The sequence below is a fragment of the Pinus tabuliformis genome, chromosome 9 (genome assembly GCF_031772625.1).
Source record: "Pinus tabuliformis cultivar Carrire ecotype Pingquan chromosome 9, CPIR1, whole genome shotgun sequence".
NCBI lineage: Eukaryota > Viridiplantae > Streptophyta > Pinopsida > Pinales > Pinaceae > Pinus > Pinus tabuliformis.
The window spans coordinates 1,530,303,869-1,530,375,957 of NC_142307.1; the positions used below are offsets into that span (position 1 = coordinate 1,530,303,869).

The 72,089-nt window shown below is 34.8% G+C and overlaps 2 pseudogenes; both read left to right on the forward strand.

Annotated features, from left to right (window-relative positions):
• Nucleotides 1-986: 986 nt before the first annotated feature.
• Nucleotides 987-26,888, forward strand: LOC149154433 (C4-beta,C20-epoxidase-like; annotated as a pseudogene).
• Nucleotides 26,889-35,763: 8,875 nt separating this feature from the next.
• LOC149154434 (C4-beta,C20-epoxidase pseudogene) lies at nt 35,764-37,888 on the forward strand (annotated as a pseudogene).
• Nucleotides 37,889-72,089: the final 34,201 nt, after the last annotated feature.

A 72,089-nucleotide genomic window follows, 5' to 3' on the forward strand; every position in this document is an offset into this window, starting at 1 on the left:
GTAGGGGTTGGGGTAGCTCCTCCCATGGGAGGCTTGGTTCTAGTATTTCTGCTGATAGACATCTCTATAGTGGCCTGATTGCCTTGGATTTTTAGTCTCTCTGCTTCTTCTTCTTTGGCCCCTTGATGAGATTTCCTCCCCGCTCTTTTCAAGGGCCTCTCAGATGTTTCATCTTTCGATGATCCCGATGTCTCAGGCATCTTATTTCTTGTCATATCTACATAGGAAGGGGAACTAGAGGCACCTTTTGGGGTTTGGACTGGTTCCTCTTGCTTTTTGCTTTCTTCCATGTTGTTTTCCTGTTTTTCATTCTCTTTATCTACTAGATCTTGGTGTTCTTCTAGTGTACTGAGACTATCAAAGGGGATGGTTGATATGTCTACTATTGGAGGGACTAAACTTCCTTCTGCTTGTGGTTCTGGAGGTTCAACCCTCCCAGTGGAGGCGGCTTTCCCTTTATTCTTGTTGCTTTACTTGGTTGGTTTTGATTTCTGGACCTGAGTCCATTGGTTTCCCTTCTCTTTCTCAACTACATCCTTTGATTTCCTTTTACAATGCTTGGCAAAGTGATTGTAGCCATGGCAGTGTCTACATTTAAATGGTAGTTTCTTGTAATCTAGCACTTGTATGTGTGACCAATCAGCCACCGTGAGTTTAATGGCTTCAGGGAGACCTCCCTCCAAGTCTACTTCTACACAAATTCTACCACAGGAATACTGGTCTCTTCTTTCTGCTCGGTCGATGTATTTGGCTAGCTTGTTACCTATGATTTCCAAGGATTTAGGGTTCCAGAAGTGAAGAGGAAGGTGGGGCAGTCTCACCCAGACCGGAACGGTTGAGGGCACATCCTAGATTGAGTTGAAGTCTGGAGTCCATTTGTTCAGATATAGTCCCTGAGACCCCATGAAATATGGCTTGTTTTTGAATATTAGGTTTTTGTCTTCTGCTGCTTTGAATACAAATGCAAAGAAACCTTTGCCGACGAAATGGCTTTTTATTCCTTCTTTGACGAGGGGATGCCAGTTCCTTTGACCCAAGCTTCTATCGCTTTTAGCGAGGGTCATAAACCTGTGAACTGACCGATAAGTCCTCTTTTTGCTAGGTTTAAAGCAGCTTTGCAAGGCTCTTCAATAGGCAGAGCAATTGTGGGGATAGTTGGCATTTTTTCACAAACTTCTATTGGTTTTCAGACACTGGCCTTTTGTTGCAAGCTGCAACCAGATCCCTGAAAGCTGCTAGCTCTGGTGGAAAGGGAGTTTCCTTTCCGCGACCGCCTCCCGGGGCCATGGCTCTGACGCTTCCCACAGTCTCAAGGTTGAGTGTGTCTCTTTGCGCGCTCCCCTAGCTTCCCCCTATCGGAAGGAGGCTGCCCCAGGCTCCCGCTAACTGGTTCCTCTCGAGAGGTCTGCTTCATGCTCCTACTTTGCTCCTGTGGTATTTAGCTCTTAACCAAGGTACAACTTTTACCATGGTTTATTAATGTTACAATTTCAATACATTTTCTATGTCCACTATAAATGCATTTCACAATTGTTATGAAGACATTAGAAAAAAAGAAACAGCGTTGATGCTTAACCGAGGGATTACTACTTCCAATGCAATAAGACCAAAATATGAAGAAATGCTTTCCCATACATTAAATATAGAGGCAATAACATTGACATTGTGTAGTTACACTCTGACGCAGGAGGTTGTACTAGAAGAAAAGTGAGAGGAGTTGTCTACCGAGGCGGAGGAATTGCCTGGACAACCAAAAGTGGCCGGAATCCGGGCAAAAAAATTTAAAAAAATCTTGTAGAGGCAGTGTTTGAATCGTGTTTTTTATGGTATAAATGGATTCAACACCATCAAAAACATCTATGACACCTAAGATTTTGAAGTTTAACAACTATAACTTGGATTTACAAAAATCCTTGCTAGATTTTCTCTAAATATGACTGGAATTTCCATAACTTTTCGAGCAATTCCTCTGGCTAGTTAGACTATGGCAAAGTGAGTAAGAAATTGACTTTGATTTTGCTGTAGAATATTAATATATATTTGAAATGTGTAGTTGAATTACTATGACTTTTTTATTTTCATATATATATATATATATATATATATATATATATACTTTCAATTTTGGTAGATATTTTGGTGAGAAATTTTCTGTAAATTTTCTAATTTATATTCGAGTAATATTAAAAAAAAAAGATTCAAAACATTAAATTTATTCATATATTTAAAAACGTATTTTAAATAATCCAAAATTTACTATTTAATAAAAATAAAATTTAAATTTAAAATAAAAAGAAAACATCAAATAAATTATACTTATTTGAAATAAAACTATAAAAAATAGTATTTACATTTATCCCAAAAAAAATTGAGTTGTCAAAAGACATGTATCCAAAGTAAGTAGTGCATAGCAGCTAAAGATAACAAAAAAATAATGATTGTTACAAGAGTGTGAAAAGAAAATATGAAAGCTCTACTTTCATTTCCTCCTCATTTGTTCAATGTGGAAACCACCTAGAGAAATGGAGAAGCTTGGTTCATGAACCTAAATTTGGTAGGTGATATGGTGTAAAGTTTTTTTTTACCATTTCAAAATTATACTGACATAAAATATGAACCACCATACAAATCAATCATTAAATTTCATTATATCATGGGCAGAAAAGTAGAAAATGAATCTAGGGGAGAGAATTCTAATTATTCTTTTAAACTACTTAAAATAAATTTAATTAACATAATAATAAATAATAAATGTTATTTACCATAAATATCTTCAATGCATAAAAAAAATATTCCCTTAATTTATATATTTAAATATTTTTTTATTAAATTATAAATTTATATAATTAATATTTTCAAAAAAATATAATTAAATAATTTAAAGTAAATAAAATATTTTATATGAAAAGTTTGAATACATGAAAATGATTCATTTTATACAAAATTGTAATATAGATAGATAGATATGATGATGATGATGATGATGATGATGATGATAGTGGTTAATATCCACTAAGACCAAATTGGTCTATCCGACCTATAATTTTCTTAGTTTTAATTGTCTGGCTCCTCGTCTTTCTTGGCAAGATTGGCGTTGTAGCTTTCTTTTTTTCTCTATGTTGTTCCAACTTCCTTTATCTTGCATGTCCTTCATCTCTTCTGGTTCATAGGACATTGGTGTCTTAGCTTCACGATCTATTGTGTTCGTCCTTTTGAAGATAGTCGGAGAAGAAGTTTGGTCTAGGAGATCTACTTTGCTATTAAATGAAGATTTATTTTTTTACTGTATTCGAATCCTCATAACTGTTGATGCTTGAGGGGTTGTCGAGTTCACTTTTTTGTTGTTGTGCGAGGCTTTCTCCCTGCTTGTCTTGAGAGTTGTTTCTTTCTTGCCTGATTTCTTATGATTCAAAGTTTTCTCTAAAGCATTCTTCTTTGATGGCAGTGTAGTGTTCTTTTTGTGCTCCTTCCCACCATGTAGATATGTGGTTGTTTTTTCTAGCAGAATTCTTCTAGGAGGCTTTTGGGCAATTTTTGGCTAGATGGCCTGTCTCAAGGCAGGATCGACATCGGAAGAGAACACTTTCATAATCGAGTTTTTGGTTCCACACATAGTCTTTACTTGTTAGGTTTATTTCAGCTGGTAATCCGATGCTAAAATCCATTTCCACATAGATCGTGCATAGGTGGTTCTCGCATATTCATCTATTTCTGGGCACTTGCAATAAAATTTCCCAATTGCATTTCCAATGGTTTTTACTGAGGAGATATTATAGAGATGCAAGGGTAGGCTTGGCAATCTCACCCAAACTGGTGCTGAGGTTATGACTGTTGTTGAGGGATCGAATGATGGGTTCCATGGCTTCATGAATAGGTCTAAGTTTTCCCAAAACCAAGGGCCGAAATCTAGAATATATTGTCTGCTTTCAGGATTTTCAAAATCTACTATAAAGAAACCCCTAGCACAGGGGTAGATATTAATTTCATCAAAAATGATAGGCTTCCATACCTCCGAGATCCAATTGTGGAGAGCTGTCAACCGCGGCCAAAAACCATTGAACGAGCAGATTAGGGCACTTTCAGAAAACTTCAAAGCCTCATTGAGTGAGGCCTGGACCACCTGGACAGTGGGAGCTGGGACTTCACTGACGATATGGGCAGAAGCTTGCCCTCCTGAAGTGGACAGAACTGAGCCAGCAACTATTTTCGTGAAGATGGAAACCATATTTTACTTGCCCGTAGAACCCAACCACAGAGAAATAAGGCAGAAGATTAGATCTTGATCTAGCCGCAGAAGATTGAACAGAAGATTAGATCTAGACCCCAGCCGCAGATATTAAATTTAAAGTAGACAATATTTAATTTGAAAAGTTTGAATACTATACAAAATTGTAATATATATATATATATATATATATATATATATATATATATATATATATATATATATATATAGATATATATATTAAAGTAGACAAAATATTTTACATGAAAAGTTTGAATACATGAAAATGATTCATCTTATACAAAATTGTAAGATATACATATATATAAAATAAATTTTAAAGTAGAAAAAATATTTTATATAAAAAATTTGAATACTATACAAAATTGTATTATATATCTATATATATATTTTAAAGTAGACAAAATATTTTATATGAAAAGTTTGAATACATGAAAATGATTCATGTTATACAAATATATATATATATATATATATACTTTTATATTTTAAAGTAGACAGAATATTTTATATGAAAAGTTTGAATACATAAAAATGATTCATGTTATAAACTTTGAGAAGAAATCATAATTCCAATAAGCTAGGTTGGTAGTGATGTTATGCTCACATATATTTAGATTTGTCGACAAATTTCATGTTTTATTTTTTATCAACGAAACAATAAATGATTTATTTTTCTAATGGCAAAGATAATTGTTACAATTTAATATAACTAATGTGTAAAAATTACTAAGGAGATGACAAGTATGCAATTTAAATATAACGAACTGATTTTTAAATCAAATATATGGTAATACTTCTATTGCAAATATTTTTAAAAGACTTTATGATTTATGTTTACATGTAATTATTAAGGTTATAAATATTTGCAATAAGTGATGATTACATTTAAATACAAAGCGTAAATATTCATGGGTAATATAAATAAAATATTTTTTTATTTAGAAATATTATGAGAATCAACATGTGAGTAGGCATGTTATTTTGTTTTCAAATAATTGTTTAAGTGGTTGGAGTTTTAGGTAGTGGACAAGTAAATGTAGCAGTTGTTATAGTTATAATTTTTCATGATTTTCCAAAATTTTAGGAGGAATAGTATGAAAAAGGAAGAAGCTGACACTAAAAAGTAAGATGTTGCTAGAGTCTGCAAGGGGAAGAAGGAATAATATCATTAGATAATGATAAGTTATTAGCAGTAACGAAGCCTAACGCTCAAGGGGGATTGTTGTTGTTGAAATTCGTTTGTTAGGAGGAATGTCGTGGTTCCTACAGTGTTTCACAGTGTTCATATTATCTAGATAAGTAAAAAAGTTTTACTGAAGTAGTATTGTTATCAGTGAAATTTAGTATGATATTGTTTGCATCAAGAATGAATGATGAATAGGATATATAGAGAACATAGGAAGGAAATACATACAGTATGTGATATTAAACATTTAACAATTCTCATAAATGTATGTAGCTTTTGACCTTAAATCAAATATGAAAACATGTACTTTCTTCATAACAAACATAGTAAAAAAGTGAGTATCGGTTATTATGGGGAATAGAGCATAGTCAAGAATAAATATAGTCTTTATGAATGGTAGAAATATTATAAGTGATTTGTTTTCCTACAAACTATCATATATTCTTACAGAAAGATCTAAGTTGGTTTAGTGCTTTTGTAAGCTAGTATGGAGGTATAAACTCCATCCAATTTTTAAGTACAAGCAATGCCCATTTGATATGGAAACCACTCTCAGAAGTTAGTTATAGAATTTGTTTACATACATATTCTAAAACTACCCTCTATACAAATTTGCAGAGAAAGACTTTATCTCTGGCCAAGAGCTTAAAGGATGAATTATCAAAGGAAACAGAGACACTAAGGGGTACAAGGAGTATCTATTATCAAACGTAAATTATTGAGTCGACTAAAAGAAAACAATCATGTATACACTGGTTGAAAAGCACGTTGAAATATCTATAGAATCATAAATATTTACAAATACTACATGCATATTTATAGAAGAAATGTACTCAAAAGTTTGTTTAATATATATTTAAACAAAGCAAAATTTTGGGTTTGGAAACCTGAATCACATATTAATAAGTATAGAGTACTTTAGTGTTTGAATACTCCAAAATGAGTTTCTTAGGCATACTCTAGATTCAAACTAAGTAAATTATTTTGGGACAAATAATTAAACTATGAAAATCAAACCCTTAAGCTAACAATATAACTCAAGACTGAGTATACATATAAAAACCCTATACAATAAAATCTCTAAAGAGGTGGTGTGTCCAACTTTAGATTGGTGTTATCCTCTGTATTATATAAATACATGTAAAAGAGAAAGTGGCGTTAAGAGGAAATATTACCTAAGTAGATAAAGTCAATGTATTACGTTGACAAAACCTAAATTAGGTTCTGGGAACAAACATGTCACAAACAAAATGAGAAGATCTTATCAGTACCCTTTTTATATCCTAAAAACCTTAAAATAGACCTCTAAACCAAAACAATGTCGAAAAGTTAGTCGAGGGGGAGAATATGGCTATCCAGGTGATAGAGGTTCGAAACTTTGGGGGATTTACACCCTTATTTTTGTTTCGAAGCACCCAATTCTGGAAACAAATGTTATTCTTGTAGAGAATTTGAGCTAAATATATAAGAAGAAATCTTCTAAAACCCCCTTGAAAAAATTCTTAATTAGCAACATAACTTTGAGAAACCATGGAAGGATCGGTAAAAACAAGAAAAACTCATATCTCCCTCAAAAACTCTGCCTCAGAAATGCCTAAAAAAAAACAGTTGATCTACCTCAAAAGGTAACTTGAATCTACTTTAATAATTCTACAAGGATGACATCATAGTCTGATTTAAACTTCTACAAGAATGAATTCAAGATCTGCTCCAAACTTCTACAAGAATAACTTCAATATCTGCTCCAAACTTCTACAAGAATAACTTCAAGATCGGCTCCAAACTTCTATAAGAATAACTTCAAGATACACTCCAAACTTATACAAAAATAAATTCAATATATGCTCTAAAGTTATAAAATAATGATGCCAAAAATAACTTCGAAAACTATGCGAAAATCCTTTTAAAATGTGTCAAAATTCCATCCACATATAGCCTTCGAAATTTGGCCTCTCCTCACTTCCGGTTCATGAGATATGAACCCCATAAACACTTATTTTCTTTGCTTGTTTCAACAAATCAAATTTTTCCTTCAGTGAAATTCTAAAATGCCTCCTCCTCACACCTATATATAGTTCGTTCGTGATTTAGACTAGGCTGATGTGTCCATTTGCTAGATTGGCTTGTGCAACTGGAAAAATGTATGGTGACTGTTCAAAAAATATTTTCTCCTCAACCATGAGGAGTTAGAGGGAGTTCCATATATTGTTGGAAATTTCGTGGAATAAGCTTTCCAACCATGTATGATATACTTTCATTTTAGCTAGGTAAATGGAGTAAAAATGCATTCAAAGATAGAGTATAGAAATGGAGCATCAAAAATCCAAAAATCATTTCTCTTCAACTGTGAGGAGTTAGAGGGAGTGCCATATACCATTGGAAAATTTTTAATGAGGGCTACATGATGATATCATCTTTCCTTCAATGTTATTTGGCATTGACCACCTTTTCCTTGATTTTATTTTGACAGATAGTTTTTCATTTGAGGGCTTAAACCCTTTTCCCCTTTAGGGCTTCTTGGACTATTATCACATGCTTTGATCATCCCAAAGTTAGGGAATGCTCTCTAATATTACTGCTTTGACATCAATGATAACATTACTCAACAAAGCACCATTCACCCTTTGAAATCAATGATAAATTTCATCCAACAGTACGTTCAACTTTCCCTCTTCACCATTTGATTACCTTAATTAATCTGAGTTGTCCATCTATGACTTCATCACAGGGATAGTTTAGGATCATGGCTGCATGAATAGCACGTATACAAGGGTCCCATACATAATGAACTCCAAGCGTTACATGTGGTATAGAAAGGGGGACGAGAAATGGCCTAGAAATATTTTTTTTAAATGTATCTCAAGTATAGAAAGGGTCATGAGCTATGGCAAAGTGGTTAACAGATGATACTAAATAAGGACTTGACAAATAAGCAAGGCACATGCATGATATTTTGGATAGACAAGAATCATTTAATTTGGTGGAACCCAAGGTTGAGAATTCGAATCCAACTCTTTCTATGTGTGTGTGTGTGTGTGTCTGTGTCTATAAATGTCACTCTTTATAGTTAGGTATAGAGGTATGATAGTAAGAATGATCCTAAGTACATGATTTTTGATCAAGAGGCACATAAAAGATATTCATAGAGATATATTTTATGTAACCTTAAGAAAGTTTTGTTATATCAACATGTCTCAATGTTTATAACCAAGTGACAGTAAGAAGCCACAAAAGATAAAGATTTTCTAAAGTAGTAAATACATTTGTGTAATAAGAGAATAGAATTTATTAAAAATTAACACTTGTTCTACATTATGCCAATGTGATCAAGTCAATATTGGATTAGGTAATGTGTGTGTGTGTGTGTGTAAATTGGAGGAACATTACAAGTGGCATCACAATTATACATTATAGCATTAAGGCCTATGAACCAGATCCAAGATAGAATTTAATAGAGTAAATGTTTTTTCTTACATAATAAGGAGGAAAGTAAAGAACAATAATGACATAACCATTATCAAGGCCTCCTGATCGAGAAAAAATTTAGACACAACCATATGGGGATCCATCATCACATAGAGTAGAATTGTTAGAGATTGGGGGATGTATGAAAGCAGAACCAACAAGAATTAGAGTAGATAATGAAACATTGTTGAAGCCTAGTACCAGTTAGGAGAGACTCATAAAAATTATAACCAAAAAACCAAATCATTGTTGAAAATGCAGCAAGAAAATCTCAGTTTTACTTTGGCTTGGTCAAACTAGAGAAAATTCGAATCTCTATTTTAGTAGAAATATTGGAGGTAGTTAATTGAGGTGGCATGGCACTTGTCACTTAATTAACTCATTTAATTCAAGTTAGGGAAGCTTGTTTTTAGTTCAGTATGATTGATTGCTAATTTGTAGAAATATTTTTCAGTTAAATCAAGTTATGATCGGTTAAACTAGTTGTAATTATTAGAGGAACTAGTGAAAGTCAAGTTGTAGAAGTGCAATTTCAACCACACTCAATGAGCAACCAATTAATTAATCAATCAGACCAAAATATTGATGCATATAGAGAATTCGAGCTACCCCATTGAGATGGATATTCCAAGACAGTGTACTATCAGTTGTAGACTATTCCCATGTGTACAGGTGTTGCATGCAGTCAAAGGAAGAGCCTAGAGGAATTGTGCAATCCAATTGTAGGAATTTTCATAATAATAGGGGCTAATTTCCTCAAGGAACAATGCAAGGAAATAGGAGCTTAGAGGGTTTGAAAATTGGCTAAGTGTTGACCAAAGTCAGTCTGTTAGGCAGAGAGATAGACTATACACTTGCAGGTTGTGCTAAGGCTTGAGCAAGCATGATCTGAATTTGATTTTTAGTTAATGCTATGCTAGTATCATTACCAAATATTAAATTTTCTTTTTTGGTTTTCTTATCCATAGAGAGTTTATACATGAGCATGTGATTATCAATTTATCTAACTTGATGAAATTTAGTTTTTTGCATGAACTTAAAAGCATGAATTTAAATGGCTGAATAGCAACATATAAAAACACAACAAGCACAAATAACAAATATCAATACATAATTTTTTGTTGAAGGAGTTCATCCCTCCTGGGCTACATCTCCTTGGTCCAACTTCATATAGTGGACCTTTGTATTAGCTTCAATAGTGATTAAATTATTGTTACATGAATCCAATGTTCTTGGTACCTATTCCAATGAAGTTAAAATGTTCAAATCTATTAGAAATGACTATTGTTTTACTCAATTTGGTTACCAACTGCTCTGGGAATGGCCTCCAACACCTCGTGGTCCTAAGCTTCAAAAATATTCAAGTGAACAAAAACAAATGTAGATGATCTATTCTACCTTTGAAAACTACTTCGATGAGTTTAAAACATTCAAATATATCATAAATGACCTCCAACACCTGGTGGCCCTAGGCTTCAAAATATTCAAGTGAACAAAAACACTTGTTGATGACCTCTGCTACATCTGAAACCTACTTAAATGAATTCCCAAAATTCCAATTAGCCAAAAATGACTATTCATTTTCGAAATTTGGTTGAGAATTGAGTAAGTTATGGCTCAAACAGTTTTTCCTAGAAAACCTCCTCTAAATCGCGAGAACTACCAATTAAGTCCACCAAGTTTCGCGGCGGTTCTGGATTTAGTGGCCCTGCTATAAATTCCGCCAACTTAATTACAAATTAATTAAATGATAAACTAATTAGTGGCATACTAATCCCACTTATAAGTTCGCACCTAGCTCCTGGTTCAGGTGCTTGGTCACATGGGGTGGGGGCTGGCCTCGGGGGGCTTTCTTTTTACCAAACTTGCAGAAGCTCTAACTTTTGCATACAATGTCAGTTTTTCAAACTGTTTGCAGTGTTGCAAAGATGGAGATGAAATCTATCCATTCATTCAGGTCTGAAGCAATTATGATCACTTTAATTTTTTAGCTAAAACATTGATCCCTGATCATTCCTCCCCACTAGAAGCCTTTTGGACCCGAAAAACTCTCTTGATCACTGATTATGTTGATGAGGGGACTGTTCCCTCATCCTTCCAGTCTTTATCCATTGAAATTTTCCTAATTTCATCATTTGGAGCTTTTCATAAAAAGTAAAATTTTTCCTTGATCCCTACGACCATCTATTGTTGTCTTTGACACTGTCATGCTACAATATTTCGGATTTGCAGAACAACAACCTAATTTTGCAGAAAACATATTCTTCCTACCTTGGTCAAAAATCAAAGGGAACTTGGAATCTTTCTCACCTTGCACTTTTTCTCTATGGCAATTTTTTGTTGTTTTTACCTTGTACTTGAGTCGACTCTTGCCCAAGTTTCTTCGCCATTGTAATGTGCCTTTTGGAAACCAACAATGAACATTTGTGAAACCCATGACTTCTTTGCCAAACTTCTTTGTCCTCTTCTCTTTGACCTTTACAACTTCTTGCACTAGCACCTTGTTTCTGACACTGCTCAACACCAATGTTGGTTCCTGCAAATGTTTTTCACCTTCTTTCAAAGGAAACCTGCTATCATTCTGAAACAACTCATTACAAATATAAGCATATTTATGAAAAGTTTGTTTCAGAACATCTCTTTGTTTGATCATCAACAATGTCAAGTTATGACTTGCATTCACTAGCCTCTTCATTTGCCCTGCATTAACTAAAGAAATATTTAGTTTCTTGCGATGAGCTCTCACAATATACTTCACCCCATATTTAAGCAAATGATATTTGTGCTCATAGTGATGAAACACCACTTTCATGTCATAGAAATATGGACTTCCCAAGATAATTCCAGAAATATCAATTGGAACCACATCTAACTCGACTTCATCAACAAAGTTTGCAGTAATAACAAATCTAAAAATGCATTTCCTTGAAACCTGTAAATTGGCATCCTTAACTATCCAAGCCAAAGGGTATGGTTTATGATGTGGTACGGTTTCAAGTTTAAGCTCTTTAACTAAGTCTTCTGAAATTAGGTTTGCTTGTGATCCACTATCAAAGAGTGCATCAATTTTGGTATGATTTGAGATTACTCTAACAGTGAAAAACTCTTCCCTTTTTTCTTCTTTTGGAGTGTTGTTGTGACTATTTGAGGGACTAGTACTTTCAACATGTTGACCTTTCAGATCCATGGCTTTAATTTTTGTCTCGTATCCTTGATCTTACCCTAAGTCTTCTTCAGCTATAGCAACAGTTTTTCCCTTCTCTTTGGCTTTCAATCTATCTGGTTTTAATTTTGGATGAAGTTGCCAACAATGGTCTTCATCATGGCCAGTCTTTGAACAGTTTTTGCATGTGAGTTTTTCCTTCTCTTTTTTGATACTTGCATTCTTCTTTCCCTTCCATTTTCCTCCCTTCTCTTTTCCCTTACCCTCACTTTCATCTTTCTCCTCTATGTTTTGTTTTCCCCTTGCCTCAAGATGCATAGCTTGCACACATACTTCATCTAAGTTGCTTGGGTTAAACATAAGGATTGTATGCTGCAAATAGGAATGTAAACCTCCAATATATTTCAAGAGTGTGTCTTGTGAATTCAAGTTTATTCCCAACAATAAATCCTTTTACCTAAATTCTTGTGTATAATCTTGGACTGTTTGGCCTTTAAGCTGCCTAAAATTCTGCCAACTTATAATGGCTTTTTTCATATAAGCTAAAGGATAAAATTATCTTTTAATTGCATAAACAAATTCAACCCAAGAAATGGATATCTTACCATGGATTCGCATTTCCTCTTGAGTTTCTTCTTCCCACCAAATTAGTGCAGCTCTTTCTAGCCTCAGTGAAGCCAATTGGATATTTATGTCATCTTCTTGAAGGTTCTAAATTATACAGTATACCTCCAACTGTCGAATCCAATTGTCCAACTTTTCTACATTCACTTCATTGTACGTGGGAAGTTCGAATTTTTTGTCCAATTTCAGTAATGGAGTTTTTCCTTTTGGGGTTTTGGAATGAGTATGGGTAGTGATGGTTGTGGAAGATGATGTTGTGTGAGATGGTGAAGATCATGAGGAAGATGATAAGGATGGTGGAGATGGAGGTGGCTTTCCACTATTCCCTTTGAAATCCTTATTTTCATCTTTTTTTTCCTCTGAGCTTCCTTCTCCATGTGGAGGTTTAGAACTCTCTCCAACCATTCTAGTGTTCCTCTCTTCATAGAGGACTTGAACCATCTTAGTCAAAGTGTAGAAATATTTCTTGAATTCTTCCTCTTCTGAAGAGGGACCTTCATGCTCTCTTTCTCCAGACATAATGGCTATGGATTCAAGCTCAAAAATTTATATTGATTGTACCTCTTCAATCACTTCAGCCTCTTGTGCAATCTGTGACTCTTTTATCTCAACTGATGGAGATGGAACTTGAGGTGATTCAGGTGTTTCCTTGAGTGGTCTTTTGGGTGAGGATTGTGCTTTCTCATCCTTTTTCCTTCTTGTCCTAATCTCAGGACTAGCTATCCATATTTTCCATTCTCCTCTCTACAACTTCAACCTTGTAGTCATAACGACAATTGCAACTATCAAACCCTTCAAGAAAATCAAGAAAGCAACCTTGTGCTATGATACCAACTTGATTTGAATTTAATTTCTAGTGAATGCTATGCTAGTATCATTTCCAAATATAAAATTTTCTTTGCTTTGGTTTGCTTATCCATAGAGATTTTATCCATGAGCATGTGATTGTCAATTCATCTAACTTGGTGAAATTTAGTGTTTTGCATGAACTTAAAAGCATGAATTTAAATGGCTAAACAGAAGCATATAAAAACATAGCAAGCACAAATAATAGATCTCAATACACAAATTTTTGTTGAAGGAGTTCACCCCTACTGGGCTACATCTCCTTGGTCCAGTGTCATAGTGTGGACCTTTGTATTAGCTTCAATAGTGCTAAAATGGTGGCTACATGAATCCAATGCTCTTGGTACCTATTCCAATGAGTTTAAAGCATTCAAAACTATCAAAATTACTATTTGTTTACTCAATTTAGTTACCAACTGCTCTGGGAATGGCCTTAAACACCTGGTGGCCCTAGGCTTCAAACATCTTCAAGTGAAAAAGAAACACCTATATATGACCTCTTCTGCCTATGAAACATGATCCAATGAGTTTAACACATTCAAATCTATCAAAAATGACTATTTTTTTACTCAATTTGGTTACTAGTTGCTTTGGGAATGACCTTCAACACCTGGTGGCCCTAGGCTTCAAAAATATTCAAGTGAACAAAAACACTTGTAGATGACTTCCTCTGCCTCTGAAACCTGCTCCAATGAACTTCCAACTTGCCAATTAGCCAAAAATACTATTTATTTTCGAAATTTGGTTGATAATTGGTAAGTTATGGCTCAAATAGTTTTTCCCAGAAAACCTCCTCTAAATCTGGAGAACTGCCAGTTAAGTCCACGAAGTTTGGTGGCGATTCCAAATTTAGTGGCTCCACCATAAATTCCGCCAACTTAATTATGACTTAATTAATGGCAAAGTGATTAGTGGCACACTAATCCCGCTTAATAGTTGGCCCCTAGCTCCTGGTTCAGGCGCTTGGTCACATGGGGCGGGGGCTGGCCCCGGGGGGCTTTCTTTTTACCAAACTTGCAGAAGCTCTAACTTTTCCATACAATGTCGATTTTTTGAACCGTTTGCAGTGTTGGAAAGTTGGAGATGAACTGTATCCATTCATTCATGTCTGAAGTAATTATGATCACTTTAATGTTTTAGCTAAAACATTGATCCCTGATCAAAGCATATGTATTCATATTTATTCTTTGATTAATGCAATAAAGATAGGAAGGGTTTTTGAGCAGTTTCTTTCCCCTAGATAAATCTTTGTGCATGTGTGATGTTTTCTTTTGCATGTCAATGATTTGTGTTCTAAGTTGTGAATTAATGTCTACAAAGTAGTAGAGTAGCTTCGAGTCTTGTGATTTAGTAAATTTCATGAGCAATTTCAAATGTACATCATAATTCCTACATGGTATCAGAGATGGATTCACAACAAAAGAAGAAATTTCAAGTTGTTACTCAGAAGTTCGATTTTGTAGATTAGCGTGGAAAGTTTTCTTTAGGACTGAAAAGATGATTTCAATAGACTAAGGCTAGATTATGCCTTGGAAGGCACCTCAAATTGTGTTGCATTAAAGGGCCGCATTGAGGCAGTATTAGATGGCAATGGGTTACTAGAATACATCAAGACAGATGTTTCAAAACCTCAAGCATCTTATGCTCAGAACCTTGCTGAGTGGAAGAATGATGTGGCCAAGTTGAGGAGAATAATCTTGGAGGGAGTACGAGATCATACTATCTCGAATCTCTACAGAAAATAAATTTGGTTCCCAATGTGGAAAGCATTAATAGAATTATTCAAGAATAGTAGTCACCATAAGAAGTTGCACTCAAGGATAAACTTTGAAGTATCAAGATGGAGAAGAATGACACAATTCCACAGTATCTGAGCAAGTTACATAGTGTCGTGATGAACTTGGTAGGGTTAGTGTCAATGTCCCTGAAGAAGACTTGATAACTCTAGACCTTTTGGGCCTTCCCAAGAGCTAGCATAACCATCAAGATTTAGTGAATGGGAGGGATAAAATAGAAAGTTTGGAGCGCTTATCGTCCGACTTGGTGCAGGAGGAAATAAGGTAGAATACCAAAGATTGGACTTCATCCAAGAGCGAGGATAAAGAAAACTTTGCATTGGCTAGAAAGGAAAAGAAGGATCATCATCTATATGCCAAATTTAGTAAATATGAGTTTTACCAAGATCGGATTCAGTATTTGGGGCATTTGATATCTAAAGTGCGAATCATGGTAGACCTTGAAAAAGTCAAGGCTATTATCTATTGCCATATTCCTAAAGATATACCTAACATGAGATCTGTGATGAGAATTATATGTTATTAACATAGGATCACTGAAGGTTTCTCTAAGTTTTCCTACCTTATAACATCCTTACAAAAGAAATGAGTTAGATTTATCTATACCCAAAAGTGTCAATAAGGCTTTGATCGGTTGAAATATCTGTTAATCATAGCTCCCAATCTTAAGGCTTTTTTTTCCCAATAAAGATTATACAATGTGTAAATATGCTTGTTTGGAGGGATTAGGTGGAGTGTTAATGAAAGATAACCATGTTATATCTTATGAGTCTAGGAAGCTAAAGGAGCATGAAAAGAATTATGTTTTGTATGACCTAGAGTTAGTTGCGGTAATGCATGCTTTAAAAATGTGGTGACACTATCTTTTGGGTAATAAATTCACATTAATAATTGATTATATTAGCCTGAAATATTTATTTAGCCAACCATATTTAAATTCAATGAAAACAAGGTGGATGGCTTTCCTTAATGAATTGATTTTTGAAATCAAACACATCAAGAGAAAAGAAAATAAAATTGCAGATGCATTGAGAAAAAGTTTAAATAAGATTTATGTGATCTCTACTAGAAATAGTAAAGCAATTATTAATGAATAGATTAGGACTACAACCATAGAAGATCAAGAATACTAAATTGATAAATGAAACTGGCCTAATAGAACATATTTTTCTTTGGATAGTGATGGTTTCTTGACTTTCAAAAACAACATTTATATCCCAAATGTGCACATAATTAAACAATTGATCCTAGATGAACATTATAAGAGGCCCTCTTCAATTCATCTAGGCTATCAAAAAATTATCAGAACACTTATGAAAGTTTTTTATTGGCCATGAATGAAAAAAAAAGTGGCTAAACGTAGAAATTATTGTGTAGATTCAATACTAATGAAATTTGCTAAATCACAAGACATGAAGCTACTCTAGTAATCTTTGGAAGTTAATTCACCATAGAGAACAAGACTCATAGACATGAAAAAGGAAACATAACATATGCACATAAATATATCTAGGGGAAAGAAACTTCTCAAACCCCCTTACTATCTATATTGTATTAATTATAGAATAGAGAAGAAATACATACGCTTTCTCAAGCTTGAGCACACCCTGCAACTGTATTGTCTATCTGTCTGCATGACTGATTGACTTTGGGCAACACTTAGCCAATTTTTAAGCCCTCCAAGCTCCTAATTCCTTGCATTGTTCCCTTGGGAATTAGGCCCCTATTTAATAGGAATTTTCCACATCTGGATTGCGCAATTACTTTAGGTCAATTCTCTCACTACATGCACTACCTATACAGCTTGGAATAGTTTACAACCAATAGTACATTTCCCTTGAACTCCAATCCCAACTGGGTAACTCAGATTATCTACATGCATGAGTTAATTTGGGTTGATTTATTAGTTATCTAGATGATCACTTAGTGTGGTTGATGTTCCACTTCCAAAACTTGACCTTCCACTAGTTCCTCCATCAGTTAGAATTAGAATTCACTGTAATAGCATGCATGGAAAACACTATTATGGAGAGTGTGTGGTACCTTGATTCCAGTTCCTCGTTCCATATGATAGGGTGCAAGGAGTTTTTCAGTAGCATGGAGGAGAAGGATATCGAGATGCATGTTGAATTGGGGGATGACGGGAGGTAGAGTGCTACAGAAATTGGTATTGTCACCTTTGAGAGGGAGGAAGCCTCCCCCCTTTATATTTTTTCATTAAATTTGATCTCCAGTTTTTATACCTGTTAATATAAAAACCCTTTACCCCGTATTCATCCCCCAATATATTATGTCATTTTTTCGTCAATACATATCCCCCAATATGAATGCACATGGTATGGTATTTATCCCCTAGTGAAGCCCTCATGTTCACCTCAAAGATTTTATGTTTGTACCTAGGCTAAAGAAGAACTTGATCTCTATAGCAGTATTGGAGGATAGAGGTTATGATGTTATTTTCAGTAAAGGGAGATCCGTTTTGAGGCACATAGTTACCGGGAAGGTGAAGCAGATTGGAATTTGAGTCAAAAACCTATACAAACTTGAGGTGGGAGAATGTGTTGCATTGAGAAGCAAGGCAGAAAAGGTGCAGAGTCGAGATGTTGTAGAACTTTGGCACAGGAGATTGGGTCATCTACACCATGGTGCCTTAAAAATCATGTAGTAAATTAGCATCGGTATCCGTAAAGGATCCCCTAACCAATAGGATCTTTGCAAGGGTTGCACAAAGAGGAAATATGTCAAATCTGCATTCTATGGCCAAGATAGCAGAGAAGATGTAATCCTAGAGTGAATCCACTCTAATGTTTGTGGACCTTTTTCTACAACCTCGATAAGAAAATAAGTACTATGTTATTTTATTGAAAATTTCTCTAGAAAATGTTGGATCTTCTTCATGCAGAAGGAGGAGGAATTTTTCTCAAAATTTGTTGAATTCAATGCATTAGTTGAGAAGGAGAAGAGGAGGAATATGAAGGCTCTGAGGAGCGAAAATGGAGGTTAATTTGTTTTGAATGTCTTCAAGGATTTATGTGCCAAAGAAGGTATTTGAAGAGAGATGATAGCACCCCATAACCCAAAGCAGAATGGGGTAGATGAGAGGAAGAACAAGAGCATATTGGGAGCAGCAAGAGACATGTTGCATGATAATGGGCCACCATTGCATCTATGGTTAGAAGCATGCAACACAACAGTCTACTTGCAGAACTGGAGTCACCATAGAATACTTGGCATGATCACACTAGAGGAAGCTTTCTCTGGGGGAAAGCCTAATGTGACTCATTTCAAAAAAATTTGAGCCTCATTTTATTGTCACGCCTCCAAGGATTTGAGAAAGAAACTTGAGCCTACAACAAAGTAGGGATTTTTTGTAGGATACGTCAAAACTCCACACAATTACCAGGTGTATTTAACTTCACTGAGGATGATAGTTGTGAGGAGAGATGTCAAGTTCGATGTGGAGAAGGCTATGTGATGCTCTTTGGAATGAGAGTTAGGTATCCCACCAAAGCAGGAGCTTCTAGCTCCAAAGGGGGAGCCTTAGGATTATCTTTAGAAGGTTTTGGAGTAGCCACATGCAGTGGAGCAGAAAGGAGGCAGAGTGGAGGTACCACTCAACCAGAATCTTCCATAGAGAGGAGAAAGAGAACCAGAGAAGATGATAGATTACTACAAGATGTTAGGGAGAATGTGGGAGCCACTACATCATAGCGCAAACAAAGGAGGTAACCTGATAGGTAGACTAAGTACATGGCTCTCATGAAAGAGTTCATTGAGACAGAGTTGTCTTCATTTTAGGAAGCAGTTTCTCAACCTATTTGGGTTGATGCCATGGTGGAATAATACAAATTCATCATGAAGAATAGTGTATGGGAGATGGTGTTGATACCAAAAGGGAGATCAGTGGTTTGTTCCAAATGGATATATAAAGTGAAACATGCGGTTCATAGGAGCATCGAGAAGTGCAAGACGAAATTTGTGGACAAAGGATTCTCTCAAGTAGAGGGAGTGGACTATGGGGAAAATTTTACACCAGTTGCAAGATATTCCTCAATTAGATCCATTCTAGCATTGGTTGCACAGATGGGGTGGAAAATACAAGAGATGGATATGAAGACCGCCTTTCTCAATGGTGTTGTTGAGGAGGAAATTTACATAGAGAAGCCAGAAGGATTTGAGACATATGATCGAGAGTCAAATGTGTGTAGACTCAGGAGAGCATTGTATGGTCTTAAACAGATTCCCCAAGCATGGTACACTCAGATCGATAGTTATCTTAGTGGATTGGTCTTCACCAAAAGTGAAGCAAATGTGAACCTCTGTCACATTGTGGTAGATGATAAGTTGATTATTCTTGTTTTTTATATTGATAATTTAATATTGAGAGGTGATGAGCAGTTGATCCGCTCTTGCAAGGGAATTTGAGATGAAAGACATCGGCTTAATGCATTACTTCCTCGGGCTAGAAGTATGGCAAGGTGATCGTGAATTGTTTGTGTCTTAGGGGAAGTATGCATCTGAAACACTTCAGATATTTCACATGGATAATTATAAGCCCATGGACACAACTTTGGCTACAAACTTAAGGAAGGAGAATTCTAATTCAGGTGAAGAAGTTCATATGCTACCATTTACAGGCAGCTTGTAAGGTCTTTGATTTATCTTATGAACAGAAATATGACATGTGTTATGTAGTAAACCATCTTAGTCAAGCTATGATGAGGCCTACCAAGTTGTATTGGAAGGCTGCAAAGCATGTGTTATGGTACCTCAGAGGCACTACCGAGCATGGATTATGGTACAAGAGGACATAGAGAGTGAAGCTCCAAGGATTCATCAATGTAGGTTGGGCAGGGAGTCCATCAGACAAGAAAATTACTTCAGGTGTTATCTTCAGTGTTGGGTCCGAAATTATTTCCAAGTACAGCAGGAAGCAGAGGTTAGTGGCACTCAGCTCAGCAGATGATGAATAAATGGTTTCAAATCAAGAAACATGTGAGGCCATATGGATGAGAAAAATACTTGTGGGTATTTTCAGTCAAGAGATGGATCTGATAGTGATGTATTGTGATAATTATAGTTGCATTAAGCTCTTTGAGAATCTGTTATTTCATGACAAGTACAAGCACATTGATATCTAGTATCATCATTTGTGGGACTGTGTGCAGAGGATAATTATGTTTCTATAGTACATTCCAACTGAAGGGAAAGATGCTAACATCTTGACAAAGGCACTTTCAAGAGGTAAATTTGAATTCCATAGGTACACGATAGGGGTGGTGAAAAATCCCTTTCTTACTAAGAGGGAGTGTTAAAAAATGTAGCAAGGAATACTCAATTTGGCTTTAGCCTTATTTAAATTGAGTAAATCAAAATTCCACATCAACATGACAACTTGGAGGTAGTTAACTAGTGTGACATGGCTCTTTTCACTTAGTTAGCTTAGTAAATTCAAGTTAGGGGCTTGGGGTCTAGTTATGCATGTGTTGATTACTAAAATTTAGCAATCTAGTTAAGTTATTTTTAGTTGAATTCATTTAACTGACCTCTAACTATTGATAGAATCAGTTTAAGGTCAGTTGTGTAGTGGAACAACAGTCTAATTCATAGATCTATCAGTTAACTCATCAATCATCCCAAAATATTTAATGCATTCATGGAATTCGAATTCCTCAGCTGAAGTGGAGATGACAAGGCCGTGTAACATGCGTTGCATACTAGTTTGAGTGTATAGTTGTTGCATGCAGTTAGAAGATCAATACTTGGGAATTGCGCAAGAAAGTAGGAGGAAATTCCTATCTTTTAGGAGTTAATTTCCTCTAGAATTGCGCAAGAAAATAGGAGGCTAGATCAGCAGATAATTGTCTAAGTGTTGGCCAGAGTTTATCATTCAATAGAGAGAAAAAATATTTTTTTGCGAGTTGTGCTCAGATTTGGAGCAAGCAATTGTAATAGTTTCTTTATTCAACTGATTAATGGAAAGAGGCTTGAGGAGTTTTTCCAAGTTGGCTTACCCTAGAAATCACTGTGTACTTGTGGTTTTGCTTGTTGCATGTCTATCCATGTTGTTCTATATTGTGATTTCCATTTTGTGGATCAGTAAAATAGAATTGTCTCTTGTTTTTTAGTTGAAATCTTGAGCAATTTGCAATTTCTATCAAAACTTATATATAAATATATAACTATTTTTGCGTTAACATAGAGTTGCCATATGGTATTTAAAAAATAATAATAATAACAAAAAAAATTATTTTATTACCACCCATAAATAAAATATTTGGATGTCCATACTAAATAACAAACATTTATAACAATGGTATATAGAGATATAAAATTAACTGAAAAAAGAAGAATAAAAACATATATTTTCAAGTATGGGGAAGATTTGTAATTCTTTTAGTTTAAAAAATATCTCAATGTAAGCCTTACATAAAAAATTTGAATATCGATGTTAAGTAAAATATTTCGATATTAACATCATATGAAACTCATCTAGTTCTTAATATGAAGTTTATATGTGGCATTTAAATATATTGATGCTAAAAAGAATTCTAATATTGTTATTAAAAAAATATTTTAGTATGCATGGTTAAATAAAATATTTTAGTATTATACATATAGAGACTTCCCAACATGAGGGAGATTTGTATTTAAAAATATATTAATACCATAAAATAATTTAATGTGGACGATGTAGGCCATATATAAAATATTTCAATGCTCTTTACATAAATCATACATATTTGAATATAAAGAAATTGAAAATGAAGGAGATATGTAATTCCTTCCATTTCAACATAGAAATTATTCATGATTGGTACAAAATATATATTGAAAACCAACATAAATTCATCTTAACCCTAAATTTATCAAGCACCTAGAGGAGCCAAATCTGTTGAGATGAAAACATCTCTTAATTTTTGTACTCAAAAACTGGCCTTCACCTCACTAGATTTGATCCATCTTAACACATCATAAAGTTGTTGTTAAAGTAAGGGGATATAGATAGAGAGATATGTTAGTGTAAGGGAGACTTGTACTTAAAATATATTAATAACAAAATAATATTTCAATGTCAACGATGTATATATTATATATGCTCGGCATGGAGTTTATACATGATTCACACATACACATATAGAGAACCATTATAAATGCATCTTAACCCTAGATTTATAGGCAACCAAAAGAATCAAATCTCTTGAGATACAAATATTTTTTAAGTTTTACACTACAAAAGTGATTTACACTTTGAAAGATTTGATTATTATTATTACTACTATTTTATAACTAAAAAATATTATATTTGTAATACCATCATATTATGAGTATATTTAAAAATATGAGATAGCCATTGCTTATAGATAATAACTTAAGATACATATTATATAATGTTCTTATATATCAATTTCCTAATAAATTTGATATCTAACAATTTTATTTTTTTTATTAAATATAACATTTAAATTTTAAATATTAATAAGTGATTTATTAATCCTAATATCAAACCTTTTCATCTAAAAATGATGATAAAAATATTTCAAACATGTTTTATTTTAATCACATACATCAACCCTCTGATTAAATAATTTACCATTTAATTTAAGCTCATTTAAAAACGCCTACCACTAATAACAAAATTACACCTTTTAAACTTTTATGTAATCTATATAAATATCACTATTACATTACACTTTTTTAGCTTTTATGTAACCTATATAAATATCATTATTAATAATATTATATATTTTTTTAATTTTTTATTGCACTGAAAGGCACACACTACACCAAAAGGCACCATACTGAGAAGCACCCACTGCACTAAAAAGCACTATACAATTCAGTACGAGGGAGATGTTGTCATCTCTCATTATATTTTAACATAATAAAATACTATTTATATTGACAAATAAAAAAAAATACTAATAACGAATATATATATATATATATATATATATATATATATATATATATATATATATATATATATATATATATATATATATATATATATATATAACTGGTTTTTAAATCGTAAAATTGAAATTGACAAAATGAATGTCAATTTTTAATTTCTTCAAGTGAATATTCCAAAATCTATCCATGAAGTAGAAATGTCGACTTGAAAAAATAGGGTAACTGAATGCGAATTTGTTCATTTGTTTCCTTCCTTTAATCCAATTGTTCAACGCTTCAATCCTTCGTTTGTTGTGAACCCAAAACTAATTTTGAAGCACGGAATTAGATCTCCCAGTTATCAATCTTGCTGCCCTTCACTGGAAATCCAAAGCAGAAAGCGATGAGCAACAAGTGAGGGGAAGCGATGAAGAGCTTCAAAATTTGAGGGACGCTTGCCAACAATTGGGGTTTTTCCATGTGATCAACCATGGAATCAACCCAACTCTTATTGGAACAGTAGATTCCATTGCTCGGGATATGTTTTCACTGCCAACTGATATCAAAGAAAAGGCCATTTTACCAACTTTCTTTACTGGTTATATCCAGTCGGAGATACGTCCCATGGGAAAAGAATCGGTGCCTGAGAGCATGATTCTTCCCAATGACCATATACTCCATCAAGTCTCTTCCAAGTTGTGGCCCCAAGGAAATCATAAATTTTGGTATGTTTTTGAAACACTGATTTTCCTTTCTTTTTTCTTCAAATTATGTAATTTTGATCATTAGCTATATATAGATTATATAATACTAATATAATTTCATTTTAACTTAGATAGGGAGGAGATTGAGACTTACTAGGTTTTAGATAGACAGTCATCTATTAAAGTATTTTTTTGATGTGAAGTCACTAATTCAATTTCTTGCCCACTCCCATCAGGCTGATATATTGAACATGATAAAGATTTTAGAAAAATCTAAATAATTAGGATGTTTTGTTGAGCTGGTGATTTGTTTTGTTCATTTTATCTGATAATTTGTTTCGATGAAACCAGCATATCCAAAAATATAAAAGGCGAGTTGAGGGAGTTGTCACATGAGATCCTAAAACTCATTATTTCTAGTTTGGGTGGCGACGTCTCTAAACACTACAGATCAGACCCCTTCGAAAATTGTGAATTCAAAATCCGCATGAATTTCTATCATAATAACAAAAACCTGGAAGCAACAACTAAGGATCATCAGATATTCTATGAAGCTCATACAGACATTGTTTGCCTTACTATTCTGTACCAAGATGATGTCGGTGGTCTTCAGATCCAAACAAAGGAAGGAGAGTGGGTCAATCCAAAGCCCTTGCCTGGATCCTTTGCTCTTAATATCGGCGACTGTCTACAGATCAAACACTGCAACACATATTTCTTTGAAAATTAGTAATATGTTTGAGAAGTAAAATACAATATAATTGAATGATGTTTGTAAATGGAAGATGTGGTGATGACTCACTTCAAAAGCTAAGGTGGGTGCCTTCGTGGCAACTGGCCCACGTGATCCCTTCCCGCGCTTGTAAACAACTGGGGTTTTTGGTGAGGTTTTAATGGAGCATTAACTCCGCCACCTTTTTGAGGTTGTCTTGGTCACCGTGTTATGGTTCTATGGCGCGGGTTTTGGTTGTAGCTTGGGTTATTTTTGCTGCTGGTTTCGCTTTGCTCCTCTGTGCCCTTACCTGGTTCCTTCCGCCCGACGGTAATGGCTCTCTGCCTCCACTGTCTTTTGGTTCTAGCCTCAGCTTTGGTTCTATGTTACTGGGTAATGTTAAGATGTTGTATCGAAGAGTTTGGTGGCTGCTTCTTGCGTGGTTTTTCGAAACAATGTTGGGCTTTGTGGCCGTCCTGGGTATGCAGTGATTTCTCTGTAATTTTAGTTGGTTTGCTGCACTTCTGGTTTGTCTCTGCTGCATTTGACTATGTTTATGGTGCACATTCTTGTCAGGTCCTCAGCCCGACTTCCCTGGCGACAGTTCGGCTCTAACACAAGGTAACCTCTCTGCTCCGATTTCAGGCTCCCTCTTTGCTTTTCTTCTGCTAACAATTCTGCTCCTTGTGAGCAGCTGGGGTTTCGTGGCTCTGTGGCCATGGCTCGAACATTATTGTTCTTGGTGGTGGTTTGCAGTTTCTAGTGGTTCGGCTCACCTTAAGGGCTATCACTGTTTGGTGTGCTGTTGGTCCTGGGTTCGACTATGGAACCTACTCTCCACTTCAGGTAACCTTCAGGGTACTCATCTTTACCCTTCTCTTGGTTTATTCTCCATATAACTGGTTATGCTGCCTCTCTAATCGTTGTCTCTTGACTATGCAGGTAATTTTCTCCTTTGTTGTGGTGGCAAGGGTTTGGTCCTTGACGGTTACTGTTTCTTCGCTCTTCCATTCTGGTCTCCACTTGAACCGGGTAGGGTCCTTCCTATTTATCTTATACAGTCCTGTAGGTTGTTTTTGTAGAGACGAAGTCTCGTTTTTGTTGGTCCTCAGTTCTGTCTGTCTGTCGAAAGTTCTAGGTCATTAGTTGGTCGTTGGTGACCGTGGCTCTGCTGAGATTTTGGTTGTGAATTTGAATGCAATTTTGTGTACAGTTTGGTTCTGGTTGTTGAGCGTGGTCCCATCTCTGTTTGTTTAGTCGGTCCTGGGTCACAAGAACCCTTCTTGGTATTTAATGGAAATATCTGAGGACTGTTTGGAAATTGTATATCTTTTTTTTGGAAGGCACTATGCCTTATGCTCTAAACCTGTGTTGGGTTACTGGATGCTGTCTCTGAACTATAACAAATATTTATGCAATGTATGTATATATATTTATAGAAATGATAAATCTTCTACTTGTAAGAATTTCAATGATTTGCTTTCGTGAAGTACTTGAATGAATTCTCTTACAATGTTTAGTTGCTTTGACCTGATGCATAGTTTTGTTAGCAGTGCCTCAATAATGTAGTTAATTTCGTGCACAGTACCAGACTATAGTCACTCATAATAACAATTGTTTGATACCTAAAATGCTTCTCTTTACTGTTTTAAAATATTCTGTCAGAGTTTACATTCTTTGGTTTCTATTCTTCTTTGTTGGCAGCAACCCTTTGCTCATCTTTTGATTGTGTATTTAAGCTGTTGGTAGCCTCATTCAGTTGAGGAACCACCTGTAGTCGCAATTTGCAATTACATTCCCTTTTTTTGTTATTCAAGTATTAATTTATTTAAGACTATTCCCTAATATATTTACTCTCAAAAAATAAAAAGTAACGACATTGACTGTGACAGCCTTCTTGAAAAGAAATAACAATAAAAGTAAACTGAAAAGTAAATTAAAAAAAAAAAAAAAAAATCTTAAAAAAGCATGTCCTGCTGTCGCCTCCCTAATTGGATGCTCCTGCATCATGTGGAGTAATTGCAAATACCGCAGTACAGAACACCGTGTGGTGTATGGGGGATGTAAACCGAGGAGGCTGTCAATTTCCTTCTTTATGTTTGTGCAAGACAAAGTTGAAATAACGCTCCTCAACAATTGATTGATCACAAAAACCCTTGCGTGTACAGAGCATTTACATTCAAAGAACTAAGGGTATACTTCAAGAACGTTGGGTCAAGTTTGGGCGGAAGTGATGCTTATTTCTGAATATAGTGGTTTGAGCGACATTCAATGCTCAGAGAATGCCACTATAGTATATGATAATGTATGATAATGATTGCTTTATGATTGAGGTTTAAAACTTTTTAATGTTTTTGCATTTTCAAGAAGGTTTAAATTTATGTTCATCTTTTCTATGTTTTGTGCTTGATAGATCCGAGGTTAAGATTCATTTACACTAATATAATTATAATGTATCTTTAACCTTACTTTTCTTGATTTTGTTACACTGAAGGCCTAACTACAACATTTTTTTATATAGAAATTCTCTATAAGGTTGATGATTTCAATGTAATAAGTGATTTTTAATCTTCCTTAAGTAATTTGTTTGTTTTTTTTTCTTTAATTTCATATTTAAGTTGAGCCTATGTGAGCTCCAATGTTTGATAATGGAATGACCTATCCACCAACAGAATGTTTCTAAGCTTGGTGGAGCTTGAACACCCCTTGGGATAATTAGATTCCCCTAGAAATGGCTTTCATTCCCCACCTCTCCCCATAAAATTTAAACCTGAAACATTTTAATATTTACTTAATTTTTATATATTATAAAAAAGTTTCTAACATATTCCAAGGAAGAAAAGGACTCCTTATTTTATTAATGGAATGGAGAGATCTGTTACTCTTCTCTATCCACATTGTTTTGTTTATTACTCCCTACATTGCTAGGCATTATAGTTTCTCATTACTTATCAAACGATGAATTCTTTCTAATATTTTTTCATTTTTTCATAAATTAGAATAAAGAAAATTATATATAATATATATTATTTTTTTAAAAAATATTAGTTTCTAAATTTGTAAATTACATTATAATAATATATTTATCAAATGAAAATGTTCTAAATAACTTTTAAAATTTATGCATCTATATATACTTATGTATTTACAATAGCAGCTAACTTTATTTATGTGCATTCTCACAGTATTAGTTTTATGCAAAATAGTTTTTCTACACCATTTCACAACCTCTTCATCTATATCTCTACATAACCTATCTATTAACCTATCTAGGAACAATGACATATGTGCCATATACCATTTGATAAGAAGAAGTTCCTATGGCCCTCTTAGTGCTTATTCTATCCACCAGAGTGAATATTTGATGTTTGTATCCCAACCCCTTTTATTATTGTCTAGCATCTTCTTGATTATTCTAATGAGATTCTTGTTTGAGGATTTTTCTAGCCCATTACCTTGTGGGTAATAAGTTGTGGAATGTATTAGTTCAACACCATAATCTTAGAAAAAAATTATCATCCTAGACGATTTGAAGGCTTGGGCGTTATTTGTCACAAGCTTTTGGACATACGAACCTTGAGAGAATGCAGTCATTGAGGAAATTCATAATCACCTTCTCAATATCTTTTCGGGTTGGAATCACCTCTACCAATTTTTTGAAGTAATTGGTAGCTCTAAGGATATATTTGGGTTGGCCAACTAAAATCGGATGTATTTTTTTGATGAAATATAATCCCCACTGTTGGAACAATGCTTAGACATTGATAGGACTTAGTGGAAGAGACTTCAACTTTTGCTTTCCTGCAAACATTTGGATTTTTGTACATGATCTTATAGCAACACTATTGTCTTTAAACAATGAAGTCCAATAGTATATAGTGCTCAAAATCATGTATGTTGTGCCTTTCCATGCTTGATGACCCCCATATATTCCGTAATGAAAATCTAAGATGATCCCCTACGTTTGATCTGCAGTAACATAATTAAGAAAGACATTTATGGAGAGTTTCCAATACAAGCCTCCTCCAATGATACACTACTTAATTGCTCTCAATTTAAAGGATGTGCATTCAGATTTAGGAAACTCATGAGGACATTGTAAATTTTGCAGAAAAAATATTATGTCTAAATACCAGTCAGAATTATGAAACTCGCCAAGACTTTATTAAGAGGCTTCTTGCGCATTGACTTCTTCTAAGAGGAATATTTGTGTACATCCTCATGTATCATAGTGGTACAAAGAACCCATTTGTACAAATTTCCAATGCCACCTTATTTTCATAGTAAGCAGCCTAGTCAATCCTTCCCCTTTTAACAACTTTGTGGGTTTGATCTCCATGCCGTACTCTTGGAGCTTGGATATCCATTTCCCCATCTACCATCACTATCAGGCTGGGTGAGGATCTCCTTTACTATTGTCGATTGTACATATGTGATCAGCTTTGAATGCAATACATATTATCTGAAGGCCTTAAAATATTTCACCATAGCATATGTCTATTTCTCCAAAATGGTATATTTTAGTTTTGCATCTCTAAATGTGTGGCTAAAAGGGGATATAGATTGCTCATATCCTTCTTGGTTTTTTCTATAAAAGGATAGCAGTTATTGTATGCTCCAACACGAAAGATAAAATCTGAAATTATTTCGAGAATTCAAGATCACTAAGACCGAAGCCTCCATAATAGTCTTCTGTTGTGCTATTCAACAACCACCCATTTATTAAATAGTAGTAGTTAATATTACATTAATAAATGGGGACCCTTTAAAAATCCATCCAAAAAATAAACTTAGCATTTAGGCTTTTCTTTTATTTTTGGAATAAAGAAAGATATCAATCAAACCCCCGCTTTTCAAAAGGACTATTAAATGCTTTCCTTCCCACATACTCATGATTAAGCATCATAAAAAGACCTTGCTAACCCACCAAATCTAGTAAAAAAACTTTTAAAAGAGGACTTCATGCTTTATACCTCAAAACTATCATATTTTTGATATAAACTAAGTCCTTAAGCTTTTCTCTCCAAAATCCAAGTCTCGCATCGCATATCGCTATTTGTGAAGAGCCCGCCTTAAAAGGTTATCTCAAAACAAGCGAGATGTGAAATTGCGATGGCATCGTAGCCTTTATCGCATCACATTTCAAGCATTTAAAAGAACACCGCAAACTTACCTTCGATCGATATTGCGAAATGTGATAAAGACTTGGACCCACTCCTTAAATACATCATGACAAATGTTTAGGTCCGCCACTCATTAAAAAAGGGTCTTTACATAGAAAAACCTTACAAGTAGATATGTTTTGAGACAATAAACGAGTGGCTCGCATCTCGTAGAAACACAAGAGAAGGTAAGAAAAGTGAAAAGGTATAATGCAATATTGCTATCTGCGATATTGCTTCGCAAATCGCAAAATCACCATTATCGCAGTTCAAAGGCTCGCCACCCTAGAAGCTTTCTTCCAAATTTACAATGTAGGCATTTATGAGTATTAAAGCTAAGCGATAACGAACCATTAGTGGGCATTTAGTAAGATTTAACTGCATTTATGTGTGAAAATCCATTTAACGTGATATGATATCTTCTTACATGCGTTCGAATAGAGATCCTTTTATCACCTCTACAAGTTATCCGCATTATTTCATTTCACGTTCATTGCCATCTTTGTGTATCCGATAGCTGTTGTTCTTCACTTTCATGGAAAATCCACAGAGCAAATCGTTGGGAGCAATGGTAAAGAAGGGCAAGGCAGTTGTCTCTGAGAAATAAGAAATGACTCCTCTGTTTACAGACACTACATGCAATAGAGAGGGAGGAACCTCTACATGGGAGGCCATGTATAATACACTGGAGGAAGAGCAACCAAGGATCCTGGAAACAAAGGTTACAGTTGACGGACGTGATTCCTCAGACGCTTCTATGTTTGAGACAGCATGCTCATTTTTGCATTGCATAAGGGCACGCCCGAAGATAATCCATTATAAAGACATGGATAAAAAGGTTATTGATGAAACTGACATCTCAGACAGAGAATTCAAGACAAGAAGCAAAGAGGTTATGGGATCTTTTACGCCAGACAACCTGTGGCTTATGTACCACCTACCAGAGCCACAAGTTGTCTACAACAGGCGGTTCGTCGAGAAGTTTTCCAAAGAGAACGAGGATCCAACAGATTGCACCTAGACCTAGTCAAATAATGAGGCAAAATCAAGAAAGACAAGAACGATATGTACACTACCGCGTCTATTTGTCCCCCTCATAATTTGGAGCGACCATGCTATGTAGACTATTTGGCAAACCTGATAGTACTAAATTCTCCCCAGAATGGTTGTCATTAATAGATGCAGCCGTTAACGCAACTGTAATGAATTGGGCACAAATTTTGTCTGACAATTTAGCAAGAACAATAATGGAGTATAGAAGGAAAAGAAGAGTTGCTTCAAGGGTTTACCCTCCATTTTTTATGAGCCCCTATGTAATGGATGCAATTTGTTTCGGTTCGAAATTTCCTGTCATGGGATGGAAGTGGACTATCCAAAATCCACTTCCCATTCACATATACCATAAAGACATGTGGGAATCTAACTTTCAACCACATTTTTTCAAAATCTGTCATGGAGTTATGCTCCCTATCCACAAACAGCTTTATAACCGAGATGCCCCCAGGTTTTCCCAAGAAGCCGAGGTAGATATCCTCCTAGTGGCCAGATGGTTTGTGGAGAAGACATTTACGTATATCAGGGTATTTGGCAGCATTACCTCCCCCCATGTCCTCCCATACTATGTTCTGGACAAATTGATGGCTAGAGAGATAGCCTATCAAACAGCGAGTGAGGGAGGGATGAGTAAAACATTAAAGGAAGCAAAAAAGGTCATCTGGACTACATTCCCTTTGCAGTGTGGAGCATTTGCATTACACGACCTGGGGCATGAATTTAAAGAAGTAGAGATTATGTTATCTCTGCAATTACCTAAATTCCCTGGAAGGCAATATGACCCGTTCGGCACTGTCAAAGACTTTACCACCATGGTGAAAATAAAAGTATTCAATAATGAGGAAGATGCATTTGATGACATCTTTTTGCAGAAAAAAACCTTCACAGAGGTGAAGCATATGGCACAATTACTTTTTGACCGTGAAGATCTTGAAACCTTTTACGAGTACAGAGAAAGGAGGCTAACAAAGGTCCCATTGGACCAATTATTGATTGAACCAATAAGGGAGCCTACTCCCAGTGTAAGTATAGAAGGTGACTCCAAAGAAAATTCTAAAACTGATTCTGGAGCAGAATCACAAGAGAAACCTACCAAGGAATCAGAGAAGTCATCACAAAATGGGAAAAGCAGAAGCAGGGAGTCGAAAAGGATACAGCCCAATCTACAGAGAAGACAGTTGAGCAAAATTTAGCTCGCAAACAGGATGAAATCCATGCCACCTCCACACAGCCAATAAAACCCCTGGTGATTGATTTAGAGGAAGAATGAGAAAACTTTAATAAAAGGCTCAATACAGAGGAACAAACACCAAAATTGCAAACTCCATAACAGAAAACAACTCAGGAAATTACAACAAAGGAGACTGTAAATACTTAAGAGGTAGAACACATTCCTGTTACCCCCACCTCTGAAATTGTTTTGAGAATAGAGGAGATTCCCCCTCTAGATGTGTTTTATAGCCCACAACACAAGGTCGTTGTTAAAAGACAGGAAGAAAAAGAACTTGGATTCTACAACTATTACTACCCCTAAAAATGAACCGATGGATGTTCTCTGGAAAGACTCACCTATCAACCTGTCCGCCAACCTTACTAGACTGTCACAGTTTGCAGGTGCCTATGCTACAATGACCATCGACAAAGCAACAGAGGTGCAAATGTTGCTTAAGGAAAAAGAAGATAAAATTTTGTCGCTTGAACAACAATTACAACAAGCAAAATCCGACCAGTAGGAAGAGATATAGTTAGCTAAGCTACAACAAGAGTTCGAGCAGATGCAAATAAAACCTCAAACCAGCTTAGCAGAGAAGGAAGTGCAAATACAAGGAATAACTAATCTACATAAAGATGATCAAAAAATTGATTATTTTATTACTGAAGCACTCAGACTTAACTCCTAGTTGATGCACCAAAAGGAACTATTATGCCAGAAGATTTCACAATGGAATTCTTATTGCGAAACAAGCAACAAATTGACAAGTCAAGTTGTGGAAATGAGACTTGAATATGATGAAATCTTGAAAAAAGTCTCTGACTTCATCACTTGGCAAAATTCAAAAGATGGGAGAAAAGCCGACTTGCCTAAACTAGAGAAGTCGCATAAAGAAATCTTATTGGGGAGCATCAGAGTTCAAGTTGGACTTCACCCTAGTAGTATGCATGGTCAAAACTACTATGGGGAGTGTGTGGTACCTTGATGTTGGTGCCTCATTCCATATGATAGGGTGCAAGGGGGTTTTTAGCAACCTGGAGGAGAAGGATCTCCATATGCATATCAAAATAGGGTATGATGGGAAGTACAGTGCTATAGGAATTGGTACTCTCACCTTTGAGAGGGAGAAAGAATCCCCTCTTCACCTCAAATATGTTATGTTTGTACCTAGGCTAAAGAAGAACTTGATCTCTTTAGCACTTTTCGAGGATAAAGGCTATTATGTTATTTTTAGTAAAAGGAAATCCTTCCTGAGACACATAGCTACTGGGTGAGTGACGCAAATTGGATTTCGAGTCAATAAATTATACAAACTTGAGGTGGGAGAATGTGTTGCATTGAGAAAAAAGGCAGAAAAGGTGCAGAGTTGAGATGTTCGAGAACTTTGGCATAGGATATTGGGTCATCTACACCATGGTTACTTAAAAATCATGTAGAAAATTACCATCGGTCTCCCTAAAGGCTCCCTTAAACAACATAATATCGGCAAGGGTTATGCATTGGGGAAATATGTCAAATCCACATTCCATGGGTGAGATAGCATAGCATATGTAATCTTGCAGCGAGTCCACTCTAATGTTTGTGGACCTTTCTCTACAGCCTCCATATCAAAACATAAGTACTGTTAATTTTATTGAAGATTTCTCTAGAAAATTTTGGATCTTATTCATGCAAAATAAGGATGAAGTTTTCTCAAAATTTATTGAATTCAATGCATTAGTTGAGAAGGATATTAGGAGGAAGGTGAAGTCTCTTAGGAGCGACAATTTACGTGAATTTGTTTCAAATTCCTTCAAGTATTTATGTTCCAAAGAAGGTATTCGAAGAGAGCTAATAACGCCAAATAAAACACATTAGAATGTCGTAGCTGAGAGGAAGAACAAGAGAATAGTGGGAGCAGAGAGAACCATGTTGCATGATTAGGGGATGCCATTACATCTATGGGTAGAAGCATGCAACACAACAATCTACTTGCAGAATCAAAGTCCTCATAGAATACTTGGAATGATCACACCGGAGGAAGCTTTCCCTAGGAGGACTCATGTGTCTCATTTCAAAATTTTTGGATCTTCAATTTATTGTCAATGTCTCCAAGGATTTGAGAAAGAAACTTTAGCTTACAACAAAGTTGGGATTTTTTGTAGGATACATCTAAACTCCACACAATTACTAGGTGTATTTAACTTCACTGTGAATGACAACTATGAGGATATAAGTCAATTTCGATGAAGGATTTCAGACATATGATTGAGAGACACATGTGTGCAGACTCAGGAGATCATTGTATGGTCTTAAACAGGTGCCTCAAGTATAGTACACTCGGATCGACAGTTGTCTTAGTTGATTGGGCTTCACCAAAATTGAAGAAAATGAAAATCTCTATCACATTGTCGTAGATATTAAGTTGTTTATTCTTGTTTTATTAATAGAGAAAAATATTAATAGAGAAAATCAAATCTTTTAGATATAAATATTTCTTGAAATTTTGTATCTTAATAAATCTAAACTAATCTAACTTACCAACTTAAATATTTGGCACACAGATATTCAAAATAGATTTAAAAGTTCAAGGCCAGTGAATATAATGGAGTTCCGAATCGAGGAAGTTACTAATTTTTTAGACACAGGTCCATATATATTCAAATCCGTAGCCACTTGTGTTTTATTTTTAATTATACATGGTTAAATTAAAAAAAATTATTTTGATATAAATTATTATATAAAAAAAATAAAAGCCAGCTCGTTTAATTTTTAATTTCTTAAAGCGAATATTCCAAAATGTATCCACGAAGTAGGAACGTTGACTTGAATGCGGATCTATTTCATCTATTTCCTTCCTTTAATCCAGTTGTTCAACGCTTCAATCCTTCGTTAGTTGTGAACCCAAAACTAATTTTGAAGCATGGAATTAGATCTCCCAGTTATCGATCTTGCAGCCATTCACTGGAAATCCAAAGCAGAAAGCAATGAGTAGCAAGTGAGGAGAAGCGATGAAGAGCTTCAAAAATTGGGGGTTTTTCCATGTGATCAACCATGGAATCAACCCAACTCTTATTGGAACAGTAGATTCCATTGCTCGGGATATGTTTTCACTGCCAACTGATATGAAAGAAAAGGCCATTTTACTGGTTATATCCAGCCGGAGATACGTCCCATGGCAAAAGAATCGGTGCCTGAGAGCATGATTTTTCCCAATGACCATATACTCCATCAGGTTTCTTCCAAGTTGTGGCCCCAAGGAAATCATAGATTTTGGTATGTTTATGAAACACTGATTTTCCTTTTTTTTTTTCTTTCAAATTATGTAATTTTGATGGCTATATATAGATTATACAATATTAATATAGTTTCATTTTAACTTGGATAAATTTATTTCAGTGTTAATTTATTAATAATAGGGAGGAGTTTCACCGGATTTTATATAGATAGATCAGACTAAGGTAATATATTAGACATGATGAAGATTCTAGAAACATCTAATCAAAATAATTGGGTTGTTTTATTGAACTGGTGATTTATTTTGTTCATTTTGTCTGATAATTTGTTATGATGAAGCGAACATATCCAAGAATATAAAAGCGAGTTGAGGGAGTTGTCACATGAGATCCTAAAACTCATTATTTCCAGTTTGGGTGGTGACGTCTCTAAACACTATAGATCAGCCCCCTTCGAAAATTGTGAAGTCCAAATCCGCATGAATTTCTATCATAATAACAAAAACCTGGAAGCAACAACTAAGGATCATCAGATATTCTCTGAAGCTCATACAGACATTGGGTGCCTTACTATTTTGTACCAAGATGATGTTGGTGGTCTTCAGATTCGAACAAAGGAAGGAGAGTGGGTTAATACAAAGCCCTTGCCTGGATCCTTCACTGTTAATATCGGCGACTGTCTACAGGTCAAACACTACAACGCATCTTTCTTTAGAAATTAGAAATATGTTTTAGAAGTAGAACAAAATATAATTGAATGATGTTTGTAAATGGCAGATGTGGAGTAATTGCAGATACCGTAGCGCAGAACACCGCATGGTGTATGGGGGATGTAAAGTGAGGAGGTTTTCGATTGCCTTATTTATGTTTGTGCAAGACGAAGCTGACATTTGTGCTCCTCAAGAATTGATTGATGACAAAAGCCCCTGCGTGTACAAAGCATTTACATTCAAAGAGTTGAGGGCGTACTTCAGGAAGGTTGGGCCAAGTTTAGGCGGAAGTGATGCTTATTTCCGAATATAATGGACTTTGAACGACATTCAATGCTCAAGAAACATCAGTATAGTATATGATTATGATTGCATTATGTTTGAGATTTAAAACTTTTTAAAGTTTTTGCATTTTAAAGCAGGTTTAAATTTATGTTCATTTTTCTCTGTGTTTTGTGTTTGATAGATTTAAGGTTGAGATTTTACACTAATATAATTATAGAGTGTATCTTTGACATTAATTTTCTTGATTTTGTTACACTGAAGGCTTAACTACACCATTTTTTTTAATATACCTATAACAAAGATTTTTTATACGGAAATTCTCTCTATGGTTGATGATTTCAACGTAATAAGTGATTTTTAATCTTCCTCGAGTAATTTGTTTGTTTTTTTTCTTAATTTCATATTTAGGTTGAGCCTATGCCCCCTCTAATGTTTGATAATAGAATGACTTGTTCACCAACAAAATAAAAAACAATGATATATGCTTTATATATCATGAAGTTTAATTACGTGTCTTCATAGTCTCTGTCCCTTAAATAATACATTGAATTCTGACCTGCCTTCAAAGTCTCTTCTCCCTTAATAAATCAAAGAATCTTTGATGACAAACTGCAAGCTGCAATGATGATGCCAAGTGGATTTGTGATCACATGAAAGGATTTATTATATATTTGTGTTATTGCTATGAGAATAGCAAGGCTTTGACGTTCACTTTGAGCAGTTAGATTTTGTTGTATGATATTACATATATTTGAAATGTATAGTTGACTATTTGATGTTATTTTTTTCCAAGTTTATTGAAATTTTGGTAGAGAATTTTTGGAATAGTAAATTTAATCTTTGTAATTTATATAGCTATAATATTTTAGATAGGATTATTAAGTCACTAAATTTATTTATTTATTTAAAAATAATTTTTAAATAATGGAAATATACAATTTTATAAAAAAATTCTCTTAAATTTTAAAAATAAAAATAAAATACGTCGTGTCATGATGAGGTTTACAAATAAGGAAATTATAGGTTAAACAATATGTGGGAGGACAAGTGGGGAATTAGACTACCCCTTATTAATGCATTGTCATTGGTATTAATTGTCGACGCCATTTCCATATCAATTCATTCCAGTATGATCGAAGTTGGAAATAGGACAAAAAATATATTATAGGGATTTGGTGGTATTTCGATGCAGTTGTGGGTCAAGAGCGTTAACTATGAAATGATGGTTGTTGGAGCTTCAACAGCTAGGAACACGTGGTATATAAGAGGTACTCTCCCTCTAAACTACGCAATGACATTGGTTAAAGTCTCAGTGCTAAGCAAAATGGCTTCCCCGAGTGCAGATAGTAGTGAGAATGGCATAAAGGAATTATTGTTAAGTGCACTGGAGGACATATTGGGCTTGATCTTAAAACTCGTAGAGCAGTTTATTATGGAAGCTCATTAGCATTTTACACTGATAAACCACCAGGTCGAAGAATTAAGGAAGGAAGTGGAGTGCCTCCATATTATGGTGACCACGCTGGCAAAGACACTAGACACGTTGACAATTAATGTGGATGGCATCGATCTCAAAGCGGAATCGGCAACTGTTGGAGTTCTGAAATAAGTCTATGGACTTCACGATCCCCTCCCTTTAGACACCAGTGAAGAACAACAAGCTAGCGGCCTCTACGACCAGTTTATGGGAGATTTTGATACACTGAAGGAAGAAGCAGTTTAGATTGAACAAACAACTAAAGAAAGCATGGAAAAGGAAGCTAGAGATCATGCAATATTGACTATTTGAATGTTACGTTTTTTTGCTAAATATTATGGAGTTTTTTGGCATATATATAAGATAAATAATATAAGAACCCTTGAATGGAAAAGACCAACAAAAAATAGAATGTTTAGTGAGAATTTATGGTCTATGGTAGAAGAAGATCCATCTCTTGATGTAAGGGTTCTACCCCGTTCACCAGTTGATACAATATAATATAACTCTTTAAAAAAAATCAAATAAACTATATTTATTTTAAATAAAATTATGAAAATAGTATTTACATTTATCCAAAAAAGTTTAGTTGTCAAAATACATGTATCCAAACTCAATAGTGCATTGAAACTAAAGCTAACAAAAAAATAATGATGATTATAGAAAAGTTAAAAGAACTTATGTGGGTTCTACTTTCATTTCGTCTTACTCCTTTGTTCAATCTAGAAACTGCCTAGAGAAATGGAGAAGTTTGGTTTATGAACCCTAAGCTTGGTGGGTGATATGGTGTAAAGGTTCTTTGTACTATTTAGAAATTGCATTGACATGGAATTTGAAGGAAGGCTCAAGTCATTACATTAAAGTTTATCATATCATTAAGTTGTTTTGTTGAGCTGGTGATTCATTCGTTGTTTCTGATAATTTGTAATGATGAAGTGAGCATATCCAGGAATATAAATTCCAGTTGAGGGAGTTATCACATTGGATCCTAAAACTCATTATTTCCAGTTTGGGTTCCAATGTCTCTAAACACTATAGATCAACCCCCTTCGATAATTGTGACTTTCATATTCACATGAATTTCTATCATAATAACAAGAGCCTAGAAGTAGCAGCTGGGGATCATCAAATATTATCTGAAGCTCATACAGACATTAGTTGCCTTACTATTTTGTACGAAGATGATGTGGGTGGTCTTCAAATCCAAGCAAAGGAAGAAGAGTGGGTTAATACAAAGCCCTTGCCTCGATCCTTTGCTGTTAAAATAAGTGACTCTCTACTAGCCAAACATTGCAACACATGTTTCTTTGGAAATTAGAATTATGTTGCAGAAGTAAAATACATAATTGAATTATTTTTGTAAATGGAAGATGTGGAGTAATTTCATATATCGTAGCCCAAAGCACAACGTGTTGTATGGAGGATGTAAACTGAGGAGGTTGTTGACTGCGTTCTTTATGTTTATGTCGGACGAAGCTAAATTCGTGATCCTCAGGGATTGATTGATGAGAAGCACCCCCGCTTGTATAAAGGAAATACATTCAAAGAACATAGGGCTTACTTCACGAACGTTGGCCCAAGTTTGGGTGGAAGTGATGCTTATTTCTGAACATAGTGTGTTGAAAATAGCAACAAGAAATGTTATAAATAGCATTGCTATAGATAATATTTCAGGTACCAGTGTGGAAAATAGCAACAAGGAATGAAAAAATAGAAATGCTAAAAATAGCATTGCTATAAATAGCATTTCGGGATAGATTCCAATTTTAATTAGTCCCTAAATTAAAATTGAGAATTAAAATTCGAATTTGATCTTAGCAGTTGTTTGTAAAATAATTAATTAATTCATCTTGAGTTAATTAGTTGGAGAAAATGAAACATGAAGTCTTTGTGAATACATGCAATAGTTATCCCTTTGATTGAGGAAGTTATCCCTTAGGATGAGTTGTATTTGAGTTGTAATTAGTTAGCTCAGTTAACTGAGTTAAGTCGAGTTAAATTAGTTCCAAACAGTTGGAGAAACTAATTGTGAGTTCAGTCAGTTAATGCATGCATGCATGCAACTAGTGTTCCCTAGATAACTGAATATTCTCGCATAAATAACCAATGCATGTCAATTTAGAGAAAGACCCAGATGAGATTAAAGAAAGCGATAGCGTACTATTAGTTGGAGGAATTTTCTTATAAAGGAAACTCCTCCATGCAGAAGGAATTATCTCCTTCAGGATTGCGCAGTTATTTCAAAGGTCAGTGTTGTGTGTGAGAGGATTATTCACATAGGTTGCAGCTAGAGGACCCAGGAGAAACTGCGCAAGGAAATAGGAGGCTTCGAGGACTGAAGGAAGGCATATTTGTTGTCTATTTTGTCTATGAGCAGTAGTGAAGGATTGTACTGAGAGTTGGATAGCTTGTGAGCTAAAGCTTTGTGTAATCCTGAGATATTTTCATTTGTATGATCATACATAGAGCAGGGTTTTTAGCTGAGGCTTTCCCCTGAGTATTTTCTATGTTTCATGTGTATTGATTCTTCTTCTGGTTATATGCGTTCTACTTGATCTTGCTCAAATCTATTAAGCTTCCACAAGTTTGATTGTAGAAGTAGATTAAAGTATTTTTCTTTAGTATATTGCATTATCAGGTTAATCTACAGTGAGAATTTCTACTGGTATTAGAGCTGAGTTTATCAGAGCAGTGAACAGTATACAAAAAATAGAATTCAAAGTTAAAAATAAAAATAAAAAATGGGTTGCGAGTTTGCAGAGAAGATCTAAATTTTTTTGAAGCAACAACACTTGAGAGAAGTGTTGCATGCAGAACATTACAAAGGTTCGTGATTGGGTTCAAGTTGAATGTCTTCCTTGTTGAGAGGGAGTGTTGAAAATACCAACAAGAAATGCTATAAATAGCATTGCTATAGATAGAATTTCAGGTACCAATGTGGAAAATAGCAACAAGGAATGAAAAAATAGAAATGCTAAAAATAGCATTGCTATAAATAGCATTTCGAGATAGATTCCAATTTTAATTAGTCCCTAAATTAAAATTGAGAATTAAATTCGAATTTGATCTTAGCAGTTGTTTGTAAAATAATGAATTAATTCATCTTGAGTTAATTAGTTGGAGAAAATGAAACATCAAGTCTTTTTGAAGACATGCAACAGTTATCCCTTTGATTGAGGAATTTATCCCTTAATTAAGGAGATAAGGATGAGTTGTATTTGAGTTGTAATTAGTTAACTCGGTTAACTGAGTTAAGTCCAGTTAAATTAGTTCCAAACAGTTGGAGGAAATAATTGTGAGTTCAGTCAGTTAAAGCATGCATGCATGCAACTAGTGTTCTCCAGATAACTGAATATTCTCTCATAAATAACCAATGCATGTCAGTTCAGAGAAAGACACAGTTGAGATCAAAGGAAGGGACAATGTACTATCACTTGGAGGAATTTTCCAATAAAGGAAACTCATCCATGCAGAAGGAATTATCTCCTTCAGGATTGCGCAGTTATTTCAGAGGTCAGTGTTGTGTGTGAGAGGATTATTCACACAGGTTGCAGCTAGAGGACCCAGAAGAAACTACGCAAGGAAATAGTAGGCTTGGAGGATTGAACGAAGGCATGTGTTTTGTCCATTATGTCTATGAGTAGTAGTGAGGGATTGTATTGAGAGCTGGATAGCTTGTGAGCTAAAGCTTTGTGTAATCCTGAGATATTTCCACTTGTATTATAATATAGATAGTGGGGTTTTTAGCTGAGGCTTTCCTGTGCGTATTTTTTGTGTTTCATGTGTATTGATTCTTCTTCTAGTTATATGTGTTCTACTTGATCTCCATAACATCTGCACTTTTTTCAGAAGTTATGTTTTCTATATTGCACTCATCTCTACACCCTCCATCCTCCGATCCGGGCTCTATCCCCTCTATTCCATGTTCCATTGCCCCTCTCCCACCCACTTTCTCCACCACTCCCTCCTCTCTCAGGATGGCATCCTCTCACCCCAACCCTTCTTCCTCCCATACTGGTTCAGGATCGCACCCATACCACCTTCGACCTCGAGTCCGACCAAAACTTTTCGGTTTGGGACCATCCCCTGGACAGGCTTCTAAACATAAACCATCTAGGGGCCGTCCATCCAAAATCAAATCAGCCATTCAGACTATTGTGGCAGATGTAGCACAAGGACGACAATGCACTATTGAGAGGGCGCTTAGAGCAATTGAGCCCTTTGCCCTTGGTTCCCCATGATTTGGCTCTCCTACAATTGCAGGGGATTAGCCAACCCCAAAAAGCGTTTGGCTCTCAAAAGGCTGACTCGGGAATCCAGATGTGACATCCTCTTCCTACAGGAGACTCTATGCTCTTCGGACATCTCTGTGAGAACTCTACAAACCATCCTGTCGGGTTGGACTTTTCAAGGCATGGATGCAAATGGCAGATCAGGTGGCCTAGCTATTGGCATAAACCCCAGGACTGTCAAGATCATATCAACCTGGGGTGGATGGGGCTTTATTGGTATGGATATCTTCATGGGAGAACTTGGGCTAACATTAAAAGTCATCAACATTTATGCCCCAAATCAGAACAGACTGGCCTTTTGGCACAATCTATTAGAAAATAATCTTGTCACAAATTCTACCATTATGGGCGGAGATTTAAACTTCTCCTTGGGGGTGGGGGAATCCTGGGGACATCATGCTCAATTGGACCCTATCTCGGAGCAGATGAGTATGTTACTGGACTCTCACAAGCTTGTTGATATCCCCATGAACAAGAAGGTCCCCACTTGGCATAACAAGAGAACGGGGGAAGCTACTTTGGGTCAGAGATTGGACAGATTCCTTATACATGAAGACCTCATCCATAAACTACCCCTGTACAGACAATGGGTAGGCATGGGCGGTTTATCCGATCATCTACCCATTTTACTACAAGTCAGTGGAACTACTAAGAAACCCCGCTCCCCCTTCAAATTCTTTGCTGGCCATTTGCATGATCCCGATTTCATCAATATGGTTACAGACTTCTGGAGATCGCAACCCCCACTGAGGGAGCAGAGGAAGGCGGCTGACTTCTGCGATAGACTCAAAGTTCTAAAGAAGAAGACTGAGGATTGGGCTAAGAGGAAGAGATTGAGAGATGATCAGCTCCTCTCGGATATTGAGGTACAGATAGCACAGTTTATGGATGAAAGGGGGACTGGCTTCCAATCGGCGGATTCAAAATCTCTTCTGAACAATTTGGAGAAGCAAAAAATCAAGTTGTTACAAGACAAGGAAGAGCAGTGGAGGTTAAAAAGCAGAGCCATTTGGCTGAAAGCGGGAGATAGCAATACTAAGTTCTTCCACAACCTTGCAAATGGCAGAAAGGCCTCCAATACTATCTGGCAGCTGCCTAGTGAACCGGAAGGATGGGCATCCACGCACCAACAACTAGCCAGATTGGGTATATCACACTTTAAAAGGCAATTTACTGCCCCGACTGCCATAAATCTCCCTGAAATTATCAACCTGGCAGGACAATTTCCAAGATTTGTTGAGCAGGAGGATATCGAGGATCTGATCCAACCGGTCACCATGGAGGAACTGGAAGGAACATTAAAGTGGTTCAAGAAAGATAAGAGTCCGGGTCTGGATGGTTGGCCTGTGGAGTTCTATCTGGCCTTCCTGGAGTTGTTGGGGGAGGATCTACTGGCAGTCATAGAAGAAAGTAGAATTACCGGACATATACACCCCCCTATGAACTTCACCTACATTCCCTTGATCCCTAAAAATGACTCTCCATCTTCTTTCAATGACTTCTGACCAATTTCCCTTTACAACTGCCTATACAAAATTATCTCCAAAATCATTGCTAACAACATCAAGCCCATTCTATCTTCCCACATCTCTCAGGAGCAATTCGCTTTCCTCCATCACTGCCACATTCAGGAAGCCATTGGCACTGCCCAGGAATCCCTACACTCTATCAAGCACAAAAACCTCAAGGGCATCTCCCTCAAGATAGATTTAGCAAAGGAATTTGACAAAGTTATTTGGCTTTATCTGAAAATGATCCTCACTCATCTGGGCTTCCTCCCTATTCTCATATCCTGGATCATGGGTTGTATCTCAACTGTTTCCTTTGCTATACTTATCAATGGATCGGCCTCATCATCTTTAAATATCGACAGAGGGATCAGGCAGGGCTTCCCGTTATCCCCTCTCCTCTTCTTGCTTGTTATGGAAGGTCTGAGCAGACTTATTGCATCCACCAAAAGAAGTGGGGGAATTAGTGGCCTGAAATCATGGAGCATTTTTATCTAACTCATCTACTTTTTGTTGATGACATAATGATTTTCTTAACCGGGAGTGTCTGGGATACTACCTCGCTCAATGAGATACTGCACCTATTCTGCAGTGCTACAGGAATGGAAATAAACCGGGGAAAATTCACTATATCCCTATCGGTTTGTACTCTACAGGAATCACAGTTCGCCTTGCAGAAATTTTCTTTCCAAGAAACTGATCTAATGGAAGGAATCAAATACTTGGGCTTCGGGCTTAACCTAATGGATACAAGATTGAAAACAGGACCTGGCTCATCACAAAGATAGAAAAGAGAATCAGCTGTTGGCATCACAGGCTCCTTTCAAAAGCGGGTAGACTCACCCTCATTAAATCTGTCCTTGAAGCCACCCCGGTATACTGGATGTCTCTTGCCTGGATACCCAGGGGTATACTTCACAGAATTCAACAAATTTTCTGTAGATTCCTCTGGAAGGGCAAGAAGGAGGGAAAGACTTTTGCCTGGGTAAAATGGACCAAGATTGCTACTCCTAAGAAGTGGGGAGGGTGGGGACTAAAAACTCTCCCGGCCTTTGCACAAGCCTTGGCTGCAAAACAAGGATGGCTTTTATTGAAACAGAACAGTCTATGGGCAGATGTCATACATCACAAATATATTTGGCCATTGACAATCACTGACTAGATCCGAAGGCCGAATTGGAATAAACAGGGCATCTCTGGGATATGGAGGGCTATTCTAAATGCTATGCCCATAATAAAAGATAGCCTGTTATGGAAAATTGGCAATGGCTCTTCTGTCCACATTGGTATTGACCCATGGCCGGGATGCGGAAACTCCCACAGATTACCAGATGGTCTGGTACTCTATTTAAATAACAGAGGCATAAAATTTCTTTCACAGATTGGCGACCAGCAGAATTCCACAATCTTTTCACAGGCCTGGTTAAATGAACAACACTGGAACATACCTTTTGAGTGGAATGATGATTGGAAGCGATATATACAGGCCCTAACTGAGACCCATATTAGATTAAGGGCAGACGAGGATGAACTCATATGGGCTCTAGCAAAATCTGGTCAATATTCGCCGAAGATGGGCTATGATAAAATCATTGCAGACAGAAAACCTGAGAACCTCAAAAGCTGGTGGGTCTCTCTATGGAAACTAAATGCTCCTCCAAGAACCAGGTTGCTGATGTGGAACATCTTAGAGAACAAAGTCCCCATTGGTTCTTTTAAAAAAAGGGCTTTCTCGGGACCCTCCCGATGTGTAATGTGCCTGCATGATGAACAAACGACACAACATCTATTCCTCTCATGTCCGACTACTAGGAATATCTGGTCACAGGTCATTCAATCTCTAAATTTAAATGCGGACTGGCATGGGGTGGATATAAACTCAGCATGGGATCAGTGGTGGACCACAGTGGTGGCGGAAAAGCCTAGGAACCTCCCCCTTCTAGTTTCTTAGTATAAATGGGTCAAGAGGAACACTATCATTTTTTGGAACAGAACAGTAAATTGGAACCTCCTCCACCCTATTATCTGTGCAGCATACTCAGATCTGCCAAACGAGATCAATCTTAATCAGCCCAAAAACATTTGATAGGAGCAGATAAATAAAGATATGTCGTGGGCCTTTTTTGATGGGGCCGCCCAACAGCACGGCTGTGGTGGCGGCATCCTCTTGCACTTATCTGATTCGCATTGCTATCTGATTAGCATGGGGCTTGGTCCCAGAACAAACAATCATGCAGAATTGATATCTCTACGTCACCTTTTATATTTTGCTATCATGAAAAACTGTGGGCAATTGCAAATATTTGGCGATTCAAAGACTGTGATTGATTGGTGTAACAACATGTCTGTTTGTCATTCTTACTCATTGAAACATATCTTGGAAGAAATTGTTTTTTTCAAAACATTTTTTTACCAGATATTTGTTTCTCATATCTACAGCGAAAGAAATGGAACTGCTGACCAACTTTCGAAAGAAGCGACGAATCGTCCTCTAGGTGAGTGGATGATCGAGGAAATTTCTCCAGCAGGGACATGCCGATATTTTCACAGGCCATATATAGATGGGGCTCTCCAGTGAGGTAGTGGCCTCTATATCAGATTGAGGATGTTCACAACTTTTTAATTATACAGTGTATATATTTCAGTATATGCTAGTAAATAGGAACTCTTTATGTACAGACGCACTACTTCTAAAATTTTCTTGAAGGTCTCAGCACCTAAAAACTGTACACCCTTTGGGGTTAATACTGCAACTAATTTTGATAGTGGATGTGTGCCACATTACAGCATATGCCTTCGGGCATCAACAGCATGTAATTTCTTATTAATAGAAATTATGAATTTTCTTTCTCCGGAAAAAAATGTGTTCTACTTGATCTTGGTCAAAGCTATTAAGCTTCGGAAAGTTTGATTGTAGAAGTAGATTAAAGTATTTTTCTTTAGTATATTGCATTATCAGGTTAATCTACAGTGAAAATTTTTACATAGTGGACTTTGAGCAATATTCAATGTTCAAAAAATGCCACTATAGTATATGATTATCATTGCATTATGTTTGAGGTGCAAATATTTTTTTTAAGATTTCTATTTTAAAGGAGGCTTACATTTCTTTGGATCTTTCTCTGTGTTTGATAGATTCAGAAGTTAAGATATCTACACTAATATCATTATTATTACAAAGGATGTTTTTGACATTACTTTTCTTGGTTTTCTTATACTAAAAGTCATTTCTTATCTACAATTTTTTTTTAATACATTGATTATCCATATGGTTAATAATTGATGTAATAGGTTGATACTCTTCTATTTCTACATTATTTTGTTTATTACTCCCTACACTGCTAAAGATTATAATTCCTGATACTAATCAAACAATAAAGTCTTTCTAATTAGAATAACGAAAATTGTATATTAATTTGATTTTTAAAATAAAATAAAAAAATTATTATTTTCTAAATTTGTAAATTACATTATAATAACATATTTATTAAATTAAAAATTTAATTTCAATATAAATATTAAAATTATTATTGATAAACATATAATTGAAATAAATAAATTATAATATCCTAAATAATTTTTAAAAATTATGCATCCATCGTATATATATATACTAGCCTTAAATAACTTTTAAAGTTATGTGCTGAATAACTTTTAAAATTATTTACAAAATTTACTCACTTATAACTTTATCTATATGAAAATATTTAAAAGTATTTACACTAACCCCTAACTTTATCTATGTGAGAATATTAAAAATTATTTACACTAACCCCTAATTTCATTTATATATTCTCTCAAAATATTAATTTTGTGCAATGCTTCATAACATTCATATATCATTTCTCATCTTCTTCATCTATATCTCTAAATAACTTTTAAAATTATTTACGCTGGCCTTAACCTTAACCTTATCTATGTGCATTCTCACAATATTAGTTATATGCAATGCTTCATAAGTTTCATACATCATTTCACAACCTCTTCATCTATATTTATAGCTTTAAATCATTTTTAAAGTTATATGCTAAATAACTTTTAAAAATATTTACACTAGCCTCTCACTTTATCTATGTACATTTTCACAATATTAGTTTTATGGAGATGCTTTATAGTTTTCATGTATCGTTTCACATTCTCTTTATCTATATCTCTAAGTTTAAATAACTTTTAAAATTGTGTTAAATAATTTTTAAAAATATTTACACGAGCCCTTAAATTTGTCTATATGCATTTTTACAATATTAATTTTGTTCAATACATCATAGCTTTCATATATCATTTCACAACCTCTTCATTTATATTTCAACCTAATATATCTATTAACATTTAAATTAATAAAACTTATTAAATATAAAAAAAAGAAAAATTAAAAATTTAAGTAAATTAAAAAAAGAATTAACCAACGTAACTCAAATAAAACTTATCATAATCAAATTAACCGACACAAATCAAATTAAAATTATCATAATCTTCTCTAAACCCCTCAAGCTAATACTTATATTTAAACCCCTTACCCTACTTTAGTAATGTAAGTTATTTCTATTTATTCGAGTAGTTACGGGACATTGCTAAGTGTAAATGAAACAAAATAATAAACAATGCTATGCCATATACATCAAAGTCTATGTGCCTTAAAAAATCAAATTATCTGTTTAATTCTTACGTGGCTTCAAAGTTTGTTGTACCTTAATAAATCAAAGAATATTTGATGACAAACTGGATGCTACACGGATGTTGCTGCATGATGCCAAGTGTCTCAATAAGCTCATTCATGTTCATCTTGTGATCACATGAAAGGATTCGTCATCATTAACTATTTATTATATAATTATTAATTATTTGTTTTTTATTATTTATTATATATTTGTATTTATTATGATTGATTTTTACTATTATATATTTGTATTTTATTATGGTTGATTTTGGAGTCGTCTATCGAGGAGGAGGAATCCCTGGACGACCAAAAGTGGTTGGAATCCGGCAAAAAAAATTTCAAAAAATCTTGTAGAGGCAGTGTTTGAATCGTGTTTTTGATGGTGGAAATGGATTCAGCACCATCAAAAACATCTAGAACACCTAAAATTTTGAAGTTTAACAACTATAACTTGGATTTACAAAAATCCTTGCCGGATTTTCTCTAAATATGACCGGAATTTCCATAACTTTCCAAGCAATTCCTCTGGCTAGTTAGACTACAGCAAAGTGAGTAAGAAATTGACTTTGATTTTGCTATAGAATATTAATATATATTTGAAACGTGTAGTTGAATTACTTTGACTTTTTTATTTTTCATATATACATATATATACTTTTTCAATTTTGGTAGATATTTTGGAGAGAAATTTTCCGTAAATTTTCTAATTTATATTCGAGTAATATTTAAATTTTTTTTTCAAAACATTAAATTTAATCATATATTTAAAAACATATTTTAAATAATCCAAAATTTACGATTTAATAAAAATAAAATTTAAATTTAAAATAAAAATAAAACATCAAATAAATTATACTTATTTGAAATAAAATTATAAAAATAGTATTTACATTTATCCCAAAAAAAAAAATTGAGTTGTCAAAAGACATGTATCCAAAGTCAACAGTGCATACCAACTAAAGATAACAAAAAAAATAATGATTGTTACAAGAATGTGAAAAGAAATTATGACAGCTCTACTTTCATTTCCTCAATGTAGAAACCACCTAGAGAAATGGAGAAGCTTGGTTCATGAACGTAAATTTGGTAGGTGATATGGTGTAAAGTTTTTTTTTACCATTTCAAAATTACACTGACGTAAAATATGAACCATGCTACAAGTCATTCATTATATTTCATTACAACATCAGGAGAAAAGTAGAGAATGAATCTAGGGAGAAAAGTAGAGAATGAATCTAGGGGAGGGAATTCTAATTATTCTTTTAAACTACCTAAAATAAATTTAATTAATATAATAATAAATATTTTTTTATAATAAATAATAAATGTTATTTACCATAAATATCATCAATGCATAAAACAAATATTCTCTTAATTTTTATATTTAAATATTTTTTATTAAATTATAAATTTATTTAATCAATATTTTCAAAAAAATATATAATTATTATAGACGAAATATTTTATATGAAAAGTTTGAATACATGAAAATGAGTCATCTTTTATATATATATATAGATAGATAGATAGATAGATAGATAATTTTAAAGTATACAAAATGTTTTATATGAAATATAGTATTCAAACATTTCCTATAAAATATTTTGTCTACTTTAAAATTAAAATTATATAATTATAATTATATATATATATATATATATATATATTAAATTTTAAAATAGACAGTGTTTTATATGAAAAGTTTGAATACATGAAAATAATTCATCTTATACGAAATTGTAAGATATATATATATATATATATATATATATATATATATATATATATATATATATATATATTGAATTTTAAAGTAGACAAAATATTTGAATACTATACAAAATTGCAGTATATATATATATATATATATATATATATATATATAATTGTAAAGTAGACAAAATATTTTATATGAAAAGTTTGGATAGTCTACAAAATTGTTATATATATATATATATATATATATATATATATATATATTAAAGTAAACAAAATATTTTATATAAAAAGTTTGAATACATGAAAACGATTCATCTTATACAAAATTGTTATATATATATATCAAAGTAGACAAAATATTTTATATGAAAAGTTTGAATACATGAAAATGATTCATCTCGTACAAAATTGTAATATATATCTATATCTATATATATATATATATATATATATATATATATTTAAAGTAGACAAAATAATTTTATATGAAAAGTTTGAATACATGAAAATGATTCATCTTATACAAAATTTATATATATATATATATTAAAGTAGACAAAATATTTTATATAAAAAGTTTGAATACATGAAAACGATTCATCTTATACAAAATTGTTATATATATATATATATATATATATAATTTTATATGAAAAGTTTGAATACATGAAAATGATTCATCTTATACAAAATATATATATATATATATATATATATATATATATTAAATTTTAAAGTAGACAAAATATTTTATATGAAAAGGTATGAATACTATACAAAAGTGTTCTCTCTCTCTCTCTCTCTCTCTCTCTATATATATATATATATATATATTAAAGTAGACAAAATATTTTATATGAAAAGGCTGAATACATGAAAATGATTCTTGTTATAAAATTTGAGAAGAAATCATAATTCCAATAAGCTAGGTTGGTAATGATGTAACGCTCACATGTATTTAGATTTGTGGTCACATTTCATGTTTTATTTTTTATCAACAAAACAATAAATCATTTATTGCTCCTATGGCGAAGATAACTATTACAATTTAATATAACTAATGTGTAAAAATTACTAAGGAGATGACAAGTATGCAATTTAAATATAACAAAATGATTTTTAAATCAAATATATGGTAATACTTCTATTGCAAATATTTTTAAAAGACTTTATGATTTATGTTTACATGTAATTATTAAGGTTATAAATATTTGCTATGAGTGATGATTACATTTAAATACAAAGAGTAAATATTTATGGGTAATATAAATAAAATATTTTTTTTGTTTAGAAATATTATGAGAATCAACATGTGAGTAGGCATGTTATTTTGTTTTCAAATAATTGTTTAAGTGGTTTGAGTTTTAGGTAGTGGACAAGTAAATGTAGCAGTTGTTATAGTTATAATTTTTCATGATTTTCCAAAATTTTAGGAGGAATAGTATGAAAAAGGAGGAAGCTGACACTAGAAATTAAGATGTTACTAGAGTCTATGAGGGGAAGAACGAATAATATCATTAGATAATGATAAGTTATTAGAAGTAACGAAGCCTAACGCTCAAGGGGGATTTTTGTGGTTGAAATTTGTTGGTTAGGAGGAATGCCCTGGTTCCTACAGTGTTTCACAGTGTTCATATTATCTAGATAAGTAAAAACCTTTACTGAAGTAGTATTGTTATCACTGAAATTTAGTATGATATTGTTTGCATCAAGAATGAATGATGAATAGAATATATAGAGAATAGAGGAAGGAAATAGATTCGGTATGTGATATTAAACATTTAATAATTCTCATTAATGTATGTAGCTTTTGACCTTAAATCAAATACGTAAACATGTACTATCTTCATAACAAACATAGTAAAAAAGTGAGTATCAGTTATTATGGGGAATAGAGCATAGTCAAGAATATATATAGTCTTTATGAATGGTAGAAATAATATCAGTGATTTGTTTTCCTACAAATTATCATATATTCTTATAGAAAGATCTAAGTTGGTTTAATGCTTTTGTAAGCTAGAATGGAGGTATAATCTCCATATCAATTTTTAAGTACAAGCAATGCCCATTTGATATGGAAACCACTCTCCGAAGTTAGTTATAGAATTTGTTTACTTACATATTCTAAAACTACCCTCTATACAAATTTGCAGAGAAAGACTTTATGTTTGGGTTTTGGCCAAGAGCTTAAAGGATGAATTATCAAAGGAAACAAAGACACTAAGGGGTACAAGGAGTATCTATTATCAAACGTAAATTATTGAGTTAACTAAAAGAAAACAATCATGTATACACTGGTTGAAAAGAACGTTGAAATATCCATAGAATCATAAATATTTACAAATACTACATGCATATTTATAAAGGAAATGTACTCAAAAGTTTGTTTAATATATATTTAAACAAACCAAAAATTTTGTGTTTGGAAACCCCAATCATATATTAATAAGTATAGATTACTTTAGTGTTTTAATACTCCAAAATGAGTTTCTTAGGCATACTCTGGATTCAAACTAAGTAAATTATTTTGGGACAAATAATGAAACTATGAAAATCAAACCCTTAAGCTAACAATATAACTCAAGACTGAGTATACATATGAAATCCCTATACAATAAAATCTTTACAGAGGTGGCATGTCCAACTTCAGATTGGTGTTATCCTTTGTATTATGTAAATACATGTAAAAGAGAAAGTGGTGTTAAGAGGAAATATTACCTAAAGAGATAAAGTCAAGGTGTATCGACCTGTACATCATCTTAATGTGATGGAGCCTCCTTTCTCATCGACTTACCATATCCCAGATGATGTCTATTTGCTGGAGCAATTGACGAATATGGGATTCCTCAATAATCAAATCCCACCTCTGGTTGTCACAGAGAATCATAGTGGTATGTGATCAAACAGCTTACTGAAGAGCTTCCCCAACAAGGCAGCTTCATACGAGATCATACTCGTAGATATGCATCCGGTCTCGGTGGTGCTTATGGCAACCCACTTCTGCTTCCTGCTCATCCATTATATCGAAGCAGAATCCAAATAGAAACAAAACTAAGAATTGCTCGAGTGATCCTCCACACTACCTCCCTAATCAGCATTTGAATAATCATGTAGTTTCATATTTCCGGCAGTGTATCTCAATCCATGAGAGATTGTGCCCTGAAGACATATCAGAAGATTCTTGGAACAATCCAGTGAGGCTCATCCAAATATGAGCACCCTGTGCTAACTGCAAAACATATGTCCAAATGGAAGTTCACCAAGAAATTTCCCAAGTCTGGTCCAACAACACTACCGGATAACTTCCTTGAGGTAGTCACAGGCTTGTAGTTTATCATTTCACATCCGGAATCCAACTCCCTCTTACTTCTGAAAATGAGAGGGTCTGCAACTGTCAGAAATAGTTCATCCGCATAAGGAGCCGGTATGAGAGGTCTATCATCCACAACCTTCAGATAATGGTTTGAATCAGTTTCACTCCTTAGTGAATCTCATCTTCATCAAACAGCTATCAGTCCTCTCATACTACACCTAGGGTGTTTTGATTCAAGCCATAGAGGGCTCTCTTCCACCTGTATACATGAGATTCTCATTTATGAATCTCAACCTCCACGGGTTGTTTCAAACTGTGGGTTCTGCCACATGAGAGGAATGGTCCCCTTGTAATATTTTCCTTTGGTACATCTCAGACATGTACTTTCATGCTCTTTTTGAATTCAGGCTTCCATCTCACCATCTAACCCACAAACCTCCGGTGCTATGTGTCAATGCACATGCTCGCTAGTGTACTTCCTATAACTTAATACAAGCCTGAACTCAAAAGCATCTTTGAAAATTCTATTTTCAACCACGTACCTTTCCATCAACGAATGCCACCTTAAGAACTTCGACTTCCATTCCTAGGGTTCCTTGCTTCCATGAAGAGTCGGCCGTGTCCTTGATGAGCTGCATCTCTGCCATTCGGATGCTCCTTCGCATAAGGGTCGAACTTATAACCAAGACATTTGCCTTTCCTTCCGCCCTTAGATCTGAACTTCCCAATGAAGTGATCTTTAGGTAGGCCAACAGAAGTTCCACTGCGCCATTCTGATAATATGTTATGCTTTGACTTCACCTATGTGAATTATGAGGAATCTATTGATCCTTCTGTCTTGTCCCAACTGTCTTTGGTGATTGCTCTTTCACTCTAGCTTGGGCATTGTCTTCACCTCAACTCTGATACCATGTTAAATTTTGGTATGTTCTATGCTTAGACCAATTTATTTAAATTTTCACAGTTAGCAATCACATCAGTATTAAAGTAAACTGTAGATAGAACATAAATATAAATCATAGAAGACAATCCAAGACAAGAGGACATAAGATGTGGTGCGATCAAGGGAAAAACCTCACAATGTGTGGGGAAACCCTTTGATCAAATCTTCTTTTATCTTCAAAGTTCAACAAAGAGAGAGAGAGAGAGAGAGAGAGAGAGAGAGAGAGAGAGAGAGAGAGAGAGAGAGAGAGAGAGAGAGAGTACATTTACAACAGAAGTCAACATTTTGACTTGTCTAGATCTAAGCAAAGATCATCTCCTATAACAATGAGATCAGTTGAAGACATTCTACTTCAACTGATACCTATCATCATGCTGCATCTGGTCCTCTAGTTGCACCACTGCATACTGCACCATGCTGCTACCCATGTCCATGATCTTATCCATCATAATGCTGCTCAAACTAATGTGCATCATCATCATGCTGCTGCCCCTGCTAATGTATCATTGTACTGCCCATGCACATGATCTCATAGTGCTGCCCACCATGCTGCTGCCTCTACCTTCTTGTTGCTTCATCATGCTGCAGCAATTTTCCTCTGTTAATATCAGCCTTAGTTGCTTGCTATGGCTTGCAGCCTAGCAAAGCAGCTAGGCTATAGTTCCACACAGTTTCATCTTAAACAATCCTTCTATTTTCATGTTGTCCCCTACAACAATACTTGAGACCTTGTTATCGGTGACTAGAACCTTCTTGTGATCAGGGCAGATAGAGGCTTCATCAAACAGTGTATAGATGAGATTATATCTTCTTCTTGACAGCAGTTAGAGCTCTATTTATAACTTCATTATATAGCATATAGAGGTAGCGTATGTCTTATTTAGGACTGCGTATGAACAGTAGCTCTTAGTACTTTTTCATAATAGTGTTACTATGTCATTCTGGACCTATGTGTGTGTGTGTGTGTGTGTGTGTGTGTATATATATGTATGTATGTATGTATGTATGTAAGTATGTATGTATGTATGTATGTATGTATGTATGTATGTATATGTCTGTATACACATCGTATTATTGTCTTCATTGCTGCGTATATAATATGCATTCTGGACTAGCGTATATATCCATGATGACTGCGATCCATAATGAATATGACCTGTATCATGCTGCGTCCCATTGACCGTGAATATATTTCTCATGAACAACATATATATATAACGTGTATAACATGAACAACATTGAATGTGTGTTAATAACTTTATGACGGCGGTTGTTCCAGGCATCACGTTGACTGTCCATGAATCTGCGTGTAATGATTCCATGTGACAATGGATCCAGGGTTATGGCATGATCGACATTCCCTATATAATCCAAACTAATCGCTTCATACCTTGGTTGTAGCATTCCATATATAACTGTGTTTCAATCTGTGGGTTCCGTATATGATTTACACTGCCAGATCCACATACATTGAGAGTGTCAACAATTCTGTGTGCCATGTCTACACCATACCCTGCGTATGAATCTTTTATGAACAACGTGTATGTTGTATAGGGTTTATAGTGTATCAGCGTATAGAGATTTTATCTTTTGATTGCGTTTAAGTGCAATCAAACAGCGTATAAGATTTCTTCATAAGCCTGCAGCTTACTATGGCTTGGGTTGAGGTTTCTTCACTGCGGTTACAACAGCTAGGGTTTCACTATGGCCACTACAGCTAGGGCTTATTACCATTACTGCAACTTCATATGGACATTCTTCTCTGTGGTAGTGGATAGACCCTTCCCCTTGGTGGAATAGAATTATTTATGACCAATGCTCCTGCGTCTTAGATCTAGGGCATTAGTTGTAAGGCCAGCATATTATTCTTGGTGTCTCACTCCTTCTCCAAAAACCCAAGACGTGGAGAGGAGGAGATCACTCAAGAATTGTGTTCAAACGACATCAAATCCTCTTCTATTTATACCAAAAACGTATAGGTTGAATATACATGACGTTTGGGCTTCTTGAGCCTACATGAGAACTGGTTGGCTTGATAATAATTACATAATCAAAATAAATTCATATCTTCATAAATACTTATCGGAATCAGATGATCTTTGAATCAATCCTACACCTCTCAACGAGAGGGATCCAATAAAAATATCAGCTTCCATAAATAAGCTGACCCACATGGAGTTTGGCCCTAGTTACCAATTTAACATCCTGTCTCTAGTTATTCTCATACCAAGGATTTGTTTTGCGACACCCAAATTCTTCATTGCAAATGATTTTGCTAATTTTCTTTTGAGCACATTTATTTCTTGCATGTTAGAACCAACAACAAGCATGTCATCTACATACAATAACAATATAATATAGCTGCCATCATTTTGCCTTTTGAGATAAACACAATGGTCAGAGTGACATCTAGTATAACCTTGTTCAAACATAAACCTGTCAAATTTTAGATACCACTACCTTGGAGCTTGTTTTAAGCCATACAAGCTCTTCTTCAACCTACACACTAGTTTCTCCTTCCCTTTTACGTCATATCGTTGTGGCTATTCCATATATATCTCTTCCTCCAAATCCCCATGGAGAAAGGTTGTCTTTACATCTAACTGCTCAAGATGCAAATCTTCAGCTGCTACTAGACTTAAAATAGTTCTAATTGAAGTCATTTTAACAACAGGAGAAAATATCTCATCAAAGTCTATACCCTTTTTTTGTGCAAAACCTTTCACCACAAGTCTAGCTTTATACCTTTTTCTACCTCCATCTTCTTCCTTCAACTTGTAAACCCATTTATTCTGCAATGTTGTTTTACCTACAGGAAACCTGACTAAGTCCCAAGTCTGGTTATGTGCTAAGGAGTCCATCTCTTCTTTCATGTCTTGCTCCCACTTCTTCCTGGTTTCTACCTGCACTGCTTCTTCATAACATTCTGATTCACCAGAATCAGTCAACAATACATAATATAATGAAGGAGAGTATCGTTCAGGGGTCTACTTATCCGGGTATATCTTCTAACACAACTTTCAAGTGTTTGAAGTGCTTGTTGCTATTGTGGTTTTTGTTTTGGCTATTGATCATTATGATTTTCAAGCACCATCACGTTTCCTGTGATAGCGTCAAGCACTATGTATTCTCTCTTTTCTTTTTCATGTTTCTTTTCCTGTAGTTGATCCTTATACAAAACCTTTTCATTGAATATGACATCTTTGCTCCCAATGATTTTGTGTTTTTCATAATCATAAAAGCGATAACCAAAACCATTAACACAATATCCAATAAAGGTACATTTATTTGATTTTGCCTCAAGCTTTGTTCTATTTTCTTTATTAATGTGGACAAAGGCTTCACAACCAGAAGTCTATAAAAAAGAGTAGTTTACCTTTTTACCTATCCATGCCTCCTCTAGAATACCACCATCCAATGAACTTGAAGGCCCTCTGTTTATTAGATAAATGCAGTATCTACAGCATCTGCCCAAAATTGTAAAGGCAATCCTGCATGCAATCTCATGCACCTTACACGCTCCATGATTGTCCTATTCATCCTTTCTGACACATCATTTTTTTTGTGGTGTTCTCAGAACTGTCTTCTCTCTACGAATTCCATTCTCTGAATAATACCTATCAAACTCTTTGTTGTAATATTCACCTCCATTGTCTGATCTAAGACACTTCAACCCTTTTCCTATCTCATTTTCAACCAAAGCTTTCCATTTATTGAAAGTATCAAATACTTCAGATTTATTTCGAATACAATAAATCTAGGTTTTTCTAGTTGCATCATCAATAAAAGTAACATAATAACGAGAGCCACCAAGAGATGATACCTGAGCACATCCCCATACATCTGTATGCACAAGCTCTAATTTTTCGATCTTCTTTCCTTTCCCAACTCTGAGGAATTTGACTCTCTTATGTTTTCCATAAAAACAATTCTCACATAATTTTAAATCAACATGCTTCAAACCTGGCAACAAATTTCTTGAGTGAAGAATCTGCATCCCCTTCTCACTCATGTGCCCGAGCCTATGATGCCACAATGTCGTATCTTCTCCTATAGAGGTTAAAGCATTAACAGAATTAGCAATACCATTGCATAAATACAATGTACCAACCTTTCCTCCTTTCGCTATTACCAGGGATCCTTTAGTGACCTTCCAGGTTTTATCTGTGAAAGTAGATACGCAACCTTCACCTCCCAACTGCCCTGTTGAAATCATATTTTCCTTAAAATCTAGAACATGCCTTACCTCCTTCAATAGCCACTGATTTCCATTTTGTCTTTTTATGAAAACTATGCCCATTCCAATGATTTTACAGGGTTTATCATCACCCAATCGAACCTTTCCAAAATCTCCTTGAACATAATCATGAAAATGTTTCCTATCAGGTGTGGCATGGAATGAGGCCCCTGAATCTAGCACCCAGGCATCAATAATATTTTCTAATGAAAGAATCAAAGAATATTACAACACATCACCTATTACATTCACTTCATGATTATTTTCTTGCTCTGCATCTCCTTCTTTTCCCTTCTGAGACTTGCAGTCTTTCTTCAAATGTCCTTTCTTCCTGTATTTCTAGCAAACTATCCCTAATCTGGACTTGGATCTGCCTTTTCTTGACTTACTGCGGTATCCTGGGCTCTTTCCTCTTTCCATTTTTCTTCCCCTAGTCTCTACAATCAAAGCATTACCTGATGTCTCACTAAAGGTTTTCCTTCGCATCTCCTCGCTAAGGATTGCATCAACAACATCATCAAACTTCAAAGTACTAGATCCAGAGATAGAGTTACTAATGGCCATAACTAAACCATTCCAACATTCTGGCAATGAGCGCAGAAATAACAGAGCCCTAACTTCATCATCAAAAGTTACCCCTACAACACTTAACTTACTGGTAACTGTATTAAATTCATTTAAATTATCAGAAACAGATCCACCTTCTGACATCTTCATATTAAATAAACGCTTCATAAGAAATACCTTATTTGAGGCACTAATGTTGACATTAAAACCTTTGTTGTCGTTTCCTTTGAAATATTAAATGCTACGGATGCTACTAGGCACAGTCGTATTGTTACAAGTGCCTTTCTGTCTAGAATATTCCATTCTGTGTCTATCATACTTGTCGACTTCTTTGTCTTTTTGCTCAATGATAGGTATAGATCTCTGTGATATAGATAATCTTCCATCTGCATATTCTACGGCTGGTAGTTTTGGCTGTTGAATTTTTCGACCCTAAACCTACCATCTTTCACCATTGCTCCCACTCGAACCAGGAACCCTTTTCTCCTGCGAGTTTATCAGCCAAATAGACCTTCGGTTCTGATACTAGTTGTTAGAAAATTATATATTAAAGAGCATTGGAACACATAAAATATTGCAGAAATATAAACATATAAAATGCATAAAACAAGAGAGACATAGATATACGTGGTTCACCCAATTTGGGCTACGTCCACGGAGAAACAGCCAGTCCTTCCTTTTATATTACCAAGCAATCATAAATATTTACAAATACTACATGCATATTTATAAAGGAAATGTACTCAAAAGTTTGTTTAATATATATTTAAACAAACCAAAAATTTTGCGTTTGGAAACCCCAATCACATATTAATAAGTATAGATTACTTTAGTGTTTTAATACTCCAAAATGAGTTTCTTAGGCATACTCTGGATTCAAACTAAGTAAATTATTTTGGGACAAATAATGAAACTATGAAAATCAAACCCTTAAGCTAACAATATAACTCAAGACTGAGTATACATATAAAATCCCTATACAATAAAATCTTTACAGAGGTGGCATGTCCAACTTCAGATTGGTGTTATCCTTTGTATTATGTAAATACATGTAAAAGAGAAAGTGGTGTTAAGAGGAAATATTACCTAAAGAGATAAAGTCAATGTATTACGTTGACAAACCCTAAATTAGGTTCTGGGAACAAACATGTCACAAACAAAATGAGAAGATCTTATCAGTACCCTTTTTATAATCCTAAAAGCCTTAAAATAGACCTCTAAACTAAAACAATGTCGAAAAGTTAGTTGAGAGGGAGAATATGGCTATCGAGGTGATACAGGTTCGAAACTTTGGGGGATTTACACCCTTATTTTTCTTTCGAAGCACCCAATTCTGGAAACAAATGTTATTCTTGTAGAGAATTTGGGCTAAATGTATCAGAAGAAATCTTCTAAAAACTCCTTGAACAATTTTTTGATTAGCAGCATAACTTTTAGAAACCATGGAAGGATCGGTAAAAACAAGAAAACTGAGAAATTGTTAGCCATAATTCTATTCATAAACATGCATATGAAATGGAAAATAATTCATGATTGAGTTTGTAAACCTTCATTATTAGAAAAAAAATTAAAATAAAAAATTGTTCATAGATGCTTACTTGTCGCTTGTAGCTCAAGACATTGCCACTGGGTGGGTTAAAGTCCAAACTCTCTATGGAAACAAAATACCATTACCTACCAAAGAAGTAAAAGAATAAAAAATCTGAAACCCTAGCTTAACACTATATAATTATTGTTATGCAAAGACAAACAATGTCAAATGACAAGTCTAGGAGGGTAGTCATTCTGACTGGTACGTGATAGAAATACTGAGAGGGGGTGAGTCAATATTTCGGTGTTCTTAAAATTTAGTATCAATACCATTAACCAATAATGTCACATCAAAATATCACAAGATATATATATATATATATATCTATATCTATCTATATATATATATATATATATATATATATATATATATATATATATATATATATATATATATATATATATAGATGAACAATATGTTTATATCACAAAGGAAGCTACAAATTTTTTATTTACCAGTTACAACTAGAAGGGCTACAACCCTAGGTTTACTAGCTCCCATTGGAACGAGGCAACAACCTACTGAAGAAACCTTCAACTTCCTTTCTTAGCACCACCATACCACCCTCAACAATAAAATAGAGAAAAAAACTCTTGGGCTCCCTTACTAGGGATAATGACCAAAATACAACAATATACAATCACTACTATATCTACCTAAACATATTCAATTTCATATATGCTCCAAAAAATATGCCACTTTAACTCTAACCTCTAGTGCAGCAAAATAGATTCTAATACATACTTTCAATCAGTTTCTTCATTTATTTCTTAGAGCATACCTTACATGGTTCCTTTAGTAACTCATATCTCCCTCAAAAACTCTACCTCAAAAAAGACAGTTGATCTACCTCAAAAGATAACTTGAATCTACTTGAATACTTCTACAAGGATGACATCATGGTCTGATTTAAACTTCTACAAGAATGAATTCAAGATCTACTCCAAACTTCTACAAGAATAACTTCAAGATTTGCTCCAAACTTCTATAAGAATAACTTCAAGATACACTCCAATCTTATACAAAAATAAATTCAATATATGCTCTAAAGTTATAAAATAATGATGCCAAAAATAACTTCAAAAACTATGCGAAAATCCTTTTTAAATGTGTCAAAATTCCATCCACATATAGCCTCTGAAATTCGGCCTCTCCCGACTTCCGATTCATGAGATATGAATCCCAGAAACACTTATTTTCTTTGCTTGTTTCAAAAGATCAAATTTTTCCTTTAGTGAAATTCTAAAATGCCTCCTCCTCACACCTATACATAGTTCATTCGTGATTTAGACTAGGATGATGTGTCCATTTGCTAGATTGGCTTGTGCAACTGGAAAAATGTAGGGTGAATGTTCAAAAAATCATTTCTCCTAAACCATGAGGAGTTAGAGGGAGTTCCATATATTGTTGGAAATTTCGCGGAATAATCTTTCCAACCATGTATGATATACTTCCATTTTAGCTAGGTAAATGGAGTAAAAATGCATTCAAAGATAGAGTATCAAAATGGAGCATCAAAAATGAGAAAACCATTTCTCTTCAACTGTGAGGAGTTAGAGGGAGTGCGATATACCATTGGAAAAGTTTTAATGAGGGCTACATGATGATATCATCTTTCCTTCAATTTTATTTGGCATTGACCACCTTTTCCTTGATTTTTTTTTGACTGATAGTTTTTCATTTGAGGGCTTAAACCCTTTTTCTCTTTAGGGCTTCTTGAACTATTAGCACATGCTTTGATCATCCCAAAGTTAGGGAATCCTCTCTAAGATTAGTGCTTTGACATCAATGATAACATTACTCAACAAAGACCCATTCACCCTTTGAAATCAATGATAAATTTCATCCAACTATACATTCAACATTCCCTCTTCACCATTTGATTACCTTAATTAATCAGAGTTGTCCATCCATGACTTCATCACAAGGATAGTTTAGGATCATGGCTGCATGAATAACATGTACACAGGGGTCCCATACATAATGAACTCCAAGTGTTACATGTGGTATAGAAAGGGGGACGAGAAATGGCCTATAAATATTTTTTTTAAATGTATCTCAAGTATAGCAAGGGCCATGAGCTATGGCAAAGTGGTTAACAGATGATACTAAATAAGGACTTGACAAATAAGCAAGGCACATGCATGATATTTTGGATAGAAAAGAATCATTTAATTTGGTGGAACCCAAGGTTGAGGGTTCAAATCCAACTCTTTATGTGTGTGTGTGTGTGTGTGTGTATAAATGTCACTCTTTATAGTTAGGTATAGACGTATGATAGTAAGAATGATCCTAAGTACATGATTTTTGATCAAGAGGCACATATAAGATACTCATAGAAATATATTTTATGTAACCTTAAGAAATTTTTGTTATATCAACATGTCTCAAGGTTTATAACCAAGTGATAGTAAGAAGCCACAAAAGATAAAGATTTTCTAAATTAGTAAATACATTTGTGTAATAAGAATAGAATTTATTAAAAATTAACACCTGCTCTACATTATGCCAATGTGATCAAGTCAATATTGGATTAAGTAATGTGTGTGTGTGTGTAAATTGGATGATCATTACAAGTGGCATCACAATTATACATTATAGCATTAAGGCCTATGAACCAGATCCAAGCTAGAATTTAATAGAGTAAATGTGTTTCCTTACATAATAAGGAGGAAAATAAAGAACAATAATGACAACCATTATCAAGGCCTCATGATGGAGAAAAAATTTAGACACAACCATATGGGGATCCATCATCACATAGAGTAGAATTGTTAGAGATTGGGAGATGTATGAAAGTAGAACCAACAAGAATTAGAGTAGATAATGAAACATTGTTGAAACCTAGTACTAGTTAGGAGAGACTCATAAAAATTATAACCGAAAAGCCAAATCATTGTTGAAAATGCAGCAAGAAAATCTCAGTTTGACTTTGCCTTGGTCAAATTAGAGAAAATTCGAATTTCTATTTTAGTAGAAATATTGGAGGTAGTTAATTGAGGTGGCGTGGAACTTGTCACTCAATTAACTCATTTAATTCAATTTGGGGAAGCTTGATTTTAGTTCAGTATGATTGAATGCTAATTTGTAGCAATCTTTTTCAATTAAATCGAGTTATGATCGGTTAAACTAGTTGTAATTGTTAGAGGAACTAGTGAAGGTCAAGTTGTAGAAATGCAATTTCAACCAAACTCAATGATCAACCAATTAACTAATCAATCAGACCAAAATATTGATGCATATAGAGAATTCGAGCTACCCAGTTGAGATGGATATTCCAAGACAATGTACTATCAGTTGTAGACTATTCCCATGTGTACAGGTGTTGCATGTAGTCAAAGGAAGAGCCTAGAGGAATTGTGCAATCCAATCGCAGGAATTTTCATAATAATAGGGGCTAATTTCCTCAAGGAAAAATGCAACGAAATAGGAGCTTAGAGGGTTTGAAAATTGGCTAAGTGTTGGCCAAAGTCAGTCAATTAGGTAAAGAGATAGACTATACACTTGCAGGTTGTGCTAAGGCTTGAGCAAGCATGATCTGAATTTGATTTCTAGTTAAAGTTATGCTAGTATCATTTCCAGATATGAACTTTTCTTTGCTTTGGTTTGCTTATCCATGGAGAGTTTATCCATGAGCACGTGATTGTCAATTTGTCTAGCTTGATGAAATTTAGTGTTTTGCATGAACTTAAAAGCATGAATTTAAATGGCTGAATAGCAACATATAAAAACACAGCAAGCACAAGTAACAGATCTCAATACACATTTTTTTGTTGAAGGAGTTCGCCCCTCTTGGGCTACATCTCCTTGGTCCAGCTTCATAGTGTGGGCCTTTGTATTAGCTTCAATAGTGATTAAATTATTTTTACATGCATCCAATGCTCTTGGTACCTATTCCAATGAATTTAAAATGTTCAAATCTATTAGAAATGAGTATTGTTTTACTCAATTTGGTTACCAACGGCTCTAGGAATGGCCTCCAACACCTGGTGGCCCTAGGTTTCAAAAATATTCAAGTGAACAAAAACACCTGTAGATGACCTATTTTGCCTTTGAAAACTGATTTGATGAGTTTAAAACATTCAAATATATCATAAATGACTATTTTTTTACTCAATTTGGTTACCAGCTGCTCTGGGAATGATCTCCAACACCTAGTGGCCCTAGGCTTCAAAAATATACAAGTGAACAAAAACACTTGTAGATGACCTTTGCTACCTCTGAAACCTGCTAAAATGAATTCCTAGAATGCCAGTTAGCCAAAAATGACTATTGATTTTCGAAATTTGGTTGAGAATTGAGTAAGTTATGGCTCAAACAGTTTTTCCTAGAAAACCTCCTCTAAATCTGGAGAACTGCGAGTTAAGTCCACCAAGTTTGGTGGTGGTTCCGAATTTAGTGGCTCTGCCAAAAATTCAGCCAACTTAATTACGAATTAATTAAATGATAAACTAATTAGTGGCACACTAATCCCGCTTAATAATTGGCCCCTAGCTTCTGGTTCAGGCGCTTGGTCACATGGGGTGGGGGCTGGCCCCCAGGGTGTTTCCTTTTACCAAACTTGCAGAAGCTCTAACTTTTGCATACAATGTCGTCTTTTCGAACCATTTGTAGCATTGAAAAGATGGAGACGAACTCTATCCATTCATTTAGGTCTGAAGCAATTCTGATCACTTTAATGTTTTAGCTAAAACATTGATCCCTGATAATTCCTCCCCACTAGAGGCCTTTTGGACCCCAAAATCTCTCTTGATGAGAGATTATGTTGATGAGGGGACTGTTCCCTCATCCATCCACTCTTTGTCCATTGAAATTTTCCTAATTTCATCATTTGGATCTTCTCATAAAAAGTCAAAATTTTCCTTGATTCCTATGACCATCTATTGTTGTCTTTGACACCGTCATGCTGCAATATTTCTGAATTTGCAGAACAACAATCTAATTTTGCAGAAAACATATTCTTCCTACCTTGGTCAAAAATCAAAGGAAACTTGGAATCTTTCTCACCTTGCACTTTTTCTCTATGGAAATTTTTAGCTGCTTTTTCCTTATACTTGAGTCAACTCTTCCCCAAGTTTCTTCGCCATTGTAATGTGCCTTTTGGAAACCAACAATGAACATTTTTGAAACCCATGCCTTCTTTGCAAAGCTTCTTTGTACTCTTCTCTTTGACCTTTGCAACTTCTTGCACCGGCACCTTGTTTTCAACACCGCTCAACACCAATGTTGGTTGCTGCAAATGTTTTTCACCTTCTTTCAAAGGCAACCTATTATCATTCTGAAACAACTCATTACAAATATAAGAATCTTTATGAAAAGTATGATTCAGAACATCTCTTTGTTTGATCATCAACAATGTCAAGTTATGACTTGCATTCACTAGCCTCTTCATTTTCCTTGCATTAACTAAAGAAATGTTTAGTTTCTTGCCATGAGCTCTCACAATATACTTCACCCCATCTTTAAGCAAATGATATTTATTCTCATAGCGATGAAACACCGCTTTCTTGTCATACAAATATGGACTTCCCAAGATAATTCCATAAATATCAAGTGGAACCACGTTTAACTCAACTTCATCAAAAAAGTTTGCAGTAACAGCAAATCTAAAAATGCATTTCCTTGAAACCTGTAAATTGGCATCCTTAACTATCCAAGCCAAAGGGTATGGTTTATGATGTGGTACGGTTTCAAGTTTAAGCTCTTTAACTAAGTCTTCTGAAATCAGGTTTGCTTGTGATCCACTATCAAAGAGTGCATCAATCTTGGTATGATTTGAGATTACTCTGACAGTGAACAACTCTTCCCTTTTCTCTTCATTTAGAGTGTTGTTGTGGCTATTTGAGGAACTAGTACTTTCAACATGTTGACCTTTCAGACCCATGGCTGTAATTTTTGTCTCATCTCCTTAATCTTACCCTAAGTCTTCTTTAGCTATAGCAACAGTTTTTCCCTTCTCTTTGGTTTTCAATCTATCTGGTTTTAATTTTGGATGAAGCTGCCAACAATGGTCTTCATCATGGCCAGTCTTTGAAAAATTTTTGCATGTGAGTTTTCCTTCTCTTTTTTGATACTTGCATTCTTCTTTCCCTTCCATTTCCCTCCCTTCTCTTTTCCCTGACCCTCACTTTCACCTTTCTCCTCTATGTTTTGTTTTCCCCTTGCCTCAAGATTCATAGCTTGCACACATACTTCATCTAAGTTTCTTGGGTTAAACATAAGGATAGTATGCTGCAAATAGGAATGTAAACCTCCAATATATTTCAAGAGTGTGTCTTGTGAATTCAAGTTTACTCCCAACAATAAAGCCTTTTTCCTAAACTCTTGTGTATAATCTTGGACTGTTTGGCCTTAAAGCTGCCTAAAATTCTACCAACTCATAATGGCCTTTTTCATATAAGCTAAAGGATAAAACTATCTTTTAATTGCAGGAAAAAAAAAATTCAACCCAAGAAATGGATATCTTACCATGGATTCGCATTTCCTCTTGAGTTTTTTCTTCCCACCAAATTAGTGCAGCTCTTTCTAGCCTTAGTGAAGCCAATTGGATATTTATGTCATCTTCCTGAAGGTTCTGAATTCTACAGTTTACCTCCAACTATCGAATCCAATTGTCAAACTTTTCTGCATTCACTTCTCCATTGTACATGGGAAGTTCGAATTTTTTGTCTAATTTCAGTAATGGAGTTTTTCCTTTTGGGGTTTTGGAATGAGTATGGGCAGTGATGGTTGTGGAAGATGATGTTGTGTGAGATGGTGAAGATGATGAGGAAGATGATGCAGATGGTGGAGATGGAGGTGGCTTTCCACCATTCCCTTTGGAATCCTTCTTTTCATCTTTTCTGTCCTCTGAGCTTCCTTCTCCATCTGTAGGTTTAGAACTCTCTCCAACCATTCTAGTGTTCCTCTCTTCATAGAGGACTTGAACCATCTCAGTCAAAGTGTAGAAATATTTCTTGAATTCTTCCTCTTCTGAAGAGGGGCCTTCATGCTCTCTTTCTCCAAACATAATGGCTATGGATTCAGGCTCAATAATTTGTATTGATTGTACCTCTTCAATCACTTCAGCCTCTTGTGCAATTTGTGACTCTTCTATCTCAACTGATGGAGATGGAACTTGAGGTGATTTAGGTGTTGCTTTGAGTGATGTTTTGGGTGAGGATGGTGCTTTCTCATCCTTCTTCCTTCTTGTCCTAATCTCAGGACTAGCTATCTGTATCTTCCCTTCTCCTCTCTGCAACCTCAACCCCCTAATCATAAGAATAATTGCAACTATCAAACCCTTCAAGAAAATCAAGAAAGCAACTGTGTGCTCTGATACCAACTTGATCTCAATTTAATTTCTAGTTAATGCTATGCTAGTATCATTTCCAAATATAAAATTTTCTTTGCTTTGGTTTGCTTATCCATAGAGATTTTATCCATGAGCATGTGATTGTCAATTCATCTAACTTGGTGAAATTTAGTGTTTTGCATGAACTTAAAAGCATGAATTTAAATGGCTAAACAAAAGCATATAAAAAAACATCAAGCACAAATAATAGATCTCAATACACAAATTTTTGTTGAAGGAGTTCACCCCTACTGGGCTACATCTCCTTGGTCCAGCTTCATAGTGTGGGCCTTTGTATTAGCTTCAATAGTGCTAAAATTGTTGTTGCATGGATCCAATGCTCTTGGTACCTATTCCAATGAGCTTAAAACATTAAAATCTATCAAAATAACTATTTTTTTACTCTAATTAGTTACCAACTACTCTAGGAATGGCCTCCAGCACCTGGTGGCCCTAGGCTTCAGACATCTTCAAGTGAAAACAAAAAACACTTGTAGATGACCTCTTCTGCCTATGAAACCTGATCCAATGAGTTTAACACATTCAAATCTATTAGAAATGACTATTTTTTTACTCAATTTGGTTACCAGCTGCTCTGGGAATGACCTCCAACACCTGGTGGCCCTAGGCTTCAAAAATCTTCAAGTGAACAAAAACACTTGTAGATGACCTCTTCTGCCTCTAAAACCTACTCCAATGAATTCCCAACATGCCAATTAGCCAAAAATGACTATTAATTTTCGAAATTTGGTTGATAATTGAGTAATTTATGGCTCAAACAGTTTTTCCTAGAAAACCTCCTCTAAATCTGGAGAACTTCCAGTTAAGTCCACCAAGTTTGGTGGCGGTTCCAGATTTAGTGGCTCTGCCATAAATTCCGCCAACTTAATTACAAATTAATTAAATGATAAACTGATTAGTGGCACACTAATCCTGCTTAATAGTTGGCCCGTAGCTCCTGGTTCAGGCGCTTGGTCACATGGGGTGGGGGCTAGCCCCAGGGGGCTTTCCTTTTAACAAACTTGCAGAAGCTCTAACTTTTGCATACGATGTCAGTTTTTTGAACCATTTGCAGCGTTGGAATGCTGGAGATGAACTCTATCCATTCATTTAAGTCTGATGCAATTCTGATCACTCTAATGTTTTAGCTAAAACATTGATCCCTGATCAAAGAATATGTATTCATATTTATTATTTGATTAATGTAATAACGATAGGAAGGGGTTTTGAGCAGTTTCTTTCCCCTAGATAAATATTTGTGCATGTGTGATTTTTTCTTTTGCATGTCAATGATTTGTGTTCTAATTTGTGAATTAATGTCCGCAAAGTAGTAGAGTAGCTTCGAGTCTTGTGATTTAGTAAATTTCATGAGAAATTTCAAATCTACATCATAATTCCTACGTGGTATCAGAGATGGATTCACAACAGAAGAAGAAATTTCAAGTTGTTACTCAGAAGTTCGATTCTGGAGATTAGTGTGGCAAGCTTTCTTTAGGACAGAAAAGATGGATTTCAATAGACTAAGGCTAGATTATACCTTGGAAGGCACCTCAAATTGTGTTGCATGGAAGGACCGCATTGAGGCAGTATTAGATGGCAATGGGTTACTGGAATACATCAAGATAGATGTTTCAAAACCTCAAGCATCTGATGCTCAGAACCTTGCTGAGTGGAAGAATGATGTAGCCAAGGTGAGGAGAATAATCTTGGAGGGAGTATGGGATCATACTATCTCGAATTTCCACAAAAAATAGAATTGGTTCCCAATGTGGAAAGCATTAATAGAATTATTCAAGAATAGTAGTCACCACAGGAAGTTAGCACTCAAGGATAAACTTTGAAGTATCAAGATGGAGAAGAATGACACAATTCCCCATAATCTGAGCAAGTTTACATAGTGTCGTGATGAACTTGGTAGGGTCAGTGTCAATGTCCCTGAAGAAGACTTGATAACTCTAGCCCTTTTGGGCCTTCCTAAGAGCTAGCATAACTATCAAGATTTAGTGAATGGGAGGGATAAAATACCAAGTTTGGAGTGCTTATGGTTCAACTTGGTGCAGGATAGGAAATAAGGCAGAATACCAGAGATGGGACTTCATCCAAGTGTGAGGATAAAGAAAACTTTGTATTGGCTAGAAAGGAAAAGAAGGATCATCATCTATATTCCAAATTTAGTAAATATGAGTTTTACCAAGATCAGATTCAGTATTTGGGGCATGTGATATCTAAAGTGCGAATCATGGTAGGCCTTAAAAAATCTATTCTCTATTGGCATATTCCTAAAGATATACCTGACATGAGATCTTTTATGAGAATTACAGGTTATTAACATAAGTTCACTGAAGGTTTCTCTAAGTTTTCCTATCTTATAACATCCTTACAAAAGAAATGAGTTAGATTTATCTATACCCAAAAGTGTTAATAAGGCTTTGATCAGTTGAAATATTTGTTAACCGTAGCTCCCAATCTTAAGGTTTTTTTCCTAATAAAGATTATACAATGTGTAAATATACTTGTTTGGAGGGATTAGGTGGAGTGTTAATGAAAGATAACCATGTAATATCTTATGAGTCTAGGAAGCTAAAGAAGCATGAAAAGAATTATGTTTTGTATGACCTAGAGTTAGCTGCAGTAATGCATGCTTTAAAAATGTGGTGAAACTATCTTTTGGGTAATAAATTCACATTAATAATTGACTATATTAGCCTGAAATATTTATTTAGCCAACCATATTTAAATTCAAGGAAAACAAGGTGGATGGCCTTCCTTAATGAATTGATTTTTGAAATCAAACACGTCAAGGGAAAAGAAAATAAAATTGCATATGCATTGAGAAAAAGTTTAAATCAGATTTATGTGATCTCTACTAGCAATATTAAAACAATTATTAATGAATAGATTAGGACTACAACCATAGAAGATAAAGAATACTAAATTGATAAATGAAACTGGCCTAATAGAACATATTTTTCTTTGGATAGTGATGGTTTCTTGACTTTCAAAAACAACATTTATATCCCAAATGTGCACATAATTAAACAATTGATCCTAGATGAACATTATAAGAGGCCCTTTTCAGTTCATCCAGGCTATCAAAAAATTATCAGAACACTTATGAAAGTTTTTTATTGGCCATGAATGAAAACAAAAGTCGCTAAATGTAGAAATTATTGTGCAGATTCAATACTAATGAAATTTGCTAAATCACAAGACATGAAGCTACTCTATTAATATTTAGAAGTTAATTCACCATATAGAACAAGACTCATAGACATGAAAAAGGAAACATCACATATGCACATAAATATACCTAGGGGAAAGCAACTTCTCAACCCCCCTTACTATCTATATTGTATTAATCATAGAATAGAGAAGAAATACATACTCTTTCTCAAGCTTGGGCACACCCTGCAACTGTATGCTCTATCCCTCTGCATGACTGATTGACTTCGGCCAACACTTAGCCAATTTTAAGCCCTCCAAGCTTCGAATTCCTTGCATTGTTCCCTTGGGAATTAGGCCCCTATTTAATAGGAATTTTCCACATCTGGATTGCGCAATTCCTTTAGGTCAATTCTAGGACTACATGCACCACCTATACAACTTGGAATAGTTTACAACCAATAGTACATTTCCCTTTAACTCCAATCCCAACTGGGTAACTCGGATTATATACATGCATGAGTTAATTTGGGCTGATTTATTAGTTATCTAGATGATCACTCAGTGTGGTTGATGTTCCACTTCCAAAACTTGACCTTCCATTAGTTCCTCCATTAGTTAGAATTAGAATTCACTGTAATAGCATGCATGGCCAACACTATTATGGAGAGTGTGTGGTACCTTGATTCCAGTTCCTCATTCCATATGATAGGGTGCAAGGAGTTTTTCAGTAGCATGGAGGAGAAGGATATCCAGATGCATGTCGAATTGGGGGATGACGGGAGGTAGAGTGCTACAGAAATTGGTATTGTCACCTTTGAGAGGGAGAAAGCCTCCCGCCTTCACCTCCATGGGGGATTCACTTAATGAGCCTCTTACATATCACGTGCGTCCATGACATATTAAACAATACCCTTAATATGACTAAATATTGGGAAATATCTCTAAAAATCACATTATTTAATCCCCTACCAATACGAACCTATATCATACTCTAATATAGTAGCAATC